This window comes from Myotis myotis, unplaced genomic scaffold (assembly GCF_014108235.1).
Source record: "Myotis myotis isolate mMyoMyo1 unplaced genomic scaffold, mMyoMyo1.p scaffold_m19_p_4, whole genome shotgun sequence".
NCBI lineage: Eukaryota > Metazoa > Chordata > Mammalia > Chiroptera > Vespertilionidae > Myotis > Myotis myotis.
Genome location: NW_023416346.1, coordinates 32,161,640 through 32,222,587, shown reverse-complemented (window position 1 = coordinate 32,222,587; position 60,948 = coordinate 32,161,640). Strand labels below are relative to the sequence as shown.

The following is a 60,948-nucleotide window of genomic DNA, read 5'->3' as shown; positions in this document are numbered from 1 at the left end:
TCTGGCTGATTGTGAGTTGCGGATTAATTCGAACTCCCCCGTTTGTATTGCTACTCTTCAGATTCTTTAACTTTTTCTGATAGCTCTTTTCTGTTTCCAACTTGCTCTTTCTCAACCGTCTGCTTTAAGTACAGGGCCTGAGTCTAATTCTTCAGTCCCGAATGCCTGGGCCCTAGTGGGTGTTGAGGTTTATTTGTTTACTTGATCTTTCTTTCCCAGTTTAGGCATTTTGCGAAATAGCGCTCACCCCCTTTGCCTCATTTTCCCGCTGGTTTTAAGCCCTTTGTCCTGCTCCCTCACTTTCCCTCCTTTTTTGTGATCTTTGCGCAGGCGCACCGCCCTTTCACTCCGCTTGCCCCGCCTCCCCGTTTGCCCCGCCCTTCGCGGGCCCGAGTTTTTTTTCCAACCCCCTCCTTTCCTGGGCCTAGTTCGCTCGAGGTGGGTAGTAACGTGATGAAGAGGAAATATCTCTGCTCTAGTAGACAAGCGTGCTGACTGCAGAAGCTGCCGATTTCTCAGGCCTTACTACCCTCTCCCGACCACTCCCGACCTCTCCCAATAGTCAGGTTGCCCTTTTGGGCCTTTCCGCGGTGTAGCCTGCCGACTCCCCTCCCCCATTAAGACCCCTGTTGTTTTCGCCTCCTATTTTGCGCCTCCTCTTTAAGGATTGAAGGAGGCGGAGTTGGGATGCCAGCGCCACTGTTGCCAGGGCAACAGCTTGGTTACTTCCGTTGGTTTCAATGCTTCCGGGTTGGCGCTGCAGTGGTGTTTCCGACTGTGGGAGCCTCGGCTTCCCAGTCGTCCGATGAACCCGAGCAGGTGAGGGGGAGCTCCTGCATTTCCAGGCTGGGGAGCGGGGCTGGGCCGCGCCAGGCCGCGCGGGGCCGGGCTGGCCTGGTTCCCGGCCTGGGAGGGGCTTAACGGTCCTTTGGTCTCTCTCTCCCCTCAGCTGAGTCCCTTCCCTGTCTTTCACTCTTCTGGCATCGTTGGTTTTACTTCTTCGATTGAACCCTGCTTCCTCGACCCCCCTGGGAGGCCGCCTCCTCAGGCGCCTCCCTTCTCTTCACGAACTCGCTCTGACAGCCGAGGAACTGGCAAGATCCTGCTACCCAGAGGGTGAATGGGTATCTTTCCTGGAATAATCCTAATTTTTCTAAGGGTGAAGTTTGCAACGGCGGCCGTGATTGTAAGCGGAGTAAGCAAACACCTCCATTGTATTAGTGTGAGGGGTGCTGTTGAAAGTTGCTCCCCTTCAGTTTCTACCCTTCCACTCCTTGAGGTCAAGGCATTGAAGGCATCTATTAAAATGCAGTTCAGATAACTAATTGTGATGACAGCCTTTATCAGCACGAATTAATTTCTCAGACAAGGTAATAGCAGGGACATTTGTAATTTTCTATTAGTATTTCCTTGTTTTTTTCCAGGCTAGGAATGCTTAGAGTTACCATGAACTCCTCTCTCATCTTCATTCCCTATATCATCAAGTTCCTTTGTGTCTCCATTTTAAGAATTTATCTCTAACCTCTCTGCCAACCAACACCTTGTCTGCTTTACTTCATACCATCCTAAGCTAGTTTCCCTGGCTCTCCCATTTGTAATCACTTTGCTGCAGCCCTCGTAGGCTAACTAAAATGTGGATTTCCTCAAATCACTTCTCTGTTTAAAATTTTACAGTATCCCTCATACCCCAAGTCTTTCAACATGACCTGTTCCTTGTAATTCTTGATTAATATTATTTCAATGACGTAAGGGAATTTTCTGTTCCATTTAGGTTGCACTCTTCTCAGAGCAAACCATGTTGATGTTTGCCTCCGTGTGCTGTGCTTTCCCCCACATTTGTGTGTCTGTTCATTCTGCTCTCCTCCCCCTGCCTTTTTCCTTACCTACACCTATCCTGCTTTGTGCCAAGGCCCATTTTAAATTCTCTCAATTTCACCAGCCTTTCCAAATTATGTAGGCCCATGCTGATTGTCTCCTTTTCCATGCTTATTTTGCTCTTATAGTTTGTATTATATAGTTTAGCACTTAACTTTTCTTTAATGAACGACTCTGATTTCTTCTACCAGATTATAAGTTATTGAAAGGCAAGCACTGTATTTTATAGAACCTTTATCACCACCTTATTCTCCTTGATTATCCAGGAAGTATAGGTTAAATGATAAATATTGTTAAGGTGTTAGAACATTTGTTCTGTTTTTTTTTTGTTTTTGTTTTTTTAAACAAAACATCAAATTTAGACTAGAGCACATTGCAGGTTTGGGTATTTAATGTTCCTTCAATAAATATTTGCTTTACTCTTCATTATTATCTCTTGAAGCTAAGAATCTGATGCCTACTCTTTCTTAAAAGAGAAAGCAAGAAAGGCACCCAGATTTTTCTCATCAGATTTTTGGAGTAGTGCAGGGCTATGTAACTCGTATTTTAGGACATTCTTTTCACTCTTTAGTATATCAGATTTTCCTTAGTCAAACTTCAGAATATGTTTGTGCATTTTGAAGATATTTTTCATACAATATTTTTATTTTATACAATAAAAATATATAAGGTACTCTATTTTTATTTTAACTCAGATATGACTTTTCTCCTTTTACCCATATCTGGGGATAGACCCCACAAGTCAAAGGCATTGTTAGATGCTGGGGGTATTTTACACATGTAATTATCTGCAACAAAATCAAGGGAAGAGAATTAATAGGCAGAGAATCTCTGAGGATCAGCAAAGTGTCGTGTATCCAGTATGTAGTGTTGGTCTGGCCCAGCAACTTAACTTTCATGATTTTTCCTGTAATCTTTTACATACAGGCTGCATATATAGATAAAGCACATCACACTGGAGCCAACCATGTATTTAATGGATGTGTACCCAATTCTGTTCAAGCTATTGTAGGGGTTATAAAAAGTGCTATGAGACATGCTTTCTGCCTTCAGGGATCTTAACCTAGTTAAGAGAGAAAAATAACATGGGCAACTAGAAGAAAAATCTCATCCTAGCCATTATTTGTATACCTGAGGTTAAGATATAGAAGGGAAAAAAGAAGATTCAGAAAACATTGCACAACTGTTGAATAGCTATGTCATAACATACATGCTTGTTAATAGCCTTAAAAGAGTTGGAGGTTTGAGCTGACATTTTAATGATGCATTAGTGTGATGTGGCCTCCACAAAAGCAACTGCAATTTTCAGCTATAATAATTGAAGTATAATAATGAAAATAATTGTGGTTATGTAGCCTGAAAAAGATAAGATGTAGGAGAGAGAGCATGATATCTGTCTTTAAATATTGGAAGGACTTCCCCAGGGAAAAAGACTAAATTTGTCCAATATTACCTCCAAAAATGGGTGAAAACTACGGGAAGGCAGACTTTTGGCTCAGTAGGAGGAAGGAATATCTAAAATAAGACCTAGTTAAACATAATACAGGACTTCTTCATAGCAGGATTCTTTCCTAACATTAGAAGGAAAGGGATTTTACTATTACATGGGAGTGGAGCGGTAGGAGTGGTAGCAGTGTTAATTTGGCCAGTGGTTCCCAGACTTTTGGATTTCATAGACCAATAAAATTTAAATGAAAGTGTGAGTAGGAGGCACAAATTAGGGTTGCCAGTCTTATTTTGTTAAGGCATTAAGCACAATTAACTACCAATTACTGCTATTACCTCATACAAGAGAAGTGATTTTAAAAAAATGTTCCAGGTACTGGAAGAACATGATTTCCTAATAATCCTTTAAATGAAATATATTGGACTGAAAAAAAGCACTAGGTACTCTTGTTCATTTCACCTCAGAATTGTGAAAACTTCATTAAGGAACCACTGAGCAACTGACCTAAGATTTAGTGGCTGGTCTTTTTGCTCTGCTTTGGCTCTGCCCCTGCCTTTAACTGAATTATTATTGAAGCCTGAACCCTGAACATATCTGCCTTATTAAAAGGCTAGATAGCAGGTAGTAAAATTCTGATAGAGGCTTTCTCTTATAATGAGAAAATTCAAAGAATCTGTAAAGATAAAGCTTTGGAGAGAAGCATAGCAGCCATTTGAAATGTTTGGCTGTTTTAGGGGGCCTATAAATTGGTCAATGGAGAGGGCATTTTCCCCCACAGACTCAGAGAGGGAATATGGTTCTTGCTTTTCCATGCCTACCCTCTCACTGTATGTGTCATGCTTTGCTATCAGTTGATAAGATAGCATTTAGTACTGAAGACTCTAATTTTAAGCAGCAGCTATGTGAAGTACTTATTCCTTCTTTGCTCTTCAGAATTCTTTCCAACAACTTTCCTCCAAAAGGGCTATCTATTTGAGACTCTATGTCAGATGAACTGGCTGATCACACTATGCTTGAAAGAAACTTTCCATAATTATTTTTGTGACCTCTAACTAAAACATTTGTCTGCAGTTTACTATCCTCTCTGGAAAATTGTTCTGTGCTTAGTTACAGAGAATTCCTTATGTGGAAACAAAGCAAAACCTTGCCTCCACTAAAAAAGAGAATGCAACTCAAAGGTGCTAACCCCAGATTGGGCAATGGGGGAAGTAGACAGCAAGTAATATCTGTGAAAATGTATATTGGAGTATTTAAGTTTTCAAAATGTAATAATGATAAAAACTAATAGTTGTTGAACTAGGTTCCAAGTGCTTTTCTAGGTGTTTTACATTATATTATTTAACTAGAGGCCCAGTGCATGAATTCGTGCACGAGGGTGGGGGATGTGTCCCTCAGCCCAGCCTGCACCCTCTCCAATCTGGGATATCCCTCTCACAATCCAGGACTGCTGGCTCCCAACTGCTCGCCTGCCTGCCTGCCTGCCTGATCACCCCTAACTGCTTTTGCCTGCCAGCCTGATCGATGCCTAACTGCTCCCCTGCTGGCCTGATTGCCCCTAACTGCCCTCCCCTGCCAGCCTGGTCACCCCTAACTGCCCTCCCCTGCCGGCCTGGTCACCCCTAACTGCCCTCCCCTGCCGGCCTGGTTGCCCCCAACTGCCCGTCCCTGCTGGCCCAGTCACTCCTAACTTCCCTCCCTTGCCAGCCTGGTCACCCCTAATTTCCCTCCCCTGCTGGCCTGATTGTCCCAACTGCCCTCCTCTGCCAGCCTGGTCACCCCCAACTGCCCTCCCCTGTTGGCCATCTTTTGTCCACATGGGGGGCGGCCATCTTGTGTGTTGGAGGGATGGTCAATTTGCATATCACCTCTTTATTACATAGGGTTTTCACAACAACCCTATAATATAGTATTTATTATTATCCCCATTTTATAGTTCAGAAAACCCAGAAATAGAGTGGTTAAATAACTTGCCCAAGATCACAGAACTAATATGTGTTGTTGTCAGGACTTGAACCTAGGCAGTTTGATTTCAGAGTCTTCATTCCTGACTATAAACTACTTGAAGTTGCTTTTGAAATTCAATAATATACATCTGTGAAGCGCTGAAAAAGGAATAAAGAAATCCGAGAGTTCAACTTAAGAGGTAATTTCAGCTGGACTAGGATTTAGTAGGTGATGCCAAGAGTAGTAGTTCTTAACGTGTGGAAGCATCAGCATTATTTGGCTGTGTCTTTTTTTAGCATCAGCATTATTTGGAAACTTGCAAATAGTCCAGACCCAGACCACCAATCAGAAACCCTGAGGGTGAGGCCCAACAATCTATTTTTTAATCCACCTTCTAGATGATTTTGGTGCACATTAAAATTTGAAAATCACTGATCTAGAGGGCAGAACTATAAGGAAAAAATTCAAGAGAGAGAGCTGAGAGTGGCAGGGAAAAAAACTTGAAATGATTGAAGATGACAAGTCTACTGGGGGTGGGATGAGAAAGGAAGAAAAGGAGATGAAGAGTAGAATACCTTGTTAAAGAACCTGAACTCAAAGAAAAACAACATTTGTATGCATGTGCTTTAAAAGGCCAGGGAAAAGAAGATTCACTGGATGTTAAATGTCACAGAGAAGAAAGATAGGATATTTCTGTCATTCCTTCGGGAATCGGAAGGTGAAAAGGTGTTTAACTCAGCCTGGACCTAGTGGGGCAGGGCGGGGGGGAGGGTTGTGGATAGCTAGAATGAGATACATGAACTAAAACCGTAAAGTTTAGTGGTAAGATGAGAGGGCTAAGTATATGTGAGGGTAGTGGTGTCAGCTGTGTTTTGCACACGAATAAATGTGACTGAATAGCATGAACTGCTTTTATGAGATGCCTCGGCCTATATAATTTGAACTCCAGGTTCCTTCACTAGTAATTGTCTAGTTGAATGTCTAAGTTGTGTGTGCTGGATGGTCTGGAACTTCTTTGGGTGGGGATGGGGATAAAATTAAATTAGAATGAAGGGCACAGGTTGATCTTTGAGTGATTCTCACCCCTGCCACTATGTGGCAGTAAACACATTCATGATCATCTACCACATAAAACGGGATCCCCCATTTTTTTGTCATTCCATTTGGTAGGGTTGTTCTTCTATGTCTGTTTTATTTGCCAAATTTGTTGATGTGTGTTATGTGATCAGACACTGATAGATACTCCTTACTCTTGTGCCTTGTTCTGATTTATGTTTATTTTTAGCATCAGAAAAGTGACACTGGAAGCCATGAGATGTCTGGTCTGAATTGGAAACCCTTTGTATATGGCGGCCTTGCCTCTATTGTTGCGGAATTTGGTAAGAATGTGAAAACTGAAAAATCTGCTTCTTATGGTATAAATGGCAACTTTTGGTGAATGCTAGAGAAAGAGAAAAAAGAAAGGCCCTGTTTGTTTTAAAAACTATTGTCTGAAAGCCATCAATTAACATTTTCTGGGAAAGTACTATTAATGGTATGGAAAGTGAAGTTAAGTCAAACTTAGAAAGCTTTTTTTTTTCCACATTAGCTAATTAAAATTTATTATCAATTTGTTAGTTTGTAAAACTAACATCAATTTATACATACCACAGTACGTATCTTCTTTGTTAAAATTTAGGAAGATTTTTAGAGGGAGAAGTGGGGAGACTTGAAGTGGGCAGAAGGAAGAGACAGAGATAAATGCCAGATTGTATGTAACACATGAAATTAAAACATTTAAATTATTTTGCCTTTACTATATATAAGGACAATCTTAAAAGCACTTTATTATATTACAATTTCAATTATACTATGGGTAAAATCCTGTTGACCAGATAGAATACAGTGCATTTCACTTTACCACTTACAAGACATGACTTAAGACAGTGGTATTCGAGTGTTCTTCTATGTGTTATAAGAAAAATTTGTCTTATGTTTTAAAAAAATATCATTGGCCAATTGTGTGGTGACTTCATGGCAGGGAGGAAGATTGGTGGAGGTGGAAGAGGGTATATGGGGAATAAATGGCGATTGGGGAAAAAATCCTGTATAATAAAAGGGTAATATGCAAATCGACCAAACGGAGGAACAACAGGTCACTATGATGCGCACTGACCAGGTGGCAGATGCACAATGCAGGAGCTGCCCCCTGGTGGTCAGTGCGCTCCCACAGGGGGAGTGCCACTCAGCCAGAAGTCAAGCTGATGGCTGGTGAGTGCAGTGGTGGTGGTGGGAGCCTCTTCCACCACCACGGCAGTGCTAAGGATGTCCGACTGCCTGCTTAGGTGGGGAGCAGGCCTAAACCTTCAGTCGGACATCCCTTGAGGGCTCCTGGACTGTGAAAGGGCACAGGCCGGGCTGAGGGACCCTACCCCCCCAGTGCACGAATGTCATGCACCGGACCTCTAGTAATAAAATAAAGGGAAAAAATGTCATTTGCATACATTCAGCCAACAGTTAACTGTGATTCCTTGAAAAAACTTATAAATGAGTGTGTTCTTTATAGGCACTTTTCCTGTGGACCTAACCAAAACTCGACTGCAGGTTCAAGGCCAAAGCATTGATGCCCGCTTCAAAGAGATAAAATACCGAGGAATGTTTCATGCCTTGTTCCGAATCTATAAAGAAGAAGGTGTATTGGCTTTGTATTCAGGGTAAAACTGGATTCTTACCTTCCATTATGAATAGAAATAGTTTTTAAAGATGTCACATATTTTAGCTGTCTGATAGTTTATGCTGTTCATATTCACCATTTCAACTTGTAATTGAATATTGATGTGTCAATTTATATTTCACTTGCTTAAAGCCTTGAGCTTTGGATTTTGTGTTCATTTATAAGTGTGTGCAGCTATTAGGGGTCAACTTTTGATTAGCCATATCTTTGTAGTTTATTGTCCAGTTTGTTATCTGCTGCCAGTTTCCTAAGGCTACTCCTGCATCTAGGCTACCAGTTTATTATTCACAGAATAGACATCAATTTTATTACTAATCTATGTTAGGCTGAATTTCAAAGAATTTTCTTGGGGGAAAATCAAGTAATACATCCATATTCTTTCATCAGCATGGATAATCACAAGATTATTTTTTTCTGATAGTAAGCAAATAAAGTCAGAAATATGCATATTTATCCATCATTTTTTCCCTAACTGGCTGAGCTTCTGCTGTCTTTCTATTTATAACTACTAAAATATAGTTTTGTAATTTGGAAGGATCTCAAAGGACACAAGAGTGAGAATGTCACCAGTTTATAACTTAAATAGGGTGAATTCTTGGCCTTGGTACCGCCTTCTTGAAAGGATGAAAGATGTATCTGCAACTGTTAGGAAGTAAGGTTGATTTTTAAGACTGTACCTATGATGCGGGTAATGGTGTATACTTTTCGTACATTGCTGGATTCAATTTGCTAATATTTTGACTTTTTGAGCTGACTTTTTGTTTCATTGATTTTCTCAATTTTCCTGTTTCAATTTTATTATTAAGTTATGCTCTTTATTATTGCCTTCCTTCTGCTTGCTTTGGATTTATTTTGCTCTTTTTCTAGTTTCTTGAGGAAGGAATTTAGATGATTGATTTGAGGCTTTTTCTCTTTCCTAATCTAAGTGTTTTGTGTTATAAATTTCTCTTTCAGCACTGCTTTGGCTGTATCGCACGTATTTTAAAGGGTGAATTTTTCATTTTCATTCAGTTCTATGTATTTTTAAAATTTCCTTTGAGACTTCCTATGATCCATGGATTGTTTAGAAGTGTGCTGTTTAATTTCCAAATGTTGAAGGATTTTCCTTCTTGATTTCTAGTTTAATTCCATTATGGCCAGAGAACATAACCTATATGATTTCAATTTTTAAAAGTTTGTTGAGGTTTATTTTAGTACCCTAAAATGCTCTCTTGGTGAATGTTCCATGGGTGCTTGAAAATATATATATTTTGCTTTTGGTAGAATGAAATAGCTAATGGAAATGAGTAATCTGTCTAGACATGTATAATTTGCAAGGACATGTTGAATATAATTGACTTTTCCCCCTTTTTTTGGGCAGAATTGCTCCTGCTTTACTAAGACAGGCATCATATGGCACCATTAAAATTGGCATTTATCAAAGCTTGAAGAGATTATTTGTAGAACGTTTAGAAGGTCAGTATAGACTCCTCATTTTCTTTGGGGGTAATACTCAAGGGGATTATTGAAATCATGCTTCGTGAGAAAGTGTTCATTTTGGGTGAGAATGGGTGACAGTCATTGCAAGGACAAAGTGAGCTTGTATTCATTTGGGATTAATCCTTGTAGAGGTGATAATGTGTTAGAGGGATCTGCTCTTCAAGTTTGTTCTTTTTCCTGTCAAAGGGAAAAAAAGGCTTCTGGCCATCACAGGGAACATGGAATAAGCTTGTCCAGAAAATTAATGCTGTTCTCGTCAACAAGAGGACTTCCACTATAAGGACTTTTCTAGCTGCTGAGTTTGACAAACGTTTGTTAGGTGGAGTAATTTTAGATGCTGATGTACCTAGGGCCACCTTATCCGCAGTCAGCATTATTATATGGCCTTGTATTTGCTGCTGCAACATTTCCAGCCTGATGCTGTACTAAGTGGTTATTTTACCACAGGCCTGGAACTGTTGCATGGTTGGAGACAGATTGTTCACTTGGGTTTACCTCGTTTCTATTTGTGGGCTCTTCATGATGAAGAGGCATGGTGAAGATTGCATTTTAACTTCAGAAAAAATATGCTCTGTGTGTGTGTTTTTTAAATCCTTATCTGAGGATATGTTTTTATTGGTTTTATTGATTTATTTATCTTTTAAACTGATATTTTTTATTGATTTCAGAGAGGAAGGGAGAGGGAGAAGAGAAACATCAATGATGACAATCATTGATCGGCTGCCTCCTGCATGCCCCCTACTGGGATTCGAACCTGCAAACTGGGCATGTGCCTTTGACCGGAATCAAACCTGGGACCCTTCAGTCTGCAGGCTGAAGCTCTATCCACTGAGCCAAACCAGCTAGGACTGTTTTTATTGATTTTAGAGGGAGAGAGAGCAAGAGAGAAAGAAACATTTATGTGAGAGGGAAATAGCAATAGGTTGCCCCCTGTATGTGCCCTGACCGGGGATTGACCATGCAGCCTAGGTATATGCCCTGCCCAGGAATTAAACCCGCAACCTTTTGATGCATGGAATAATGCTCCAGCCCACTGAGCCATCTGGCCAGGGGCTCTGTGGGTTTTCTGTTTTGTTTTGTTTTGTTTTTGGTAGCTGAGGGGATTTACTTCCAAATGACCAGTTTTTCACATTTGATTATAGAAATCTCCTGTAAATAAATAGAGGCTAGTAGATATTGAGGCTAATAGATATTGAGGCCAATCACAATTAATATTTCGACAATTTTTTCTATTAGACAAAAATTTTATCTTTTTTTTAAATCTTCACCTGAGGATATTTTTCCATTGATTTTTTAGAGAGAGTAGAAGAGAGAGGGAAAGACAGAGAGAAATATTGATGTGAGAGAAACACATCGATTGGTTGCCTCCTGCATGCACCCTGACCAGGCCTGGGCCAGGGGGGAGCCTGCAACCGAGGTACATGTCCTTGACCGGAATCGAACCCGGGACCCTTCGGTCCATAGGCAGACGCTCTATCCACTGAGCCAAACTGGCAAGGGTAAAGATTTTATCTTTTAAAAAACTTTATTGTTGACAGTATTACAGATATCCCCTTTTCCCCACCCTTTGCCCCCCTACACCCCAGGCCTTCCTCATACTATTTTCTGTGTCCCTGGTTTATGTATATGTGCATGTGTTCTTTGATTAATCTCTTCCCATCCCCTCCACCCCCCTCCACACTGAGATCTGTCATTCTGTTCCATGCATCCATGACTCTGGACCTATTTTGTTCGTCAGTTTATTTTGTTCATTATATTCCATATAATAAGTGAGTATCATTTATCTCTTAACATTCAGTCCTGAGTCTTTTGAGTTGATGATTTTCCAGAAAAAGACTTAAAAATAGTTTTCTTTAGATGTTTGAAATGATTGAAAAGTAAAATACCACATTTGAATTTGTGTGTGTAATTAGCAGTTACATATAATAATAGAACATGTTCCAGTGTCCTTTAGAAATAGTTTTTTTTAAAAATGATTTATGTATTACAGTTTTATACGTTTCAGTACTGATTTGAGATCTAGAAATATGTGTTCATTTTCATAAGCTTTGTAGTTCATTTCTACAGTCATTTCTCTGACTAGTTTTCCCTTCCTTTGATAGCTCAGTACTCCGTTCTCAGAAACTGGTACCTAATACAAGCAGACATTTCGTTCTTTCTTTCTTTCTCCCCCCTCCTTTTTACAGATGAAACTCTTCTAATTAATATGATCTGTGGGGTAGTGTCAGGAGTGATATCTTCCACTATAGCCAATCCCACCGATGTACTAAAGGTAAGAGAGGCCTGGTAGCTTTGGATGTGCAGTGTGATGTGAAAAGAGCATGAGTCTTGAGTCAGATTCCCCACTCTGTCACTTGTCAGCTGTAAAACTTTGGGTAAATCACTTAATTGCTTTAAGCCTCAGTTTTCTCATTTGTAAAATGAAGATAATTCAGTACTTAATCACATAAGGTTGTTAAGGATTATAGATAATATATATAAACTGCCTGTCATTGTACTTGTTCATAGCAGATGCTCAATAAATAGTAGTCAATTTGTTAAGGTATGCATTAATCCATTGGTCTTCAAACTAGAATATTGAAACCTTTTATAGGTTTTTTCCAAGGGCTAGCAATTTTAAGGAAATCAATTTCAAGATCCCTACTTCTATTTGTACTCTTTTCTAAAAGTGATCTGAGGGAGAACTTGTATATATAATAGTCCTTTCCCCACTTTACAAAAGAAAGGCATATCCTTTACCCCTTCTAGAGCTTAGTATGGTATATTGACCTGTGGTGTAACCTATGGAACCGAACAAAGGAATAAATTGAAAGGTAGTTTTTGGAAAAGCCTCTTTGAGTACCTAATTGAGGTACCTTAAGTCTATAATGCTTCTGTCTTTTCCTGCCTTATCCATATTTCTATTAAGAGTGAGATTTGGCTTTAAAATGGTATGCATATTTTGGCTTGCGTTGGGATATTCTGAATTCAGAAACAGAACAATATAGGTTAGTGGTGCTGAGTTTTCAAAATATGGATTGCTTTCAGATTTTATCAAAACACAGAATGAAACATTTATTTTAATATAAATCTTCACCTTATTTTATCTCATTAAAAGGCATTTTCTACTTAACTTATTTAAATGTATAATGAATCAGAATAATCAGATTAATTAAAAACACTAAATATATGATAAAAAGCATGAGAGAATCCCAGATCACAAACTTAGACTGTGATGGTAACAATATAAGATTTATAATCACAGTTGGGCTGTTCAATCCTTTTATCCTTGGACAGCTCTTTCTCTGATTTACTATGTGTTGCTTCTTCGCCTTTGTGCATGTAGTTCTGTTTCTGCCTCAGTTGCTTACCCCCCCCCTTTCCTTATGAATTTATCCTTCAAGACTTCTTAGGAACAGGGCCAGGACTAGGACGAGACAAGTAAGGCAATCTCTTTGGTTGCAACATGTAAGGAGGTACCAAAAAACTCAGTAATCAAGAGATAATGTTTTTATGCAATATTTTTCAGAAATTAAGATGAATGCAAAAAATTAATGGTGACTAGAATATAAATATTTTGTACAATTTATCTTCCTTGCCTCACCTTAATCCCACTGTGTTGGATCCTATTTTAGTTGCAATTTTGATATTTGGTTCATTGTTGGTTTTTGTGCATTAATTTTGATTTTTAAAAAAATGTTTCATTAAGATGTTATTTATCTGGATTACTGAAGTTTTTTGTGTTTTCCTCCTACATTTTGTGCCTGAGGGAAGTGCCCTGCTTGTTGCTCCACCCTAGTCCGAGACCTGCTCAGGAATCATCTCCTTAAAGAAATCTTGTACTTATCATATGGTATTTGTGGTTTCAGCTTGTCTTTGTGGTGATTTCTATTCTGATATAATTTGGTTAAGGTTTTTATTTCAACTCTTAGTAGTAGCAGTTGATTTTCTACATAGAGACATGTTGCTATTACATGATATTTATGGAAACCTAGAGTTTTGCTTCATGAAAATCAGGGCTACATTTGGGTCACTAGTATTTAGTGATGACTCCTGTGATTCTTTTTTTGTGTGTTGTTAATCCTCATCTGAGGATATTTTTCCATTGATTTTTAGAGAGAGTGAGGGGGAGAGACACAGTGAGGGAAACATCAATGTGAGAGAAACACATTGATTGGTTGCCTCCCACACGCTCCCTGACCAGGGCCCGGATTGAGCCTGCAACGAAGGTACATGCCCTTGATCTGAATCGAACTGGGACAGGTCAGTCTATGGCAGTGATTCTCAACCTGTGGACCGCGACCCCTTTGGGGGTCAAACGACCCTTTCACAGGGGTCGCCTAAGACCATCGGAAAACACATATATAATTACATATTGTTTTTGTGATTAATCACTATGCTTTAATTATGTTCAATTTGTAATAAGGAAAATACATCCTGCATATCAGATATTTACATTATGATTCATAACAGTAGCAAAATAACAGTTATGAAGTAGCAATGAAAATAATTTTATGGTTGGAGGTCACCAGAACATGAGGAACTGTATTAAAGGGTCGCGGCATTAGGAAGGTTGAGAACCACTGGTCTATGGGCTGATGCTCTGTCCACTGAAACAAACTGGCTAGGGCACAACTCCTGTGATTCTGTGTGTGCAGAGTGCTCTATCTCCTTTCTTGTGCTCTTCTCATAATAATAGCAGGCTGATTTTTCTTTGCAGAATATAGTATTATGCTTTTTTACAAATTCAGTTTAATGTCTTATAGCATAAAATTACATTAAAACATTTTTTCTTTTTATAATTACATAAGCAGTGCATGTTAAATGTAGAAAAAAAGTGGAATGCAGAAAAAGCAAAAAGGGGGAAAAATGCTCACGGATAGCCTCATCTCTCAGACTTAAGCCATGGTCCACATTTGCGTGTGTATGTTCATCCACTCTCTTTGTTGTGCATATGGCTTATTTTAAGTTAACATGCTTTTAATAAAAATTATATAGCATACACACACAGCTTTGCAGCCTTGTTTTTTTTTTCTATTTAGCGATTACTTGTTGACATTTTTTCAATGTCAAATATTATTCTACAACATAATTTCATGACTGCACAGTATTCCATTAAATGAATGGATGCACCATACATTTATTCAGCCAATCCTTTGTGGGTTTTGGACATGTAGACTGTTTTAATTTTTCACTAAATTACTTAAATTTTAAATGAATTGTTTTCTACCTACACTGAGTACTTGTTCGTTCTTTTCCTCAAGTTTTTTTTCAACTCCAGAAATGATAGACCTACGTATGAGGAATGTGAGGCTGATTAAATCATCTTTATAAGATACTAGAGGCCCTATGCATGAAATTCGTGCAAGAGCAGGCCTGCCTTCCCTTGGCTGCCGGCACCGGCTTCCCTCTGGCACCCGGGAAACGGTCTTCCCTCTGGCTGCTGGCAGGCACCCAGGACCTGGGCTTCCCTTGCAGCCCCGGCTTCATCCGGAAGGTCGTCCAGAAGGATGTCTGGTCTAATTAGCATATTATGCTCTTATTATTATAGGTACTTTCTATATATAGTTTAAGTCATTAACTTCATAATAATAGCAGGTTCATTTTAATTTTTTAAAAATTTTTTATTGATTTCAGAGAGGAAGGGAAAGGAAGAGAGAAATAGAAACAACAATGATGAGAGAGAATCACTGATAGGCTGCCTCCTGCATGCCCCACACTGGGGATCTAGCCGCAACCAGGCATGTGCCTTGACTGGGAATTGAACTGTGACCTCCTGGTTCATAGGTTGATGCTCAATCACTGAGCCATGCTGGCTGGGCCTGATTTTTCTTTAATCCCCAAAAACTATTTTCTTAAATGTTAAATGAGTGAAATATCTCAGTTTTGTTCTTCCAGTCAAAACAAAATGTTCACCTTTTCTTATTTTAGATTCGAATGCAGGCTCAGGGAAGCTTGTTTCAAGGCAGCATGATTGGCAGCTTCATTGATATATACCAGCAGGAAGGTACCAAGGGTCTGTGGAGGGTGAGTACAATTTCCTAATATTGTTGTATACTCAGTTTCTAGAATTTGCAAAGAATACTTTTTTATATATAAAGCCATACAATTGTGAACTGTCATCTTATATTGTGTAAGATTCTTGTTAACCTAAAAAATAAGGTAAGAAGCTCCTTATCACCTATGAAAGGACCAGAAATTATCAGTTGTCTTTATTTCTACTTAATGTTTGGGGGTTATGTATGTGAGAGAAGATATTACATTATTTGAGATAGCATTTTGATTTGTTCAAATTCACAGTGAATTAGTTCTTCAATATCTATTTTTTGCCAGTTTTGTACTGACACAGCAATGTCTGTTTATGATACCTCTGTAATGCTTACGTTCTAAAGTTGTTGCCTAAAACAACCTTTTTAAACCTTTTTAAAGGTAAAAGATGCACTGTAAAATATTGAGAAAATATATAAGTGAGAAAAAATCCATCAAGTCCCACTAGCTAGAGATAATCACTTTTAACATTTTGTCTTATTATCTTTCAGTCTTCTATCCATACTTCTTTTTTTGTTGTTTGCATATAATGATTTATCCTATTTTAACCACTTAGTATTAAGACTACTAGTAGAATATGCAGAGAGTAGAATGGGAAATTCTATTAATAGACTCTTAAAAAAGAGAACTTCGTTGTTTTTCTTCCTTTATAATTTCCCCCAACTTCTTCTTAAAAAAATTTCAAACATACAGAAAAGTGGAAAGAATAGAACAATGAATACCTATATACCTGGATTAAATGACTGTTAAAGTTTGGCCATATTTGCTTTATCTATTTATGTATGTATATATACCCTTTTTCTTTTTGCTAAGCTATTTGAAAGGAAATTGCAGACATCATGGCATTCCCCTAAATACTTCATTATATATCTCTTAAGAATACGGACATTCTCCTACATAATAATAATACCCTTATCACACCTAAGAAAATTAACAGTAAGTCCCTAATACCTAACATCCAGCCCATATTCAAATTTCCTTTATTGATGAGTCCAGGCTAGCTTTCTTATAAAATGATTCCTCATATTTCCTCTGTACTTTCTGTAAACTGGAAGTTAAGTCTGTTGGCTTGATTAGATTCATGTTAAATGTTTTTGGTAAGAGAAGTTCATGGGTAAGACTGTATTTCATATGCAACATACTAACAGGCAGATGATGTTGAGTTATTCCATAGTTAGTGATGTCAAGTTTGATTACTTGGTAAGATGATGTCTACTAGATCTCACCATCATAAAAGATAAGTTGTTTCACCATTGGCAATTAGCAAGTAGTCTGTAGGGTTATATTCTTGCATCATGCATGTATCCTATTATCTAATAACCTTTCACCTAATGGTTTTGGTATCTATTAATGATCTTTGAGATTTGCTTTTTAATAATAGCAGGGTGCCATTTCTTGATTAGTTCAATTTAAAACCAGAAAATGGAACTAGCTAGAATTTTTTTTACAAAGTAAGGCTAAAGACAGCAATAAATAGAATTGAAGATTTGGTCAGGGGAACATAGCTACTTAATTTTTAATTAAAACTTTTAGTTGTGGTAAAATACACATAACAATATTTACCATCTTAACGATTTCAACTTCAGTTGTGTGGAGTACATTTACATTTTTCTGCAACCAGGCTCCAGAATTCTTTTCATCTTGCAAAACTGGAACTCTGTACCCATTAAGCAATTCCCCATTCTCCCCTTCCTCACAACCTTATACCTTATGTCTATATGAATTTGACTATACTGGATACCTTATATAAGTGGAATCATACTTTTGTCATTTTGTGACTGGCATATTTCACTTAGCATAGTGCCCCTCCAGGTTTATTCATGTTGTCACATGTATCAGGATTTATTTCCTTTTTAAGGCTGAGTAATAGTCTATTGTGTATATTTATCTGCTCATCTGTTAATAGACATTTAGGTTGTTTCTGTACCTTGGCTCTTATGAATAATAATGCTATGGACATGGGTGAGTGAAGACTGTGACTTCAGTTCTTTTATGTATATACCCAAAAGTGGGATTGCTGGATTGTATGGGAATTCTATGTTTAATTTTTTGAGGAACTGAACATAGATACTTTTATGATCCAGGCTACTTACATCATCCAGGCATGTACATTGTGTTATGTATTCTTTTGACACGGACATGTTATTTGCATATTAAGTACAGAATTATTTTTTCATTTCAAAGAGAAATATGTCTGCATTTTTCTTCAAACACATGGTCCTCTTTGTTTATGATTTATTTCCCTGCTTTGATTACAATATGGATACTGGAAACATTTCACTTTCTTCCCTACTCCATTGGGAGAAATAATCACATGAATACAACAATAAAGCGTAACTGGCACTAATGTCAGCTTTGGGAAGACAATAGAGTGGTGGGGACTTTGGTAACTGGAGAGCACCTGCCTCACTCATTGTTGCCATGTGTGATGTGAATTCAGTGTTGCCAAGTTTTCTGGATTTGCAAGAGAAGCTGCAAATCTGCGTTTCTATGTGAAGTGTCCTGGTTTTTTATATGTTGACAGTTTATTCAGCCTTCTAGAAACACTGTTTGGTGAAACAAAACATGTCTGAATTCAGCCCATGGACTCCAGTTTGGGGCCTTAGTCTTCACCAAAGTAGTCTTCTGTAAAGGTCATCTTCTAACAGAGTTGAGCAGATGGACGGGTCAGAGAGGAAGGCATTGTTGGGCCAGTCAGCCCGATCAGCAGAATAAAACATGGTGACAGCACAGCTATATTACTTCCATTGTATACATTGAGTTAGGAATTTTAAAAATATATACTTTTATTGGTTTTAGAGAGGAAGGGAGAGGGAGAGAGAGAGAGAGAAACACCAATGATGAGAATCACCTATCAGCTGCCTCCTGCATGCCCCCAACTGGGGACCGAGCCTGCAACCCAAGCATGTACCCTTGACCAGAATTGAACCCGGGACCCTTCAGTCCGCGGGCTGACGCTCTTTCCACTGAGCCAAACCAGCTAGGGCGAGTTAGGAAATTTAGAGATGATTGAATAATATAACAGGTCTTCCAGAAAGCAGTTGTCCCTACAGTATGTTATGTTCAATTTTCAATGAAATTTAAACACAATCTATAATAATAAAAGCGTAATATGCTCATTAGACCAGACAGTCAAACGACCTTCCAGACGTCATTCTGGACGACCTTCCAGATGAAGCTGTGGCAGCGGTGGCCGAGGCAGAAGAGGTTGGGGGCAATCAGGCAGGCAGGCAAGTAGTTAGGGGCAATCAGGCAGGCAGGCAGAGTGGTTAGGGGCAATCAGGTAACAGGCAGAGTGGTTAGGGGCGATCAGGCAGGCAGGCAGAGTTGTTAGGGGCAATCAGGCAGGCAAGCAGAGTGGTTAAGGGTGATCAGGCAGTCAGGTAGAGTAGTTAGGGGTGATCAGGTAGGCAGGCAGAGTGGTTAGGGGCAATGAAGCAGGCAGGCAGAGGCGGTTAGGGACAATCAGGCAAGCAGGTGAGCAGTTAGGGGTGATCAGGCAGGCAGGAAGAGTGGTTAGGGGTGATCAGGCAAGCAGGCAGAGGCAGTAAGGGGCAATCAGGCAGGCAGGCAGTCGAACAGTTAGGAGCCAGTGGTCCCGGATTGCGAGAGGGATGTCCGACTGCCAGTTTAGGATCGGGCCTAAACCGACATCCCCCAAGAGGCCCCGGATTGCAAGAGGGTACATACAGGCTGGGCCGAGGAGACCCCCTTCCACACACACACACGAATTTCATGCACTGGGCCTCTAGTTTACTTATAAAAGTAAAACATTTGTGGTGAAGGCCTGGGTTGGGGTGGGAACCAGACGGAGAAAGAAAGTGGAGGGATAATGGGGACATCTGTAGTACCCTCAACAATAAAGATAAATAAATTTAAAAAATAAAAGTAAAACATTCATTGTGATTTTTAAAATATAGATAGATATAAAAATAAAATTATCCTAATCCCAGATGAAGAAAAATATTTTGGTGTATTTCCCTCTAATCCTTTACAAAAATTTGGTGTGTGCACATACCTTTTTCCCTAAGTTAGAATAGTACAATAGTAATTTTATGTGATGCCTTCTTTAAGGTTATATCATAAGTATTTTCTTGTCAGTAGTCTTCAAAATATGACTTTTAATGCTCTAGCAGCCCTGCACTATAATGTGAGCTGTAATATGCTATTGAGTGAAACTCTGGTAGTATTATCCCAGGAGGATTTATAAGGAAGTATTGCTTTTGCCTTGGCCTTCTCCCTAGCTGCAGCATACCTTTGCTGGCATCCTAGTGTGTTCTTTCTGCATATCCTAAAATTCTGTGAATTAAACTTGGAAGTGCTTCTCTCCCCACTGACTTTTTTCTCTCTCTTTTCTTTATTGATTAAGGTATTACATATGTGTCCTTATCACCCCATTGCCGCCCCCCACACTCATGCCCTCACCCCCTGGTGTCTATGTCCATTGGTTATGCTTATATGCATGCATACAAGTCCTTTGGTTGATCTCTCCCCCTTACCCCCACCCTCCCCTACCTTTCCTCTGAGGTTTGAGCATCTGATTGATGTTTCTCTGTCTCTGGGTCTGTTTTTGTTCATCACTTTATGTTGTTCATTATATTCCATAAATGAGTGAGATCATGTGATATTTATCTTTCTCTGACTGGCTTATTTCACTTAGCATAATGCTCTCCAGTCCCATCCATGCTGTTGAAAATGGTAAGAATTCCTTCTTTTTTATTGCAGCGTAGTATTCCATTGAGTAGATGTACCACAGTTTTTTAATCCACTCATCTGCTGATGAGCACTTAGGCCGTTTCAAAATATTAGCTATGGTAAATTGTGCCGCTATGAACATAGGGGTGCATATATCCTTTCTGATTGGTGTTTCTAGTTTCTTGGGATATATTCCACTTTCAAGCTCATTTTATGAAGCCAGCATTACCCTAATACAAAACCAGATAAAGACAACACAATGAAAGAGAATTACAGGCCAGTATCCCTCATGAACATAGATGCCAAAATCCTCAACAAAATTCTAGCAAATCGGATCCAGCAGTACATCAGACAGATCATACACCATGAACAAGTAGGATTTATCCCGGGGATGCAAGGATGGTGCAGTATCCACAAATCAATAACTGTGATACATCCCCACTGACTTTTGCTTCATGGCTTTATTTGATTTTTTATAACATCTTAATTGAGATAATTCACATACCATTAATTTCACCATCTTAAAGTGTACAATGTAATGGTTTTTAGTAATTCACAGACTTGTTCCAGTAGTAGGCATTGATTTGAAAGAGTAATGTCTGTACTCCAGACTTGGATTTTTCTGTCACTTTTTAACTCACAATTTATTTTGTTCACTTTTGGACTTATGCCACACTACCTGTGTATTTTCTTGGTGTCTAATTGTAGGGTGTCGTTCCAACTGCTCAGCGGGCTGCTATCGTTGTGGGAGTAGAGCTACCAGTCTACGATATTACAAAGAAGCACTTAATATTGTCAGGGGTGATGGGAGACACAATTTTAACTCACTTTGTGTAAGTATGATAGGTTGTGCTCATGCCATATTACCAGCACACAAAAAATCTCACTGAAATCCTCATGTAGAATTGATACCTTTATTCTACATCCCAGATGCTATGGGCGTTTTGGTACTTGAGGGCAGTATCTAATACAACAGCCTGTGAGATTTCTGTCAGTGTTTGCATTTTTTCATACACAGCCTCTATATATAATAAGCTCATCTGTTATTTGCTTTGGTTTATTTTAGAACAGAAAGCAAACTTTTCTCAATGAGAATCAGAAAAAGTCAAATTGTATAGGGCCTATGAAACAAAAACATAGTTTTGGGCTGAAGACTGTTGCCAGTCACATCCTACATTTTCTTCATCTTGCAACTTTTATGATATTTTACTACTGAAATGCATTTGGCATATGATCCTGTGTTTTGAAAAATCTACATAACTAATATATGATGTATGAAACTTGCTGTTTAGAAATCTTGCAATACTTTTAAATTGTCCCCCTTTAAGAAAAAAAAAGGTGTGTAAGTTTCAGTTTGAAAAGTGAAAAGGACAACTTTAAATGATGTCTCTTTAGAACATTTTTTTTCTTTTTAGATTATAATGAAAGGGCAAGTGCCAAGTTTTATCTGATGAGTCTGACTCATTGTACATTTAAGTTTGCCCTCATTTCTGTTTAGGGGGCAGGAGTGGAAGCAGGGCAGTCTATTTACTTGAACTTTTCATTTTTTAGTTCCAGTTTTACATGTGGCTTGGCTGGGGCTCTGGCTTCTAATCCAGTTGATGTGGTTCGAACTCGGATGATGAACCAGAGGGCAATAGTGGGACATGTGGACCTCTACAAGGGTACTTTGGATGGTATTTTAAAGGTATGGACACTGTGGGCTTGCATTGCATTTTTAATTTTCGTTGGTGTCTTAGACCTTCTTTCAAGCCTTATTCTTAATTGCTACATATAATTCTGAAGACGTAAGAGTTACCATGTATATTTTAATAGGCTGTCAGAGTAATTTCCAGGTAGAAAAGCTGTGTCCTTGGCAATCTGCTGATGCTTAGTGGTCCTTAATATTATTATTCCGATTTGAATGCTTGTGACTGTAGGATACTTTTATCAATAGTACCATATACAATTAATATAAAGGACTTAATGAATCCCACATTTGCACATTTCAAACAAGACAGAGACTCTGTGATAGAAAATCTGGTACTCAGTTTCAGTTCAGCATTGTGCTATTGTTCACACTTTTGCTTTGAAAGTTTCCACTATGTTATTCTTGTAGATAGCTAAATATCGTAAATGAATTATGTATGATACAATCACTGGTGATAATACTTCTACAAAATTGAAATTTGAGGCTAAAATATGATATTGCCATATAGTTTCTCTGTGGTTCAGCTTAATTTAACAACTTTTTATTATAGATCAGGCACATTTTAGTAGGCACAGAGAAATTATAGCATTTCTCTGTGGGTGTGCAAACATAATACAGCTTGGTAAGTGAAAAACTCAGGGATCTGTGGGAAGAAATTTTAGTCCAATTTGGAAGTTTAGGATGGGTTTCCTGTAGATGGTGGCATCATGAATAATAATAACTCATATGTTGAGTGCTTTTCTATATATTTGGAAATATCCTAATGAGACCTTACATATTATTTTAGTGGTGACCATGTGGTAGCATTCATTACAGAGCATCACAGGAAGAGGAACAGGTTTTGTGGGAGACATAACAGTTTTGAGCACTTAGTTTGAAGTTCCTGAGGAACATACAGTGGATATATTTGAATATATTAGTCTTCACTCAGAGGAGAGTTCATGGGTGTAGCTAAGAACCTTGGGAATCAGTAGTGTACAGGCGTTGCATACTGTGGAGGGGGAGACCAAGGAGAGCAGGTAAAGGAATTCACAACATTTTTGCCTTCCTAGCACACTGGAGTGTTAAAAAAATTCCTTCCGTTAATAGTGATTCACAGAGGCACTGATTCTTAGACTCTGGGGAGTAGAGTTTGACAAAAGCCCCTCCCCCCTTGCTGTTTCTCATATGCTCATCCTTCCACTTGACAATCACTGATGTAGAGAGAAAAGTCGGGCTAAGGAAAGAAATACCAATTATTAAGGCCTTGGCAGATGCGGAACTCAGGGAAGACATAAAAAGGTAACAGTTCAAAAGATATGAGAAAACTTAGAAGAGAATAGACATCATGGAAGCAAAGGGAGTAATGAGTTTCAAGGAGGGGTGAGTAATTATTTAATGCCAAATGGAATAAAGAGATCCAGTACAGTACTGCAAAGTACCTATTGGATTTAATATTTTCTAGAAGAGGTTTGCTAGATTAGTGTTTGCAAAAACCCAATTGCTGTGCATTGAGAAGTGTGTTTAATCATTCATTCATTCATTCATTCATTCATTCATTCGATACAAAAATGTTTGTGTCTTATGTGCCAGGTACTGTTCTAGGTTGGTGAACAGAAAAGTCCTGTCTTTCATGATGCTGTAATTCTAATTGGAAGAGACAGATAAACACATAGGAAGTGAGGATAAGTAGAGAAGGTTGGTTAAGAGGAGATAGAAGGTACAATAATCTAGTAATAGCATTTATTGAATGTTTACTATGTATCACACTATAATATATCCTTTAACTCACATCAACGTTATGGAATAAATAATTATCTTTCCCATTTTATTAAAGTGATTTTAGTTTCAGAGTAGCTAAGTATTTATCCAAGATTACACACCCAATAAGTGTTAGCTCTGGGATTTAAACCAGGACCTGTCTGATTCCAAAGTTTGTATTTATAACCACTATCCTGTGTTGTATAGAAGGAAACATTTTCATGTTGGTACTAACCTTTAATTGCTTATATCTACTCACTGATTCACTTATTTGCTATTAAAATTCTTTAAAAACAATTTCACTCTATATTATTATGATATATAATAGCATCATACTTTGTTATTTTATCTCTAAGAGTCCCCAAACACTTTGGCGAATGGAATAAGCATTCGTCTCTGACATAGAAATGAGCAACTGCAAACCTCATACTGTCATCTCCAGCTTAAAACCATTGGGTGGATTTCCATTGATCCAAGGCTCTATATGATTTGACCTCTTTTTACTTCCACAGTCTTATCTTTCCTACCTTTACTCTGCATTCCAGATATACTGAACAATTTCTAGTACTTGACTTTCATTTCCAAGTTTTCTTCCAAACCATATACTTTGTTAGATGCCCCCCCCACTCCATCCTAAGTCCCTTTCACTTGGCTAGCTCCTGCTCATTTTTAGATCTCGTTACTTTTTCATAAAGGCCTTCCCTGATTGTTAAACTAGGTTATGTGTACATAGTTTAGTGCACTTGCTCTATCATAGCATTTATTATATTTTTAAAAATCTTTATTGAGGTCTAATTCACATATCATAAAATTAACCTATTCAAAGTAGCTTTTGGTATATTCACAGATATGTGCAACCATCATCACCACATTTTCATAACCTCAGAAACCATATTCCCCCTATCTCCCCCATCTCTAAGAAAGCACTAATCTACTTTCTATTACTGCAGAGTTGCCTATTCTGGATATCTCATATAAACAGAATTATAGAAAATGTGACCTTTTTGACTGGCTCCTTTCATTTTACCATAATGTTTCAAGGTTCACCCATGTTATAACATGTATCAGTACTTTGTTCCTTTTTTAAATTTGATTTTTTTTACTTTGTTCCTTTTTAATTGTTCAAAGTATTACAAATAGTAGTACATATGTCTCCTTTTTTTTCAATTGACCTTCCCCCAGCCTCCCCTACCCCCCCGGCACATGCCCTCACCCCTCTCCCAGTGTCTTGCGTACATTAGTTATGCTTATACTTTACTAGAGGCCTGGTGCACAAAATTTGTGCACCCTCTCCAATCTGGGACCCCTTGAGGGATGTCTGACTGCCCATTTAGGTCCAGTCCCTCTTGTAATCCAGGACTGCTGGCTCCCAACCACTTGCCTGCCTGCCTGCCTCTAACTGCTTCTGCCTGCCAGCCTGATCGCCCCCTAACCACTCCCCTACCAGCCTGATTGATGCTCAACTGCTCCCCTGCTGGCTTAATTACCCCCAATTGCCCTCCCCTGTCAGCCTGATTGCCCCCAACTGCCTTCCCCTGCTGGCCTCATCGCCCACAACTGCCCTCCCCTGCTGGCCATCTTGTGTCCACATGGGGGCAGCCATCTTGTGTGTTGGAGTGACGGTCAATTTGCATATTCCCTCTTTATTAGATAGGGTTTACAAGTCCTTCAGTTGATCTCTTACCTTCACCCACCAATCCTCCCCAGCCTTCCCACTGTCATTTGACAGTCTGTTTGATGCTGCTCTGCCTCTATATCCATTTTTGTTCATCAGTTAATGTTGTTCATTATATTCCATAAATGAGTGAGATCATGTGGTATTTATCTTTCTCTGACTGGCTTATTTCACTTAGCATAATGCTCTCCAGGTGCATCCATGCTGTTGCAAATGGTAAGAATTCCTTCTTTTTTACTGCAGCGTAGTATTCCATGTGTAGATGTACCACAGTTTTATAATCCACTCATCTGCTGATGGGCACTTAGGCTGTTTCCAAATCTTAGCTATGGTAAATTGTGCTGCTATGAACATTAGGGGTGCATATATCCTTTCTGATTGGTGTTTCTGGTTTCTTGGGATATATTCCTAGAAGTGGGATCACTGGGTCAAATGGGAGTTCCATTTTTAACTTTTTGAGGAAACTCCATACTGTTCTCCACAGTGGCTGCACCAGTCTGCATTCCCACCAGCAGTACACGAGGGTTCCTTTTTCTCCACATCCTCACCAGCACTTGTCCTTTGTTGATTTGTTGATGATAGCCATTCTGACAGGTGTGAGGTGGTACCTCATTGTTGTTTTGATTTGCATCTCTCAGATGATTAGTGACTTTGAGCATGTTTTCATATATGTTTCTTGGCCTTCCTTATGTCCTCTTTCAAAAAGTGTCTAGGTCCTTTGCCCATTTTTTTTTATTGGATAATATCCCATCATATGGCTATATCACATTCATTTCATTTTATTTTAATTACTTTTACTTTTTAATTCTTTTTAAATTTAATTTATTAGGGTGACAGTGGTTAATGAAACCATACAGGTTTCAAGTGTACAACTCAATAAAATATTATCTGCCCTAGTGTCCCATCATCATCACTGAGTCACTATCTCATACATTCTGTTAGTTTATTCACAGCATTTTCTTCTATCTGAAATTATGCTCTTTATTATTTGTGTGTTTATTGTCTGAATCTATGGTTCTAGGTTATCTGTATCTGGGCTTTACTTTTACATCATGCACTTGTCACCCAAAGTAAAGTCTCTTTCCATCCCCATTTATCCCCCTTTTGCCCTCTTCTACCTTCCCCCACCCCCTTTCCCTCTGGCTGTCACCATACTATTGTCTGTGTCTGTGTCATATACTGGGTGGGAAAAGTAGGTTTATAGTTATTTGTATGGAAAGTAATACAATTATTAATAAACTATAATACAAGAATAAACTATGTTTTGTATACTCATAACTGTAAACTTACTTTTGCCATGCCTTATATTTTTTTCTGCTTAATCTTTTCACCTTTTTTCACCCAGCCCCCAAACCCTTTCCCTCTGTAATTACATTTAATATCTGTCATCCAGTAGACTGTAAATTCCTTGAAGGCAGGACAGCGTGCATCTTATTTGTCATTTTATCTACAGCAAATTATTTGTTGAATGAATGCATAATGTTGTTTCTGTTTATCTATATAAAAGTTCTTGTTTGTTTTCATACAACTGCCTCAAGCCAAAAAATGTGCCTCCCATTACTAATGTTCTAAAGAAGTTAGTCAATATTTTGGAGCTTTATAAGGAGTCAGATGGCTCATGGAAGTGTTAGAGACTCTAACTGTGTTTGTATATCCATTCACTCAACAAATACAGGGCATTCCCCCCCAAATTTTTACACACTTTAACAGCTGATAACTCTGTTTTGAAAATGAAATGTATTTTAATAAACACAGCCTTTATAATTATTCAAAGTGTATGTATACATTATTTTGGGCACCCTATATTTACTTAGATATTTGTTAGAAACTTTACTGTGCCAGACAGTGTTAGGTGGTGGGGATATAATGGTGAATGAGACAAACACAGTCCATGCTTTCCTGGAGGGGGACAGACAATAAAGAGTATAATTTCAGATAGAAGTAAATGCTGTGAAGAAACTAACAGAATGTATGAGCTAGTGACTCAGTGATGATGATGATGGGAAACTAGTTCAGCTAGGGTAGCTAGGAAAAGGCTGTGAGGAGTTGACATTTGAGCAGAGGTCTGATGATGAGAAGGTGGCCATGTGAAGATTGGAGAGAAAAGTATTGCATTAAAGAAGGAACAGGTACAAAGGTCCTGAGTTGGGAATGAGCTGGACATGTTCAAGGGTTAAAAATAAGGTTGGCATGCCTGAGTGTGGTAAATGAAGGGCAAAGTGTAGGAAATGAAACTGGAGAGAAGGAGGGGCTAAATTATGTAGGATCCTAAATGTCATCACAGAAAACTTGCAGTTAGAATGAATTCCACTGGGAAGTCATTGGGGAGCTTTAAGCAGGAAAGTGACACTGTCTTGTTTAAAAATTTAAAAGTTTGTTTTGACTTCCAGGTGGAGATTGTAGACCAATTTGGAGGTTTATTGTGGTATTCTAGGTGAGAGGTGATGGGGTTGGATTGTATTTCTAAGGTCCCTTGTAATTTTAGCAATCTATGGTTCTAGGTTATCTGCATCTGGGCTTTACTCTTGCTGATTTTCACAATTTTTCAACATCAGTTTTGCTGAGACCTTTGACATTTGCTCATAATCCATTGGGGGAAGTATATTATCACTATGCTTTCATAAATTACGCCCTACTTATGTTGCTGTTTGCTCCAAAAAAATGCTTAGTATGGATAATTATCTCGAGTGCTCATTTTTTTCAGTTTAAGTATAGTTGGCATACAATATATTATGTTAGTTTCAGGTGTACAATATAATGATTTGACGTTTATATACCTTATGATATGATTACCACCATACAACATAGCAGTTCCACTTTTGGGAATTTATCTAAAGAAATCAAGCATAAGATAAGGGATATTTATAAGTCTGGATTCTCAAATTATTGTCTAGTCCAGATATATTTACTTTTTAGTATAGTGGTGGGTTTCACTTCACCAGTGGAAAGGCAAAATAACATTTTTTTGTTGTTAATCCTCACCTGAGTATATTCTTCCATTGATTTTTAGAGAGAGTGGAAGGAAGGCAGTGAGAGAGAGAGAGAAAGAAACATTGAGGTGAGAGAGACACATCAATTGGTTACCTCCTAAATGGGCCCCAACCAGGGCTGGGGATTGAGCCTATAACTGAGGTGCATGCCCTTGACTGGAATTGAACCCAGGCAGGCTGACGCTCTAGCCACTGAGCCAAACCAACAAGAGCAGAATAACATTTTTTTTCCAATGTCTAACACAATGCCTAAGTTACAGGAGTCACTTAAGAGATAATCTGTCCATTAAACAGGAACTGTTTCTATAGGTTGGATTCATTATACACCACTGGTTTATGACCTTTGATATACCTCATTTTTCCTTTAATTTATAATAACCATTAAGCTGGTATGTGTAGACCATCTTTGAAACAGGAAACCCAAACTCAAAGGAATTCACAATTTTCCTCATGTGATCCTCAGAGCATTGATATGAGGTAGGCCCTAGCGTTACACAGAACTTGCAGTGATGAACCAGTGATGAAATGTTATTTGACGGCTTGACTGGGGCTGGGATATCTGCTTCAAAGATCATTCATGTGGCTGTTAGCAGGAAGCCTCTCTTCCTCTTTGGCTGTTGGCAAGAGGCCTTAGTTTCTCACAGTTGGGCCTTTTCATGACATGGAAGCTGGCCTCCTCCAGAGTGAATGATCTAAAAGAGAACAAGGCAGAAGCTTTATATATAAAGCATCTTTTGTAACAAAGCATTGGAGATGACATGTTCACCACCGCTTTATTCTATTGGAGACACAGACCAATCCTGATATGTGTGGGTGGGCCTACACAAGGGTATGAAAAACTGGAGGTGGCTTTCTTTGGGGACCATCTTGGAAGCTGTCTACCACAGATACTTTCTTTCTTTTTTTTTTCCTGGGGGGATACCTTTTTATTGCAAATGGTAAATAGCCCTCATGCATTTAGTCCATCACATTGTATTTTATTTTTTTTCCCTAACCCTAACCCTATCTTTATCCCTAACCCTAACCCTATCTTTATCCCTAACCCTAACCCTATCCTTATCCCTAACCCTAACCCTATCTTTGTCCATAACCCTAACCCTAATCCTATTCTTATCCCTAACCCTAACCCTAACCCTAACCCTATCCTTGTCCATATCCTTAGTCCATCACATTTTAAAACATACATTTCTTCTCTTGCTTATACATTTTCTGATAGGAAACTCTGCAGGGATCATTTTGCAGTTAATGTTGAAGGCGATACTTTCTTTCTCTTCTTTGCTAGTATTACTGTTATCTCAGCATCAAGAATATATTTGCATATGGTAGGTGCTCAATAAATATTTGTTGAATGAATGGGTAGATTTATTTATATTATCTATGAATTCAAATGTATGTCTAGAAAAAAAGGACTATTCATGGAGTCATGAGTTGTTGGGGAGGGACTTGGAAGATGAATATTAAAATACATGTAATTGTCAGATGTAAAGAGTAAGGGGAATTCACTCTATTTTTTATTACATCTTTCAGATGTGGAAACACGAGGGCTTTTTTGCACTCTATAAAGGATTTTGGCCAAACTGGCTTCGACTTGGACCCTGGAACATCATTGTATCCTTTCACAACATGAGAATGAAAGCAAATACTTTAAGCTCCCAGGTAATTCTAGGCTATGGGAAGGAAAATTTGATCCTTGAAGCTTTTAGGCAAGTGAGAAACCTAAGCATTCTAATGGTGGCCATTGAGGATGGAATTAAGAAATGACTTTCAGTTGGAGTCTAATACAAACTGAAAGGACTAGAAAAGGCATAGCAAATGTCCTCTTAAAAAAAAAAAGCACTAACAATAACAGACAAATCTGGAAGGTGCTATTTCCCTGCTGGGAACTGCCCACAGAAAAGTCCATGCTGAGGAGGTCCATATTTCCTATCCCCTAACTATAGGAACAAAACAGCTGGAGAAATAATAAGACAGAAAACATAAATAGGGTGAAGGAATCTAGGGCCAAATAGGGCTATTTCCTCAGGGGTGAATCTCCTTGCTTTATCTGTGTTTGAGTGCCTTCTACATGCAGAGTCATGAATTGGATGCTGTGGGTGGTGGTGTGTGTACAGTAGTGAGCATTGCATGGTTGAAAAGTAATTTCCTGCCCTTGTGGAGTCTATAGGTTGAGGGAGATAGTATTTCTCACCCTCCTTGGGATTGCTCTGATTACCTAATGTCTGTAAACGATTATTCTAGAACTGAATTATATGTTACCATTGATGTTCTTGGGTGTGTGTGTGTGTGTGTGTGTGTGTGTGTGTGTGTGTGTGTGTTATTTGCCCCCTGAAGACTCCAATTATGTTAAAATTTTAATCTGTTTATATTGCTAAATGCCAGTGAAGATAATGGACACATGGTGGGCATTCAGTACATGCTGATTTGCCAGGTATTGTTTTTAAAAAGACTTTTAAGCAAGTGCAACTTAGAGTAGCACAAACTAAGTACCTTAATTTAAGAATGCAATGCACAATTTTAAAACTGGGTTTGGCTTTCTGTGTTAACCCAGTGATCTTCCATGACTTACTCTTCAGTTTTTTATCACATATGAGCAGCTTAAGAGACTTCAGATCTAAGGACTGAATTACATGTGAGCCAAGCCCTGCCAACCTTTCTACTCTTTTTCCCTTTTCCTTCTTCAAATGTATTTTGACAAAGTTGTGAGTGTTTACTGAACCATTGGTCTCCTAAGGGCCTCCTGATGGAAGAACAATAGATAGGATTGTTCAAAATTGTTCAGTTGTTTGTGTTACCATGTTAACTTCCCTGAGAGGAAGTGTTAGCATTGAGATTCTGGCACCAGATTGGTATCTTCTATGAAGATGGATACTGATGGGTGACATTCAAAATGGCCTTCTTTTCAAATGTGGGTTAAATGTAGTTGGTTAGCCTCAGACTTGGGTGAGAGCAGAAGCATAGGCCAGGGAAGTTATTGCTGTGTATGTTACAGACCTCGGTTCTCATTAAAGAATTTATTGGAGGAATTACTTTGGTTTTGTCTTCATTTACTATTTTCCCCTTTGCCAATTCTTTATAAGTTACATTCTCCAGAGGCTGATAAAGAGAAGTTGTCTATGAAATGGAGTCTGGACTCTTACAACATATTTATGAGCACAGACTAAGTGCACTGTGCTTTCCCACTGTCATTCATTGTCATAATGCCACTCACTTGTAAACATTAGGCAAGTGGTCCTTTTCTAATCATGAATAAAAAAACAAGTAGCTAATTTAGAAGTTTGTACAGATAAAATGCTAAAAGAGGCTTAAAATAGAACTCTGTGTCTAGGTTTCTAATTGTCTTATAAGCAAAATGTTCTGCCTACTTTCTTGTACTAGAATAGTGCCTAGCACATTGTAGGCACTCAAATATTTGTGGACTAAGTAGTTTACTGTAGTTCTTCATCCTTATCCGTTCATTATTTGTTCAAACAACATTATGTGTCTCATATCTTAGATGCTGGGAATATAAAAATGAGTTAAGATGGTCTCTGTTTCCAAGCTCACATTATAATAGACAATTACAGTAGGTGCTATGTACTATGTGAAAGATCAACGAAGTACTGCAGAAGCACAGAGGAGGGAACTAGAGGATTGGCCAAGGACTTCATAGTGGAGTTTATATTTGTGCTAAAAAGCAGATTTTACCATATGGATGAGACAGGGAAGGACATTCCAGACAGGGGAATGAGAAAAGTTCAGTGTGGCTAAGATGTAGGACAGTGGTTTTCAAATACCAAGTGAGGCAAATCATCTGGCGATCTTGTGAAAATGTAAGTTCCCATCATCTGAGAACCTAACCTTACTTGGGGCAAAGGCATTTTGCTTTTGTTACAGGCACTGAACCTGGTCCTTAACATTATACTTTGAGAAACACTGGTTAAAAAATAATGTGGGCTAGAATGAAAGGAAGAGTAGTGTGGCCAAAGGGTCAAATTATGAAGGGTCTCTATATGCCCAAAGAAAGAGTTTGACTTTTATCCTGAGGGATAGGGCAGACAAAGGAAGTTTAAAATAGGGAATTAACATAACAGCTTTTGTTGTTAGGAAGATAACCCTAGTGTGGAGGGTATCCTGGAGGGGAACAGCCCTAAAAAGGTTAAGACATACTGAAATCTACTTCCCTATACATCCAGGTAAACAAAACAAGAGTCCAGATAAACTAAGAAAATTTGTCCCAAGTCACATAGCCGGATTGTGGCAGGTTTGAGACTAGCACATTGCTATCAGAGTTCTTTGTCTCATTCTACCACCCACAGTCCTTCTTAACTGTCAGTCTAAAGCACTACCTTTTGAAAATTAATTTTAATAGGTTTTATTTTTTTAGAGATGTTTTAGTTGCACAACAAAATTGTGCAGAAGGTACAGAGGTTTCCCATGTACTCCCTATGCCCACATGTGCATAGCTCCCTCTCCCACATCAAAATTATTCACCAGAGTGATTAATTTGTTACAATTTATAAATCTACATAAATGTCAGACAAGAAAAAGTCCAAGTACTGAGCCTGGGGAAGTCCAACATAAAATAAGGCAGAAAACCACAGAGGACACTAGCGATGACTACATACTCAGCCTAAGTTGTCTTTTTTTTTTTTAATTAAATCTTTATTGTTCAGATTATTACATTTGTTCCTCTTTTTTTCCCCCATAACTCCCCTCCTCCCAGTTCCCGCCCCACCCTCCGCCCTCACTCCCCACCCACTGTCCTCATCTATAGGTGCACGATTTTTGTCCAGTCTCTTCCCGCATCTCCCACACCCCTTTCCCCCCCAAGAATAGTCAGTCCATTCCCTTTCTATGTCCCTGATTCTATTATATTCACCAGTTCATTCTGTTCATCGGATTATTTATTCACTTGATTCTTAGATTCACTTGTTGATAGATGCATATTTGTTGTTCATAATTTGTATCTTTACCTTTTTCTTCCTCTTCCTCTTCTTAAAGGATACCTTTCAGCATTTCATATAATCCTGGTTTGGTGGTGATGAACTCCTTTAGCTTTTCCTTATCTGTGAAGCTCTTTATCTGACCTTCAATTCTGAATGATAGCTTTGCTGGATAAAGTAATCTTGGTTGTAGGTTCTTGGTATTCATCACTTTGAATATTTCTTGCCACTCCCTTCTGGCCTGCAAAGTTTCTGTTGAGAAATCAGCTGACAGTTGTATGGGTATTCTCTTGTAGGTAACTGAGTTTCTTTCTCTTGCTGCTTTTAAGATTCTCTCTTTGTCTTTTGCTCTTGGCATTTTAATTATGATGTGTCTTGGTGTGGTACTCTTTGGATTCCTTTTGTTTGGAGTTCTCCACGCTTCTTGGACCTGTAAGTCCATTTCTTTCACCAGGTGGGGGAAGTTTTCTGTCATTATTTCTTCAAATAGGTTTTCAATATCTTGCTCTCTCTCATCTTCTGGCACCCCTATAATTCTGATGTTGGTACGCTTGAAGCTGTCCCAGAGGCTCCTTACACTATCCTCGCATTTTTGGATTCTTTTTTCATTCCGCCCCTCCAGTTGGGTGTTTTTTGCTTCCTCGCATTTCAAATCATTGACTTGATTTTTGCGCTCCTCTGGTCTGCTGTTGGGAGTCTGTATAGTATTCTTTATTTCAGTCGGTGTATGCTTAATTTCTAGTTGGTTCCCCATCATAACATCGAGGGTCTCATTAGTTTTCTTGTATATCTCATTAAGTTTATCGGCGGCTTCTAAACAGTTCTTGAGAGACCTTAAAAGTGTGGTTCTGAACTCTATATCTTCCATTGACAATTTTGTCCTGTTTCTTTGTCTCCGCATTTTGTTATGCTTTCTTGGTGCACCCCCTAGTAGTCTTTGTGCGCAGTCTTGTAGTTAAGCCTTGATTGTTGTAGCTAATACCAGGGAGGGTTTGACCTCCAGGCCAAGTGGCTGTGAGAATCAGCTGTGTCTGGAGTGAGAGAACTTCTGTCCTCTAGGGAGGTGCTAATCTAGCCTTTGCCTGAGGCTATCCGACAAATGCCTCTGTGCAGGGCTTGGGCAGAGCAGGTCGCACAGGATCAACAGGGTGGGCCGGAGAGAGCAGTTATGGCGGCTCTCAGTCCTGTCCCCAGGGGCTCTGCCTCTCTGAGTCCCAGCACCCGCTGCAAACCTCGGAGAGAAAGCTGCACTCGCTCTGACTGAAGCCAGACAGTCCCGCTTCTCCTGTTTGAGTCTGGGTCCCTAAAGACTCGCCCGTATCTGGAGCTCAGAGTCTGCGACTCCCTCCCGATTGAAAACGCCAACCACGCCCTCTGCCGCCAGCCCACTCCGCGCACTCCGCACCTCAGAATTTGACTTCAGCACTGCGCCTCCTCTGAGTGTCCGTATGCGTTTCTCTTTCCTCCTAGTTGTAGGACTTCCACTCAGCCAGCGTTCCTGTGGTTCTGGGTGATGTCCCTTCCGTCTTTTAGTTTCACTTTTGAAGTAGTTGTTCAAGGCAGCAAACTCCGGCGTTAACCTATGCCGCCATCTTGGTTCTCCTCCCTAAGTTGTCTTAATAAGACTAATATTCTGATGAATGATAAAGAGTAAAGGGGGCAAGAGAGTAAATTATTTTTAATATGAAATTTGGAGAAAAAATAGTTTGAAGCTGATGAGGTCTTTAGCCAAATTACTAAAGTTTTAAGGAGTGTTGTCTTTATAGTAGCCAAAATCATGGGCAGATAGTTCAAATTAAAGAATTTGATTTGCTCTTTTGGTATAGTATCTTATCCTGTTCTTAGTCATGGATTAATATAGTATCCTCCTCACCCCCTCCCTCCCATAACTTATTGATGGATAGAATATTTTGATTGAGCACTCAGGATTAACCCATTTCTATAGTGAAATAGGCTGCAGTAAGGGTCCCTCAGGGAGTACATAAAGATCTGCCTCTTGCCACATAGCATTTATAGGGGATTATTTATATGTATGAAGAATTTAGTGTTTCACAAAGATTATTCACCATAGAGTACCCTTAAGTAATAACTCTCCGTTGTATGTTTGAATTGCAATTTTTGATTGAAAAATATCTTTATAGGGGCATGTCAGATATGAAATAGATTCACCAGTGTCTTTTGAAGGTATACTGAGAAGGGAACTCTTTCAGTCAATGAATACAAGGAAATAATATTTAAAGGGACTAAGGACATTGATTGAAATCTTGTTTGGCTCAAAAACAAAACAACACAACTCTCTGTACTGTCTGCTCAATTTATCTGTAAACCAAAAACTTTTCTAAAAAATAAAATCTGTTCATTTAAAAAATGCTCCGAATGAAAGGGTAACACAAAGATAAGCAGGCACTGCTGATTTGCAAAGAAATAATTACTTTCCCAAGTAAAAAACCCAGTATATAAAAAGAATATCAAGAGTTGGTGAAGAAATTGAAACTCTCATACACTTCTGGAGAGGTTGTAAAATGGTGTGGCTCCTTTGGAAGATAGTTGGACAGTTCCTCAAAAGCAAAACATAGAATTTCCATATTGTCCTTGCAGCATTATTCACAATAATGAAAAGGCAGAAGCAACCCAGATGCCCATCAACTGATGAATGGATAAATGAAGAGTAGTATATCCATGCAATAGAGTATTGTTCAGCCATAAAGAGATATGAAATGCTGATATATGCTACAATGTGGACTAACCTTGAAAACATTATAAATGCAAGAAGTCAGACACAAAAGGGCACATATATGATCCCAGTTAAATTAAATACCCAGAATAGGAAAATCCATAAATATAGAAAATAAATTAGTGGTTGCCTATGACTGTGGGGGGCGGGGGGATGAGGTGAGGAGGGACTGATAATGGGTATAAAATTTCATTTTGGGATGAAAATGTTCTAAAATTAGATTATGGTGATGGTTGCACAACTCTGTAAGTATACTAATAGGTGCACTCATGGTATGTAAATTATCTCAATCAGGTATTTATAAAAGCCCAGCATGTATGTGGTTTAGCTTTATTAGGATAGCTAGTGAGGGATTTCAATGAAGCTACTCAATAACAAAATACAGTTTGATTCATATTAACTCCAGATGATTACATGGATTTTTTTTTAATAAGCAAATTCCTCATGTTACCAGCAATCTGAAGATTAAATAACTGACATTTCTGATCTGGAAACTCTAGGTTTGAAGGGATAAAATAGTGATCAAAGTCTGTAGGCTATGTGATGAAAAAACATTCATTTTTTAATTTTTTTTAATTTGAGAGGTTACAGCATTAGAAAACTAATACTACTACTAATAACAACAACACTTATATGGCTATATTATGTGTCAGATACTGTTATAAGTGTATTGTGTTTCTAAAACTCTATTTACATTGCCCAGTTCAGTGGTTTAGTGTCGACCTGTGAACCAGGAGATCGCGGGACATGCTGGGTGTGCAGGAGGCAGCTGATCAATGATTCTCTCACATCATTGATGTTTCCCTCTCTCCCTCTCCTATCTTCTCTGAAATCAATAAAAATATATTTAAAAAAAAAACAATTTACATTCTTCCAACCACCCTATAAAGTAGGTACTATTCTTATTTTTCTTATGAGAAACAAGTTCAGAATGGTAAAATACTTTCGTTCCTAGGAAATGGCAGAACTAGGATTCTAACCTAGGCAGTCTGGCTCATGAGCCCATACTTGTAATGACTATGCTAGAGGTGTACGGACACAGTCTCGTCCAGGGTTACTTAAAGTTTATGGCAGGTGAGCAGTAAAGAATATTGATTTCATTAATTCCCCTATCTTTATAGCACCCTGGGAGAGAGAAGGTCAATAGCTGTGGTTGGTCACTCTTTGACACTTAACTGTAATACTGGACTGAAATTATTTTCTTAGAGACATGCGACTAAATATATGTTTTTTCTCTTATTCTCCACTTTGTACTGCTTTCCCTCTCTTCTTTTTTTGGTCTTTCTTCTCAATGACCTCCTTCATCACTAGCCCACCACACACAGATGAACTTGTTCTTGTCATATGTTATACTATTTTTTGAAGAACTTGGAATTATTGATACAGATGCCACTAGTTTGAAATTTAATAATGTGCACATGGGGCTAGCCTTCTCACTGTCTCTCATCCAGTGCAAAGAAGTGTGTTGTTAGGCTTATAAACAAACTTATGGGAGAAGTAATTAAACTACTATGAACCTGACTATAAGTAATTTTTCATTCACTAAAGCATATCACATAAGGGACAACACTTTCGTTAGCCTAGCCCAATCAGAATATTACATGTAAATTAGAGTAATGATATTGCTTCTTAAAAAACAAATGTCTTCATATCTTCTCAGAATGGCCACTCTCCATTAATCTCAATTCCTAAGGTTTCACTAAAGGATATTTCTTCTCTTTATTCAGTGTCATAGCATCAAAATTCAGATTTATTTTGGGCTGTGCCTAACTCATTATAAACATTCATTGTGCATACTTGTCTGTCCCATTCATTTAGTAAATAAGATAAACAATTTAACACATCATTGTGTAAAACTACTAAGGGGCCTGGTAATCTTAAAGTAGTAGTTGGAATTTTGGATTATGAGTCTGGTTTTCACATTTGAAATAACCTCTAGCCATTCAGCTATAATTGCCTGGTTTAGTTTTCTCACTTTTTAACCCATCTCTGAGATGACATGACACCAGTTTGCTTTTATGTGGGAAGTATTTTAGTATTTGTTAAATGGCCCAGTGGGCAAATCTGCAAAAATATTATGAGTGATAAAAGCGCAATGAACAGTTTTGTAAGACAGTGTGGCATTTTACTGGGCCAATGAGTGTGTTATCTCAGTGTGTTTATCAGCTTTTTAGTACCTAATGTCAACACAATTGAGACAGAACTGGAACTGGTGTAGATTTATTATAGTAAATGGGAAATATGACACAATCACAAACCTAAAGAAATAAGAGACCCCCCCCCTCAGGCTTTTGGTTTTACAAATGAATCCTGCCCGACTCACTGTATAGAGGTGTTTTGAAAAGAAAAAAAACAACAGGAACTGCTTTGTGCATTGAAACAGACTCTGAGACCCTAAACAGCTGCACTGGTCGTTTCTAGGACTCCTCATGAGAGGGCTCTTTGAGCTCAGTGGCTGATTATGGTCCCAACAGCTTGTAAATCCAGTGGACATATGGTTGGGTAGTAGCATGTTAAGCTTTCATGAACTTTACCCTGCCATAGGTGATCCATTAGATGAGCACACCTTTCCTTTTCAGCAAGGCTGTGAGACTACGGCTTCGAGACTTAACTGCATCAAAACTTGTCTCCTGACTCCATGTGATCATGTTTTTATATTCTCATGCCTTAGCATTTGATGGTATTGTACAAAACAACTACCTCAGAAAATTTTAAGAGTGAAAACACATTGAAATCAATACTTGGATATCATACAATGCTATATTGATGATCTAGTTGTACTGTGAGGACTGTTCTTAGGTACTGTGTCCCATTAGTTCAGATTTCTAAATTTGCAGATTAACTCTAGCAGCAGGGCATATCAATAGGTTTCCTTTTGTAAATACCAACTAGGTAATCTCCTTCAGTATGGTTTATGGAAGCCATGCACTTTCAGGAAGCCATGCACTTTTTTTTTAGATATTCATATCAGTGTAGTGTGTTCATTTATAACTCACTTTTCATTTTTGTTAGCAAATATCCTAGGGAAACATTACACTTCAAGAAATTCCAGCAAAAATATAAATCAGAATTCTTATAAATGTTTAATGCTCCTTGACCTAGTAATATTGCTTTGGAGAATTTATCCAAAGGCATTAAACAGACATGTCAAATATTACAGAAGGATATTGTGGTATTATAACAGTGAAAAATTGGAAATAACATAAATGTACAACTATAGGGAAAAGGTTAAAATATATACTTATGTTGAAAAAACAACCTTTACAAGTCATATTTTTGAAGAAAACAATGACAGAAAAATACACAATATAAAGCTAAGTGAAGAGAACAGATGAAAGAGAATAACAGTGATCATTTCTGGATGATACAATTATGGATAACTGTATTTTCAAAATTTTCTAAAATGAACAAAAACTGCTATTATAATCAGAGAAGAATAATGAAAATCATATGTACATCAATATATATCTCTAACAAATCCCAGCAAAGCTGGGGCAGTTTTAATACCTAGCTCTGAATAATGAATGTTTGTGGGGTACGTAAACAGATAAATAGACAGATAAATGAATGAATGACAGTTGACACTTGTAGGTACCATAATTGAGTTTATGTGACTGCAGAAATAACAAATAAATATTTTTTAATTAAAATGAGATTTCAGATCAGCCAGCGGTTTGAAGGATGACATAGGGGTTACTGAAGGAGTCACAAAATGAGTGGCTGACAGCAGCCAAGGAGTTGTGGTCAAGTCTTAGGTCCATTGCTGTTCTTGCTGGCCAGCTACCGACACCATTTTTCCTCTTGTTCTATTTGTGTCTTTGAAATTTCTCTCATGCATGCTGATTTCACTGGTCTATATTCAGTTTGGCCATTTACTGAGAGAATGAAATCAAAATCATGAGTTCATTTCCCGTTTGAACCATGTACATGTCTTCATATAGAAAAAGATATTCCAAGGCTAACTCCGGCTGGCCAACTCTCAGAGATGGGCTTATTGGTCATGTGGACAAGCAGGTGAGTGTGGGTAGATTAGGGAAACCTGCCTCTAACACTTATGAGACCACCCAAAATGCCCCTGCACAGAGTGCTTTGTGTTCTTATGTTCTTGAAAGTAGTCCTCTGAAACTGGTATGCTTTGTATAATGTTAGCTACTTGAGAAGTCAGTATAAAACTTAGTCATGTCACAATTTTTATAACAAATTCACAATAAGCTGTTCATGGAAGCTACATGGGACTGATTGAACTACATTTCATCATATAAGGTCTTAATATCTTTTGGCTATTTTGATCAAATTGCTAAACTGAATCTGGCCTTTTTGCATGTCCATCCAGAGACAACACTGAATGCATGAATGAAATCTAAATGATTCTTCTCCAGTGCATTCCCTTATCTGTGAAGGGGCCTGCGTCAAAGAAAGCCATTAGACTTTGATATAGCATTCTGTATCTTTGCTCTTGGTGGCTTTTTAAATGCAGTGTTTTTCATTGCAGTTACTCTTAAGCCCAAGTGGATGATTATAGTGCCTTGCTTGTATCTGCTCTGCCTTGATCCTGCTAAGATATTCGATTTACTGTTTGTGTTTTTCAACCCGAGTCACCTCTCATCATTCATTTTTTTTTTTTTTAAAACAACCTTACTTAGGGATTGAGGAATTCACAGCTCTGAACTGTGAATTTACGTATGTTCAAAATTGTTCTTGTCCTGGAGGTCATAATATCTACAGATATGATGGACTCCCTTAAATTGGCCAGCTGGATGTTTTATTCAGGATTTTTAAGCAAGAGGGAGAGAACATTTTCTAAGCACTAACAGTGTGCTGTAGTTTACTAGGCATTTTTTACATACATTATCAGAGTTAGTCCTCACTATGACCAAATAAGGTAGGCATTATTACCACAGTTTTACAAATGAGTAGACTGCAGCTTTGAGAATTTAAATGGCTGATCATAATTTGAACGCTGATCTATGGGACTTCAAAGTCTGTGATTTTTTTCCACTGCACATACCGACTCCCAGGGATAAAGGGTTTCTTAAACGGAACTTAATAACACCATAAACACCTAGCTTCTCTTCAGCTCCTGCCTTTCTCCTGTAACTAATTTCCATTATACTTTGTGTTACCTTGACAAGATCAGTCCTTTGCAGCAAGGCCAAGAAATTAAGCTTTGAACCACTAATAAGGAGGGTAGTCACTTGAGCTGGCTTTCAATTTTGTCCAAAAACTCAGTTAGTTTGTGTTTTACCTAGTTCCCAATAACTCATAATCCAATCCAAGGGTGTTCCTTATTGCTGGCATAACTGGTCCTCGCTGGGTGCTCAATACTTCAATGCATGTTGGCTTCCATCATCCCCTCTAGAGCCAAAAAATTTCTTCAGTTGTAGGAACATAAAACCTACCATGGTGAAGGCAAGCACAGTCTTCCCCTGGACCAGAGTGGTAAGCAAAGCAACTGACAAAAGATCTCCCAAAGGAGGGTTTATGTATTAGAATAAATTAGTGAGAAACAGGCCATTTGTGAAGGTAAAGGTTGAAAACAGAGAGAAAGGAATTTTTGAGAGTATAGAAATTGTAAGGAATGATCATTAACCTCTGAACAACTTAAGGAAAGCAAGTTAGGAGTTCATCTAAGACTGAAGGGGAATTAAAAGCCAAGTGCAAAGTATCCAAGTTCCCAGGCCATCATTTTAGAGATACAGAGAGGTTAACCTTCCAAGGCTGTTTTGGTACCAAATCCCAGACAAATTCATCCATACTGTTGAGGTTTCTTCTTGCCCTCTTTTGTCTATTCTGCTTTCTAGGGAGATAATCTAGTTTAGGGCCTTAAGTGACAAACTTTCTAGGAATCCACTGTGGAGACCAGGAGATTGAGGAGAGGGTTACATGGAAGCTCAGGCAGGCTGAGTTTAGTTCCCAGGTTTCTTCCCCACTCTGTTCTTGAATTTTTGCTGCTAGGGTTGCCGAGAGGGAACCTGCGCATAATTCCCAGATTCCAACAGTCATTTTCTGTACCCACAGAAAGCAGAAAGAGGCACCTGCTCCCCAGCTGGTCTCCTGAGCCATTGTGGAGACATCCTTTTATGCAACTGAGTTTCTTAGGAAAATGAAAGTTTGGGAGTAAATGGAAGAAATTCAAGGTCTAGAGATCAAAGTGGGTCTAGTGTAAAGAGTTTGGTAGTGCCTTTCTTGATACTGACCCCTTTTCCCTTTTTCTCCGTCTCAGAATTTGTGGTTCATCATTGTCATCAGCCAAGTAGCTACAAATTAAGTAAGAGGCCAACTGAGGGGAAGGGGCACCACAGAGTTTGAAAGGTGGTAGATTGGGAGAGTTAATAGAAATAATCACAAGTAGGCTATTTCCCTGAGAAACACTGTCTTGAACACCATGATGTGTGGGAAAAGACACGTTTTAGAATCTAATACAGGTTCCTACATTTTGTGCAAACTCACTAGTTAAAAGGTCTGATTTATATCAGGGGGACAGGACTCCTCACTTTACCAAAGCAATCACTATAATAAAGTTAGAAAGAATAGAATTTCAAACAAACAGAAAAAGAACAGACCTCATTTTTTCTAGCCACTAGCCACATGTGGCTATTGAGCATTTGAAATATTGCTAGTTTGGATTGAGATGTTCTATAAAGGTAAAATGCACACCAAACTTCAAAGATCTAGTGTGCAAAAAATAATGCAATAGTTTTTTAAAATATTGATTACATTGAAATAATGTTTTGGCTGTATTGGATTAAATAAAACATGAATTTCACCTATTTCTTATTTTTTAAACCGATTTAATGTAACTAATAGAACATTTAAAACTATGTATGTGGAAAACAAACTATATATGTGGCTTGCATTATATTTCTATTGGACAGTGTTGTTCTGGTATATTAAAAATAGGGTTTGACTTTTAAGCATCTTTACAGTAGTACATTTCTTTTTAAAAATATATAGTTTTATTGATTTTAGAGAGAGGAAGGGAGAGGGAGAGAGAGATAAAAATATCAATGATGAGAGAGAAACATTGATTGGCTGCCTCCTGCACACACCCTACATCGAGCCCGCAACCCAGGCATCTGCCCTGACGGGGAATCGAACTGTGACCTCCTGGTTCATGAGTTGATGCTGAACCACTGAGCAATACCAGTTGGGCACAATAGAACATTTATTGCTTTAAGTAAGTACACCTATATAGGAGAAACAGACTTATTGCAAGAGAAGGACACACAAATGGAGATTTGCAAATGGGGAAATTGATTATAGAAGAAAGTCAGCAACCTGTCTCAGTTACCTCTTAGTCTGGGGTGAGGGGTTATGGGGTAATGATCAATTGCCTGAAATAAGTGCTTCCATTCCCCTAGTTCCATCTGATCTCCTGGTTGGGACCCAGAGAGAGGAGGGAAAGGGCATTTTGAAACTTTTTTCACCTTACCGTTTTAGCCATCAAGCTGTGGGTGAGAGATAGTGGCAATGTGACAGGAACTTTCCCTCGACACATCTGGGCCACCATCCCTGGCCAAGAAAAGGAGGAAGAATGAAGCGAGCCCTTTCTTCACTCCCAGGGCCATCTGGTAGAGCTGCTGCCGCACCTCCTTCTGCCAATAGGCGTAGATGAGTGGGTTGAGCAGGGAGTTGCCCACACCAAGCAGCCACAGGTACCGTTCCAGTACTAAATAGAGGTGGCACTCTTGGCAGGCCACCTGCACAATGCCAGTGATAAGGAATGGGGTCCAGGACAGAGTGAAGCTCCCAATGAGAACAGCCACAGTGCGGACAGCCTTGAAGTCGCTGGGAGTCCGTGGGGGCCGGTAAGCTCCAGCTGTGGCTCCTGCATGTTCCATCTTCCGGATCTGTTGGCTGTGCATAGAGGCAATCTTGAGCATGTCACAGTAGAAGAACACAAAAAGGAGCAGGGCTGGGAAGAAGCCAGCGCAGGAGAGTGTCAGCACAAAGCGCGGGTGAAACACAGCGAAGAAGCTGCAGGGCCCCTGGTAGGTGGTCTGCTGGAATATGGGGACTCCAAGTGGGAGGAAGCCAATGACGTAAGACACCAACCACAGCCCAGCAATGCAGGCTCCAGCCACAAACCCATTCATGATCTGGAAGTAGCGGAGAGGCTGCTTGATGGCAAGGTACCTGTCAGAGGCAATCAGCATGACTGTGAGGACAGAAGCAGCTGCGGAGGAAGTGACAAATGCCATCCGAAGACTGCACAGGGTCTTCTGTGTGGGCCGAGCTGGGTTGGAGAGCTGGTCAGTGACTAGGCCAGAAATCGCCACGCCAAGCAAGGTGTCAGCCACAGCCAGATTCAAGGTGAAGCAAAGACTAACGCCATCATTCCTGTGGATCAACAACAGCTCAGCCACGGCCACTAGTGCATTAGCAGCAATGATGAGGGACGCCAGGACAGCAAGGATCACTCCAAATGGGAAAGATGACTCCATGTCTGGAAGTGGCAGGATTTCCACTTACCAAGGCATGCTGGCTCTCTAGCTCAATTTCTCATGGGCTGGAGGAGAAGAAGCTGTGGATTCAGAGCTACAGCACAATTCTGGCCATCACTGGCAGTCCAGGCTGGCAGCTTGTCATCTTTGGGATCCTGCTGGTTATTAAGAATCACTCATTCTTCCCTTTTCAGTCCTCAGCCTCTTGCTTCTCCAGCTCTCTGAAGGCAGCAATCCCTGTGCAGACCTCCCCTGAGCCCTGAGTTAGTCCCTCCCCCTCCAACAACCAAGTTACTAGACAACTCGAAAGTACCTGGTGCACACTCTCACCAGACTCTCTCTCCTTTCACTGATGCTTCACAGACGATGGAGGGACTGGAGCATTCAGTAGATCTCCTGTCTGGCAGATGATACAATTGACTAACCACACCTTTTCTTCCTCCACAGCCTAATGTTAAATTTCCACTTCTTTTCTTCCTCAATCTCAAGCTTAACAACTAATCTCAGCTTAATCAAGCACTTACTCAGTAACTAATTCTCAGTTACTATAATGACTGCTTTTAATGAAAGCAAGATGATCATAATCAGTTAAAGTGGGAAGTGAGGGCAGGCAAGCTATTTCAGGGCTCAGCAGACTTCCAGGGGATTTATCATATATTTAAGCTGTTTCTTATCTTTTGCTTCCTAACACCGAAGATTCTAATTTTCTCAAACAGGGTGTGCTGTTTCCCTCTTTCTCATCCCTCGGAATTCAGTCAGTTTGGGATTTAGAAGGGAGGGAAAAATAAAGCTGAGAACTGTAAATAGCATTCATTTTGTTTAGAATATAGCCTGTCCCTGTCTACTAGTAAGGCTGTGTCTGTGGGATATACTCACTGAAAATTTTTCTGCACCATGTCAGACCATGTTTCTGGTCATGAGTAGTGGCTGCCAGCCTTGCCTTTATCTTATGACCTTGCCTTTCTTTAAAATTTGTTTAAAATAGATTTTTATTGATTTCAGAGAGAAAGGGAGAGGGAAAGAGAGAATAGAAACATCAATGATGAGAGAGGATCATTGATTGGCTGCCTCCTGCAACTCCACACTGGAGATTCAACCCACAACCCGGGCAAGTGCCCTGATGGAGAATCAAACCGTGACCTCCTGGTTCATAGGTTGACCCTCAACCATTGAGCCACACCAGCTGGGCTAACCTTGCCTTTCTTGATCTTTGTCTTTCTTGATTCTGTAGACCTAAGATATATCTGGGACAGGAGAAGAGGAGGTGGACTGCATTCTAGAAAGTGTCTGCTCTAATGTTTGTGGAATTTTCCATTTCCCAGGGATAGAGTTAGGCCAAAGGGTGACAGTGTTGTTGAGGCAGGTGAGATAGGCTCAGAAAGGGCAGCTGTGTAGGTCACTCTTATTTTAGGTTGTATATCCATTTGCGCAGGTACATTAGAACTAACCTTTTGCCTGCTGCTCTCTTCTTGGATACCAAGAAAAGAGGGGTGGGGAGAAGAGTGGTTATAAGCTTATTTACACAGTTCAGGTGACAGCACAAATGGGAAAGGTTATTTTAAGTGAGGGAGTGGAGCAAGGTGCAGAGTTGGAGGCAAATATATTCAGATGTTTTGACAGACTAAGTGGGCCTTTGGCAGATGTTTCTCCTACAAAGGATCAGAAAGGCTGTGGCGAGGGGACTTGGTATTTCAGTTGCCAGCCTGAGTACTGTTCTTATTCTTGTTACATCCATTAGAAGGCTGATTTCAGTTGCTTGGCACCTGGCTTAATTTTATACGTGGATCTAAGGTGTGCTTTTGTTTTCCCAGCCCTAGACTCCATTCATGGAGTCAAGATGGCCCAAGATGCTCAAACTTGAGAGTGCATCAGAATCTCCTATGGGGCTTGGGCTTCATCCCCAGAATTTGGGATTCATTAGGTCTGTGGTGGGCCTGAGAATCTGCATTTATAACCACTTCCTAGGTCAGTGGTCGGCAAACTCATTAGTCAACAGAGCCAAATATCAACAGTACAACGATTGAAATTTCTTTTGAGAGCCAAATTTTTAAAACTTAAACTATATAGGTAGGTAAATTGTTATTAACTTAATTAGGGTATTCCTAAGCTGGCATTTGCTAAAAACATCCTCTCCCTTTCCCTCTCTCTTGTCCTTAACTGGAATCAAACCTGAGGCCCTTCAATCCGCCGACCAAAGCTCTATCCACTCAGCCAAACCAATCTGTGCTCTTCTCCTCTCTCTCTCTCTTTTTTTTTTTTTTTTTTTTTAGGGGATAAGGCAGAGGGTTTGGAAGCTGTACCAAAAGGAGGGATAAAGAGCTCTACTTGCACACAGAGCAGTCCAAGTAAGACCCCAGAGGCTTGAAATAGTGTACAAGTTGGGGAATTATGATGTGTTCTAACCATAAAGTGAAAGAAACGATGGAAGGAGATGAGGTTGGAGAAAGGGGTCCCAGGCTGTCCTCACATGGCAGTCATTACAAAGCCTCTCTTTTCCACACTCCCTCTTCATTCTCTTTCTCCCTTTCACCAGGTTCACCTATTTGCTTTAAAATAACCCCTCAATTGAAAACAATTCAGGCCTTACTCAGGATTTTCATCTTTATCCTGAGAACAATAGGAAACCATTTGGCAGACTTAATTAAATGAGTGGTCAGAGCAGGTTTTCTTTTTCAGTTTATTCTCCTTGTTATATTGAGAATGGTCTGAGAAGGAATGGTCAAGAAAACTTTGGGCAGAGCAGTCAGATGGTGATAGGTAAGAGAGATCATGGGGAACTGAAGTGGTGGTAGCAATAAGATAGAAGGAGTATTGGACAGGTGTGGAAAGTATTTCTAAGGTAGAATCGATAGGTCTTGCTGATGGGTTGAATGATCTTTTACCCTCTCTGCATCCACCCCCTTGGGCATTTAACTTTGAAGTGTCCTCTGCCTCTGTCTCTGGACTTGACCATGTGCCTGGCTTTGGGTAATAGAATGAAGCAGAAGTGCAAGTATGGTGCTTCTAAGTCTACAACTCGAGAGGCCTTGCTCTTTCTTGTGTTTCTGTCATCTCCATGAGGACATTCCTGAGGTAGCCTACTGGCATGGAACAGATACGTGGCAGAGACTTGAAGTGCCCAGTCAGCCCAGTTGGGACTCGTCTAGGTGATGCTGATGCTACTGGTTCAGAACCACTTTGAGAACCACTGCTCTACTGAAATGATTCTTAACCTCAGCTGTGTAGTGGAATCACTTGGTAATTCCAAAACTACTGAAATTTGGGCCACACACCAAGAGATTCTACTTTCATTAGTCTGGGATATGACCTATGCATCTGGGGTTTCAAAAGTTCCTCAATTCAATATTCAGGCATAGGTGAGAACTACTGTCCAATGGCAAAAACACAGGCTTTAGAGTCAGGAGACCAGGGGTCTGGCCTGATACTATCTGTGATTTTGCTTGGCCAAATAATTTCACCTCTCTGACTTAGATTTGACCTCCTCATATGTATCATTGGGGCAATAATAGCTACATGACAGGGTTGCAGGGGTGATAAAATGAGTATGATGGATGTGAAAGGGCTTCATAAACTGTAAAACATTACACAGGTATTTTTATTGCATGTCTTCTAGTCTCTTGCTGAAGTATTTATCAGATCAGGTATTCGTATGACATGAGATATTGGTAGAAATACAGAATTTCAGGTCTGACCCAAGACCTACTAAAGCAGAGCTTCATTTAAATAAGATTTCCAGGTGATCTATATACACATTAAGGTTGTACTTTTCTGTTTCTCACTCTCAGGTGCCTGGTTGTATTAGTTTTCTTTCCTGCTATAACAAATTGCCACAAACTTAGTAGCTTAAACAACACAAATTTAAGTTCTCCAGGTGAGAAGTCCAAAAAAAGGGGCTCAACTCAAGGTGTTGGCAGGGCTGCATTCCTTTAGGAGGCTCTAGGGGAGGATAACTTGCTTGCTTTTTCAGCTTTTAGATGCTGGGTACCTTCCTTGGCTCATGGCACATCACTTTGATTTCTGATTCTTTAGTCACAACTCCTTCTCTGACTCTGATCCTCCTTCCTCCCTCTTTAAGGACCCTTGTGGTTAGATTGAGTCTTCCTGGATAATCCGTTTCTTCCCCATCCAAGACCCTTAAGTTAAAGTACCTTTTGCCATGTAAAGTAAAATATTTACAGGTTCTGGGTATTAGGACATGCACATCTTTGAGGGGGGGGAGCATTATTCTGCCTACCATATCACTATTCTCTGCTGCCAGGACTCTTCTCCCTCCACCCCATAACAGATGCTTTTCTCAGTATGCTATTTCTTTGCCCATACCCTAAACATTTATTTATTTTTCTTTAACCATAAACACTTCCCTGTTTCTGTCTTGTCCTCTCAGTAATCCATAACCTGATTCAAACTAGTATAAGCAGCCTTGTAAAATATTGAGCTCCCTGTCATTGGGAGTATGCAAGCAGAGGCTGAATGCTCACCTGCCTGGAGGACCTTTGATGGAATTCCTGTAGTGGTGCAAAACATCATTACTCCCACTGAGTTGTCTTTCAGTCCCTACACAATCTGTTTTTGATGGGACCCTGGAGTCTTTTCTCTCCCTCAGCTCCGCCCCTTCTCTCTTAGCTACCTCCACTTCTATATCAGCCTTGGTCTTTTATGCTCCTTTTCTGACACTACCACATGGTTTCAACTGTGCATCCTAGGTGTGTGCCCATACAGTGAGGTCAAGACTACAGAGAGTGTGGTTCCTTCTTGGGAGGTTGGTGGCTGGAGCTTACAGTCCAGCTCCACTGGAGTTGGCTTAGGGCTTTCAGAGTCTCTGGAATGGAGTGTCAACAAGGCAAACAAATGGGGGGTTGAGAAAGGGAAGGAAGAAAAGGATGAGAGGGTTTATTCTCTGGTCAAACTATCCCATAATGAATGCATTAAAGGCTAGTCATACTGGATTGTCACCAAACATGCAAAAGGGTGCTTCATCCACCCTGAGGGCATGGGGCTGAGGACTGGAGGTTTTGACTGGAATGGGAATGGAGGAGACACCTGGCTTCAACACAGCCCACCTTCAGAGCCAGGCCCCCGGAAAAGGAGCTCTAGGAAGACATCCAAGGCAAGTTGTGCCTGATTTCTCATGGTTCCTAGACCAGCCATTTGCCTGTGATGGTTTAGCTGTATCTTGCCTAAGGACAAAGGCAGCAGTGACATTTAATATTTTTTTCTGAATGACTAGACTCTTACATCCATTACTATGAAATATTACGTAACTGTGTGAAAAATATGGGATAAGGTTTATACGTCCTGACACAGAGAGACCTCCAAGCTATATTGTTGATTGATAAATCAAGTCACACATCAATATATAGAGTCTGGGCTCACTTATGAAAATAAAACCCCCAAACCCATCTATATGTGTGTATAAATACATAGAAAGAAGATTGTTAATAGACAGTGAATATTTTTTAGGAGGGGAGTGGGATTGGTGAGGGGGTGAAGACTCATTGTCACAATTTACTTTGAATACTTTCTGACTTGTTATATATTTTCATAGTGAGAATATAGTCAAGTAATTTCAAAAGAAAAAAAAAAACCTCAAACTCCCCCTCCCTATTCTAGCTTAGTCATTAATTTGGAAAGGTCTTTTACAGACCACACAAAAATGCAGTGTATATTTATATATGTATTTGTAGATATATTTATATACATGTGTATATATTTATGTGTGCATATATAGTTACCTATATTTATATATTTTTGCTCATATTTTTACTTGTGTGTGTGTACTGAGAGAACGGGTAGGGTAAGATAGGGTGGGAGAATCAGTATTTGAGGCTTTAGTCTCTCCTTGAAGTGGGAGGTACTTTGAGGAAACAGACCTAGCCTTCTGGGGCATCTGAACCTTCTTGTAGCAATGATGATACCAGCTAACATTTGTGGGGCCCTTAAGTGCTGAGTACTGTGCTAAATATACAACATGGATCCTTGTTTCATCCTCACAACATTTCTAATACCTCAATTTTACAGTTGAGGAAAACAAGGCACACAGAGTGGGTAAATTATTTGCCCAAGGTCACACAGCTTGTGAGCCATAGGTATCAGAAATTGGCACACAGGCCATCAGCTTGTGTAGGACAGCCATTAAGAGTTTGTCCTATCTCATATCAACCATAGAGATCACATGTTGTCCTCTTTTCCTGCCAGTTATGTGCTTCTGTGCCTTTGCACATCCTATTACCTGTGACCTTCAACGTGACACTTTTATGCTTTGGGTTTTTTAAAAATACATTTTTATTGATTTTAGAGAGGAAGTGTGAGAGAGAGAGAGATAGAAACATCAATGATGAGTGAGAATCATTGACCCACTGCCTTCTGCATAACCCACACTGGGGATTGAGCCTGCAACCTGGGCATGTGCTCTGACCAGGAACTGAACCGTGATCTCCCAGTTCATAGGTCAATGCTCAATCACTGAACCACACCGGCTGGGCATATGCTTTGGGTTTTTGTTTTTTTTAAGGTGCTTGCGCTGAGATTAAGTAGAAGCCATTTTTTTTGGTTGTCGCTAAAGCCCAGTGATTGTGGGAAATGAGGATAATTTTTACCCTAAGCCCAAGGAAATATATAAATCTGGATTCATATATACTTCTCCATTTGTCTTCCTGCTCCTTCTTTCCATTCTTGCCATTGCCTCTCTTATTTAGTACTTCTTTATCTTCATCTGCACTATGTTTATGATCTCTTAACTGCTCGTTCTGTTTCTCCCCATGCTGACATCCTTCTTCTAGCATGTTTATTGAGTGCTTACTCCATGCCAGTTACTATGCTTGGAAAGAGCTTTTCATACATTCAAGTAACATCTTGGGAGCTCGATGTTATTATCCCCAGTTTACAAATGAAGATAAGGCAAAAGGAACTGCCTGAGATTATGCAATGGGGAAGGAGTGACAGATCTGGGATTGAAATCCAGTTATCCTCACTCCTAGTCTAACGGTCTTTTTGCTACTCATGTCGCAGAAGACTGGGTGTGGTAGGGTGAAAAATGCCCCCCAAAGATATCCATGTTCTAATCCCTGTAACCTGTGAATATGTTACCTTACGTGGCAAAAGGGCCTTGGCTGTTGTGATTAAGGCTCTTGAGATTGGAGATTATCCTGGATTTTCTGGGTGGGCCCAATGATACAATCATAAGGGTCCATATAAGGGGAAGGTGGGAGATCAGAGTGAGCAGTATTAGGGTTTATGACCACAGAAGCAAGAATTTGGAGTGATCAAGGAAGGGGCCACAAGCCAAAGATTGCAGGCGGCCTCTAGAAGCTGGAAAAGCCAAGAAACAGATTCTCCCCTAGAGCTTCCAGAAGGAACCAGGCCTGCTGACACTTTGATGTTAGCCAAGTGAAACAGTTCAGATTATTGATTTTGAGAACTGTAAGCTAATAAATTAGTGTTGTTCTAAGTGCTAAGTTTGTGGTAATTTGTTACAGCAGTAACAGGAAACGAATAAACTGAGCTATAGGGTTAACATGAAGAGATAGTTAAAAAAAAACTGTGTCCTGGTTATATTGCTGCTTGGCAGTGCCTACTGACTAAGAGACACTTGGTTGCAATACTACAAAGGTTCCTACTTAGCCAGGAAAGAGAAGCTTGAAGGCCAAAATGCCAATGACCAGGAAGCCCAGCAGAGGGCAGGCACTCTGTAGGGAAAAAGCAATCCTTGGCGAGGCTTTGCTCCCATGTAGCTATATAAACAGGTAGGTCTCTAAAAGGAAAGATCCTTCCAGGCACTTCTGGATTGCTGTGGTTGTGTTGCATCTAGGCCAAGCCTTCATGCAGGCCAGAGGAGCATGGTGAATATGAAAACCTTTTCATTTGCCACTCAGGGTCAGACCTTTTTTGCTCCTTTTATTTATTTACTAGAGGCCCAATGCATGAAATTCGTGCATGGGTAGGGTCCCTAGGCCTGGCTGGCAATCAGGGCTGATCAATGGGGCCACCAGCAGGGTGATGGGGGGCAGGGGGTGCTGGCACTCACCTTGGCCGGCCTGGCGCCACCTGCTCACGAGCCCCACCCCCTGCCACTGCCACCGGTCACCTCCCTCTGCGGGGTGACTGGCAGGGCAATCAGGGGGGCCCCCTGCTGGTATCCACCTTGGCTAGCCTGGGGCCTGCAGGTTGAGCGTCTGCCCCCTGGTGGTCAGTGTGCATCATAGCCATTGGTCGTTCCACCGGTCATTCTGCTGTTTGGGAAATTTGCATATTAGGCTTTTATTATATAGGATATTGTTGGGCTAGTACTTTGAAATCCTTTCCTCTCCTGCAGAGTAGGAGTTGGGTAATGAGGCATACACATTTTTGGTTCATTCCCATGGCTTATGGAATAGAGTGAGGTGAGAGTTGAAAATATATATTCAGTTAATACTTCTTGCATTTTTCATTGAAAGTAGTTTTTGAAGGCTATTCTTCAAAAAAGACTGCACTGAAGGGGTCATGCTAGCCTGAATTGTCTATTGCAGCCTTCCATCTCTCAGCCAGCCATTCCAACTTTTCCCTGAAGAAGAGCTAGTGGTAAAATTTGGGGATTGAAAAAATTTGGGGGTTATAACAATGGCTGGGGGTATTTGGAACATGAGAAGCTTATTATTAATATTAGTAATACCTAAAAAAGAAGAAAACAAAAAAATAAACAAAAAATAAAAAAAATATATTAGTAATACCTTCCTAGGATCAGACAAACTTTACATGCATGATATCATTTAATTCTCATAACATCCCTGTGAAGTGATATTTTCACCAATGCACAAAGAAATTATTGCAGCCAACTAAATCGACAAAGGTTTTACAGCTAGCAAATGGTGGAAGTGGGATTTGAACTCAAGTCTGTCAAGCCTCAGAGTCTACATTCTTCTAACTTGTTACCTGTTCTCTCCAGAAGGTAAGTTGCTGAACAGAGATAGAATAAAAATGTGTGGCATCATCGTATAGCTTTGAAAACTGTGTTCAGCCTCTCAAGGGATGCCAAACCCCAGCACCCATAAGAACAATGCTGCCAGCCAACATGCAATGTCATTGTGGCATGAGCTAAGACAAGCCTGCTCTGTGCTTCATCTCTGAGGGCTTTGCTTGCCCCTCAGCCTGTCTCTCTGACCATCCATTTGCTCTTCACAATAATATGTCTCAATGATCTGGCTTCTCTGCCTCATGGCCCACTCACTCCTTTCCCTAATTTGCACTATCTCCTATTCCCTGGATCAGTGTTTTACCTGGCACTCCTGGTAACTGACTTCTTTACCTTGGTCTCAATATGGCATCCTATGATCTGTCTCAGCAATAGAACACCCAGGAAAAGTCTGACTTAGGATAGTGAAAATGACTGAGAGGAGGATAAAAGCTGACTATATAAGGAATCTTTTAGAGCAATGTTTCTCAACCTTCCTAATGCCGCGACCCTTTAATACAGTTCCTCATGTTGTGGTGACCCCCAACCATAAAATTATTTTCGTTGCTACTTCATAACTGTAATTTTGCTACTGTTATGAATCGTAATGTAAATATCTGATATGCAGGATATATTTTCATTGTTACAAATTGAACATAATTAAAGCATAATGATTAATCACAAAAACAATATGTCATTATATATGTGTTTTCTGATGGTCTTAGGCGACTCCTGTGAAAGGGTCGTTCGACCCCCAAAGGGGTCGCGACCCACAGGTTGGGAACCACTGTTTTAGAGAATAGGGGGTGGGGTACTAGACTTTGGCCTATCGAGTGCCTACTCTGTATGTATCTGCTTAGATGCAATTGTGATTACCATTTTGGAACTTCTGCTCTGGGCAGGCTCCTGTCATCCCTTGAATATTCTTTTCCATTCAGCTCCATTTAGATCGGCCTAGCTCTACTCCTCATCACACCTGCTCTGTTTGTTCTACTCAGTTCAGTTCAGCATGCATGCTCCATAGACCTGCATGCCAATGGGGACTTCACATTATGAATTTAGAGTAAATGTGATTTGTGATGACAGGTAGATTCCACTTGGACTAGAGCCATACACTCCTCAGCAACTTCTTCTCTATTCTGTCCGTTTCTTCCTTGCAACTAGATCATGCCTTTTAAGTCAGTTTATCAAAAACTTTGGCAGCTTCTGAAATGTGTGCTGCTTGAGGTATGGCAAACTGCTGTTTTGGCCTGGCCAGTGGAGGAAGGGTGAAAAATGATAGCCAGGTGGTATGAGAACATTTCTTGTGTGTTTTCTAGAAGGCATACTTCCCCCTGGCCTCCTCCTCCTCAAGAGTTTGGGATACTCTATCCAGCTCCTCAGGTTGCTACCTAAATGTCAGATTGCTGGGAGCAAGCAGCTGTGCCGGGCCTAGAGGGGAGTCCATGGGGGTGCTGTTGTGCTTCCAGTTCATGCACGTTTTCCTGCAACAGCTTCCTGCTAAGCTTTGCAAACTGCTCCAAATTATCTGTGGATGACAGTATTCACAGATAATCCTTAGATGCTCTAAAGCAGTGGTCTTTGGCTGTTGTTTATGAACCATGGAACCTTTTTATTTTATTTTTTAATATTTTTTATTGATTTCAGAGAGGAAGGGAGAGGGAGTGAAAGAAACACCAATGATGAGAAACTTTGATTGGCTGCCTCCTGCACGCCCTCTACTGGGGATCAAGCCCACAAGCCAGGCAAGTGTCCTCACCAGGGATTGAATGGTGATCTCCTGGTTCAAAGGTCGATGCTCAACCACTGAGCCATGGTGGCTGGGCACATAGAACCTTTTTAGAATCGGATGTAAGCCATAAATAAAATATTTAATTAGGCCGAAACCGATTTGGCTCAGTGGATAGAGCGTCGGCCTGCGGACTGAAGGGTCCCAGGTTCGATTCCGGTCAAGGGCATGTACCTGGGTTGCGGGCACATCCCCAGTAGGAGATGTGCAGGAGGCAGCTGATCGGTGTTTCTCTCTCATCGATGTTTCTCACTCTCTATCTCTCTCCCTTCCTCTCTGTAAAAAATCAATAAAATATATTTAAAAAATATTTAATCAGTTTCTTCAACTAAAGGAAAGTGTGGTCCACACCTACCCTTTTAGGTTTCTATTTTGCTTCCATCAGATAGCATTACCCCAAAGTCTTCAGTGTAGGGGCAGGTAAGTACAGGATGGATTTATGGGTCCTCTGGAGTCCACTATCCTGATGGGGGAATTATTTGTGGATCAATTGAAATAAGTGGTGGAAACACTGAAAAATTAAAGGTGCTTATACCAAGAACACTTTTCTGCAGAGTTTGACAATATCGGTCACCTCTTGCTCTCTTTTTGAATTCTACTTTCTCATGATGCTTCATTCTCACTTTTCATCTTCCTCCTCAGTCTCCTTTGTTGGCCCCTCAGGCACTTTTGACTCCACAATTTCCAAACTGAATTCATCAGTTTTCTCCCACAGCAGCCTTCCTCCCTGCCTTTCTTAGTTTGGCAGAGTGTTACTGCCCAACTAGTCTCTCAAACCAGAAACCTAAGCATCATTCTCAGATGTTTTCTCACTACCCACATTTGATTTACTCAACCTGTTATGCCACTGAAACCTGTTCACTTAGTTCATGCTCACCACAGCCAACTGCTCTCCCAACATCAAGATTTGTGTGCATTAATCCATCCCTTATACTGGTTCCAAGGTGATCTAAAATAAAATGACCATTGTATTCCCAGAGTCCAGGGAGCATATTTGAATTGTCTTTTTTTCACATACGTTTTCCCTTGAGACTGAGCATGTTTACCTGTGTAATCTCAGCACCTAATGCAGTGTCTGCATATAGCAGTTCCTCAACAGAAATGGCTGCCTTGTTGGTTGGTTGAATGACTGAATGATTGAGCCGTATGATTACTTCTCATTGCCTACAAGCTGGAATCTGAACTTCTTGGCTCAATTTATAAGGCCCTTCACGAAATGGCCTGAATTCTTCCATCTTCCTGGGATGCCCTACCCTATTCTATCCCCTGGTCACAACATACATTTTTCACACTTCAATGCTGTGGCCTCTGGAGGCTCTTCTGCTGGTTGCTCTGTTCAAAATGCTCTCTCTGCATGGCACCCATCCTCTGTCTTCCGTCTACATGGTGACTGCCATTGAGACCCAATTTCACTGTCACCTATCTCTCTAGCTCTCCCCGCAACAATCCACTTTCTACCGCTCCCTCTACCCTCAGTAGTCAGAATTAAATAATTTCTCATCTGGTTCCAATAGCATTTCACTATTACCTTCATTATGACATTCATCACTTTGTATTATATTTACTCATATATATATAACCTTTTGGCAACATTGTGAGCTGGTCATGGGCAGGGCCTGGGTCTTGTGGTCTTATTCACTGCAGTATCCCCAGCATCTAGCCCAGTACCTGAGCACTCACAAGCACAGTATATGCCTTTATGTAATATGTGTTGATGTAATATGTGTTCTTATTTATTTTGTTTAACATATGTTTAAGCTTAAAAAATACCAGCATTGCCCAGCTGGTATAGCTTAGTGGTGGAGCATCGACCCATGAACCAGGAGATCATTGTTTGGTTCTTGGTCAGGGCACATGCCCAGGTTTCAGGCTTCACCCCCAGTAGGGGGCATACAGGAGGCAGCCAATCAATGATTCTCTCTCTTCATTGATGTTTTTATCCCTCTCTCCCTCTCCCTTCCTCTCTCTGAAACCAATAGAAAACATATTTAAAAAAAAATATCAGAGTGGAATACCATTTCCTTTGCTATCATCCTGAGACAAACCACCATTATCTCTTGCCTGAATTATTGCAGAGCTTCCTAATTAGTTTTCCTGCTTCTACTCCAGGTGCCCCCTATCTGCTCTCCCTGTCCCTCCAGTCTGCAGCCAAGGTGATCCTGCTAAAATGTAAATCAGAATAAAATCCTTTGATGGTTTCTTGCCTCACATTGAACAAAATCCGAAGTTTCTACTCAACATGGCCCTGTCTGATCTGTTCCTCTGCTCCCACTTATCCTGTGCATAGTGACTAAGGATGCAGATTTTGGAATGACACTACTTGGGTTCAAATCCTGGCTCTACCATTTACCATCTGTGTGACCTAGGGCAAGTGAATTAACCTCTCTGTGCCTCAGTTTCATCTGCAAAATGGGGACAATAGTTTCTACCTTATAGGGTTATTGTGAGAAGTAAATGAGTTGTGAGTAAAGTATCAAAAAGAGTGTCTGGTACATATTGGCTACTAAATTAGATTTTGTTAAATAAATAAAAATCTCCTGTCATTCTCCTCCTTGCCTGCTCCTCTGGCTTCCTTTTTGTTTCACAAACACACAGGACCTTTGCACTTATTGTTTTCTCTGCCTAGAACACTGTTCTTCTAGATATACCATGGCTTGCTCCCCATCTTCTTGCAGGTCTCTGCCTTCATGTCACTTTATCAGGGAGGCCTTCTTTGATCACTCACACTTTATAAAATAGCAACACTCTGTCACTGCCTATACTTTTACCCTGCTTTATTTTTCTTTCATAGCACTTAGCAACATTGAGTACATATTTATACTAGTGACCCGGTGCACATATTCATGCACATTGAAAGGAAATTAATTAGAAGGTGGCTGGAGGGGTGTGACTGGGCCAGATGGGCTGGACACGCCCTGGAGACAACCTCTCATGGTCCCTTCCAGCCGGCCACACCTGCATGGCACCGTGGCTGAAAGGGCTTCTGTGGAGTGAGCAGGGTCCCTCCGGCAGGTAGGGTCCCTTGACCTGGCCTGTGGGGATTGGGCCGAAACCAGCTCTCTGATATCCCCTGAGGGGTCCCAGAGTGTGAGAGGGCACTCTGCAAAGTTTATGTCATACAGGGTATGGAATGTAAATGCAAGTGTGCAGTAAACCAGATTTGGGGATGATAGTGCCCCAGCAACAATATAACCCACGGCCGAAGGTGGAATTGCATGGCCCCACGAGGAATCGGACTCCCTCCTCTCTGGTTTCAGGGTGTGTCACCCAAGAACCGCCTCTGCCAAGTCACTGCAGCTCAGCACCTCCTGTGTTGAGTGTCTGTCCCCTGGTGGTCAGTGTGCATCATAGTGACCAGTCAGAAGGTTGGACACTTAGCATATTAGCTTTTTATATATATAGACTAGAGGCCCAGTGCATGAATTCCTGCATGGATGGGGTCCGGCTGTCCCACCCCGATCGGGGAGGGGATGCAGGAAGTTGGCCAGCAGGCCCCGCTCTCAATCGGGGTGGGAGGGATCGGGGGTGGGGCTGGCCAAGGGGAGGGGCCATGGGCAGTTGGCAGGCCCTGTCCCCAACAGGCCCCCCACCCTGATTGGAGGAGGGGCCAGCCAGGGGGAGGAGCCATGGGCAGTTGGCTGACCGACCCTGCCCTCTGTTCAAACTCCCAGTCAGTCGAACTCCCGCCTGAGGGGACAATTTGCATATTAGCCTTTTATTATATAGGACTAGAGGCCCGGTGCACAAAAATTTGTGCACTCGGGGGGCAGGGGTGTCCCTCAGCCCGGCCTGTGCCCTCTCACAGTCTGGGACCCCTCGGAGATAATGACCTGCTGGCTTAGGCCTGCTCCCGGGTGGCAGAGGGCAGGCCCAATTCCTAGGTGCAGCCCCTGGTCGGGCTCAGAGCAGGGCCAATTGGGGAGTTGGGGCGCTGCCCCCTATCATGCACAGAGCAGGGCGATCGGGAGGTTGTGATGCCACCCTCAGTCATGCTCAGGGTAGGGCCGATTGGGGGGTTGGGGCACCGTCCCCTGTCACACTCAAGGCAGGGTCGATAGGGAGGCTGCGGCGCCACCCCCTGTCACTCACAGAGCAGGGCCCATCAGGGGGGTTGGGGCTCTGTACCCTGTCACGCACAGAGCAGGGCCCATCAGGGGGTTGGGGCGCCACCCTCTATCACCCACAGAGCAGGGCCGATCAGGGGGTTGGGGTGCCGCCACTCTTACACTCAGGGCAGGGCCAATGGGGAGGTTATGGCTCTACCCCGTCACACACAGAGTAGGGCCCGTGGGGGGGGGGGGTTGGGGCGCCACACCCTGTCACACACAGAGCTGCAGGGAGATCAGGGGGTTGGGGAGCTCCCCCGTATCAGGCACAGAGCAGAGCTGATCAGGGGTTTGGGGCGCCTTCCCCTGTCATGAACAGAGCAGGGTGGATAGGGAGGTTGTGGCCCCGCCCCCTGTCACACACAGAGCCTTAGGGCGATCAGGGGGTTTGGGCGCTGCCCCCTGTCATGCTGATCCCGGTGCCGGGAGGCCTCGCAGCTTCGCTGATCCAGGTGCTGGGAGGCATATTACCCTTTTACTATATAGGGTAGAGGCCTGGTGCACGGGTAGGTGCCGGCTGGTTTGCCCTGAAGGGTGTCCTGGATCAGGGTGGGGGTCCCCACTGGGGTGCCTGGCCAGCCTGGGTGAGGGGATGATGGCTGTTTGCAGCTGGTCACACACCCTTCAGGGTGGGGGTCCCCACTGGGGTGCCTGGCCAGTCTGGGTGAGGGGCTGAGGGCTGTTTTCAGGCTGGGGGTGACTGAAGCTCCCAACCGCTCCTTTTTTTCTTTTTCTTTTTTTTATTCTGGGCCAGCTTTAGCTTTGAGGCTTGGCTCCAGCTCTTAGGCCTCCGCTGCTGAAAGTAGGTTTCTGGCCTTTGCTTACAATGTTGCGATCCTGCTGGCTGAAGCCCGGCGGACGAAAGCTGGTTTCTGGGGTTTTGTTTTTCTTCTATATTTGTAACAATGTTTTTTAAACTGCAGCTCAGAGGCCTGCAGCGGCAGGCGGGGAACGTTGGAGTCCTCCGTCACTGAAGCAAGCAAGCCTCATGTTAGTTTCAAGCTGCCTGGCTGCCGGCCACCATCTTGGCTGGCAGTTAATTTGCATATCGCCCTGATTAGCCAATGGGAAGGGTAGCGGTCATACGCTAATTACCATGTTTCTCTTTTATTAGATAGGATGCTTCTTTTCCTTTACCCCAACAAGAATGTAAACTGCCAGAAGTCAGGAACTCTGCTTGCCTTTTTTACTGTTATAACCCCAGCACTAGAACAGTATTTAGCATATAATAGCTGTTCAATAGATATTTGAATGAATGAATGAAAGACAAAAATGAGAATATAAAGGTCATGATTTCTCTTCTAAGATAACATGTTAATACAAATGTAAGCAATATCTGGATAAAGGTAAGAAAATTCTCTGCCGAAACCGGTTTGGCTCAGTGGATAGAGCATCGGCCTGCGGACTGAAAGGTCCCGGGTTCAATTCCGGTCAAGGGCATGTACCTGGGTTGCGGGCATATCCCCAGTAGGAGATGTGCAGGAGGCAGCTGATCGATGTTTCTCTCTCATCGATGTTTCTTTTTTTTTTTTTTTTAATTAAATCTTTATTGTTCAGATTATTACATTTGTTCCTCTTTTTTTTCCCCCCATAACTCCCCTCCTCCCAGCTCCCGCCCCACCCTCCGCCCTCACTCCCCACCCACTGTCCTCACCCATAGGTGCACGATTTTTGTCCAGTCTCTTCCCGCATCTCCCACACCCCTTTCCCCCCCAAGAATAGTCAGTCCATTCCCTTTCTATGTCCCTGATT

At 40.6% G+C, this 60,948-nt stretch overlaps 2 protein-coding genes across 12 annotated transcripts; one reads left to right on the top strand and one right to left on the bottom strand.

Moving 5' to 3' along the window:
• The first annotated feature begins 667 nt into the window (after positions 1-667).
• Positions 668-31,301, top strand: SLC25A14 (solute carrier family 25 member 14). 11 transcript variants are annotated; one of them, XM_036305369.1, is made up of 12 exons: positions 731-819; positions 950-1,195; positions 5,356-5,465; positions 6,552-6,645; positions 7,812-7,959; positions 9,340-9,434; positions 11,645-11,730; positions 15,369-15,464; positions 20,889-21,013; positions 21,732-21,867; positions 29,803-29,883; positions 30,849-31,301. In XM_036305369.1, the coding sequence occupies exons 4-12, from the start codon at positions 6,582-6,584 to the stop codon at positions 30,888-30,890; spliced, it is 873 nt and encodes a 290-aa protein (XP_036161262.1). In that variant the 5' UTR covers positions 731-819; positions 950-1,195; positions 5,356-5,465; positions 6,552-6,581; the 3' UTR covers positions 30,891-31,301. The 11 variants fall into 11 exon arrangements, with proteins under 11 accessions (XP_036161257.1, XP_036161262.1, XP_036161260.1 ...); XM_036305367.1 differs by having other exon boundaries at positions 5,328-5,465; XM_036305366.1 differs by lacking the exon at positions 5,356-5,465 and having other exon boundaries at positions 950-1,186.
• Positions 31,302-43,367: 12,066 nt separating this feature from the next.
• GPR119 (G protein-coupled receptor 119) lies at positions 43,368-44,375 on the bottom strand. The gene has a single exon (XM_036305873.1). It carries the CDS (start codon positions 44,373-44,375, stop codon positions 43,368-43,370), a length of 1,008 nt encoding a protein of 335 aa, XP_036161766.1.
• Between the last annotated feature and the right edge of the window lie 16,573 nt (positions 44,376-60,948).

Bases quoted from the DNA above. Each gene is read 5' to 3' on its own strand.
- GPR119 (XM_036305873.1), bottom strand. From the start codon at position 44,375: ATGGAGTCATCTTTCCCATTTGGAGTGATCCTTGCTGTCCTGGCGTCC.
- SLC25A14 (XM_036305364.1), top strand. From the start codon at position 688: ATGCCAGCGCCACTGTTGCCAGGGCAACAGCTTGGTTACTTCCGTTGG. The intron at 7,960-9,339 runs GTAAAACTGGAT...TTTTTTGGGCAG, and splicing joins GTATTGGCTTTGTATTCAGG to AATTGCTCCTGCTTTACTAA. The intron at 15,465-20,888 runs GTGAGTACAATT...GTCTAATTGTAG, and splicing joins GTACCAAGGGTCTGTGGAGG to GGTGTCGTTCCAACTGCTCA.